Genomic DNA, 61309 nt, shown 5'->3' with positions numbered 1-61309 from the left:
GGTTAAATGGTGGCTCTTTCATTCCCATTCTACACCTGCTTTCATGGTGTGTTTGCTACGGCTACAGCTACAGCAACCGCTACCGCTACAGCTACCGCTACAGCTACCGCTACAGCTACCGCTACAGCAACAGCTACTGCTACAGCAACAGCAACAGCAACAGCAACAGCAACAGCAACAGCAACAGCTACCGCTACCGCTACCGCTACAGCTACAGCAACAGCAACAGCAACAGCTACAGCTACAGCAACAGCAACAGCAACAGCAACAGCAACAGCAATAGCAACCGCTACCGCTACCGCTACAGCAACAGCAACAGCAACAGCTACAGCTACCGTTACAGCAACAGCAACAGCAATTAAGTCAAAAAATGGCTGTGATGTTTCGTCAGAGACAAAGCAGACATAACAGAGTTGTTGTTGTTTTTAGAATTTCAGGTATGTCCTGCAGATTCTGTTTGTAGTTGTCTGGTGTTTTGGCTTGTTGTTGCTCCTCGTATTATTCAGAAGAGTTACCCAGACACATCTGTAGGTCACAAATGTCGACCGTTACCCCTTTGAAAAAGAAGAATGGGAGTCTGCATTGGAGATGTGTTTGAAAAATGTGGACGGCTGAAAGCAGAGACGGGAGATGAAGACAGATGGAGCTGCGGCTAATTTTCTCCCGGACAGATAATCTATTGAGCTTCTTCCAAGATCTCTGTCTGTCATTCATGTATTTTTAACATTGTCCCTTTGTTGTCGTCTCTCATCATGTGATAATTATTGTCCACTGCTGCTCAGAGCAGACACACTTTCGCCTGTTTCCGACATCAAATTGGGACACATGGAGGGTTAGATATTCATGAGCACAATATATATATAAACACTGGGTATAACTGCAGCTCCATGGTTGCTTACAGTTGCTTGTTTGGCCTGTTGTTGCAGCTCCCCTGCTAACTATCTAACACTCAAACACAGTTACACGTCACATAAACCGTACAATTAATAGCACACCTTCAACGGGTTTGTGACATGACATGATATTACAACTGCCTCTTGACAATTTTACAATACACCATATAATATTTGAATGTACCGAGGATTTATTGGTCTAACCCAGCTCGGCGCTGCAGCCCATGCAGCCTCAGCAGACGTGTCGTTTAACTGCGTGCCTGGAAAGTCTTTACAAGGCACAGGTGGGAAGTCACTTTCACCACATTTCATTTGGGTCCTAATTTCCCCCTCCCCCGTGGCGCCACAGCGCCTCGTCTTTGCTGGTTTACGTTAACGTCTTCCTTTCTTTACCCTCACGTGGAGACCTGCAGCTTTGCAATGACTGAAAATATGGTATGTTGTAAGTTGTGTAGAGACCATGCAAGGTTTGTGACTGCTCGACCAGCTTTAGCTTATCCAATCCAGTCCAACTTTATTTATAAAGCACTTAAAAAACAACGAAACAAACAAAGAAATACGACTTTATCTGCATCAATCTGCATGTTGCATGCTGGAAAAACCCGGAGAAAACGAATGCACACACGGGGAGAACTCCATGCAGAAAGGCCCTTGTTCTGATTGGATCACAAACCTGAGTCAAGAGATTTCATTTAGTTTAGTTTAAAGGTGCCATATGTAAGAACCCGTGGTTGCTCGGCAGCTGAGACTCTACTGACTGCAATGATTGGTAGGTGGCGCCACATGCCAAAACATGATTTCAAAACATAAACATGATTTGCAGTCTGCAAAATATATTTTTTTAATGCAAATATTTTGTCTGTACTGTTGTTGTTGGTGAGTTCAGTTTGTTATATGAACATTATTCCTGAGTCTCTGTGACATATTAGGAGGATTTTATGGCCAGTTGCTTTAGATTTATTACATAATGCACCTTTAAATCTTCTTCTTGCAGGATCACTCATGGAATGAAGATGACAGGACCGAGCTGTACCACACATCAATCTAGATCACCTCACACACTCCGAGTCCACGTCCACCTGTTTAAACAAAGACAGGACAGATAACATGAACACCTGCTGTTTTTAAGAGGCCCCCGAGAAGACAATGATGTCACGATCACACTCGGTTTTAATGAAGAATATCAAGGCTGTGCAATCATCAAAAGAGCTGAGGCAAGAATGACTTCACTCCTTCGCTCCAGGGGAAAATAACAAACACGGCACTTTTTTTTTTTTTTTTGCACATTTTAAACTTCAAAATTAAATTCAATATTCCAAAGTGTGTGAAATGGAGAACGTGCCCATTAGGTAGATTATCGTGAGGCTGGAGTGGACGTGGGCAATCGCTAGTGGCATAAGTCACCATTCAAACATGCATGAATGAGGAATTACAACAGCGTGCGGTGCAATTACTTCTCCAGAATAAGTGCGTGTCAGATGACATTATCTCGCGGGCTGTGAGCCATTAACTGCGCCGAGGCTTTGGAACCCCACAGGAGTGAGGAGAGGTCAACTACTGTGGGGGGAAACATGCCATTTGGTCTCTGCCTGCAACATTAGGACATCTCTGTGGAGCGAGAGAGGGGGGAGGGCGTCGACCGCTCAGCGAGGCATTGAGGCACTTAAGAACTCATTTTAGAGGTTATTTTATTTATTTATTTATTTTAATCATCGCATGATTTATTTAAAAAGTAGAGAATCCATTAGTGATCAGCCTCAACGCCAACATTCTGAAGTTGTCCAGTGTGTCACGACAGACATGTTACTGCAGGTGTGCTTCATGTAATATTTTTAGTGCCGGTGCACATTAACACGGCGGTTAACGGCGCTAACAGCGTCAACGCACAATAACGGGGACCGTATCTATGTTCCCCGGGTCCTATGTTCCCCGCTTTGTATGTGACCGGAGAACATAGGACCCTTTCTCTAACCCTAATCCTAACCCTACCCTTTTTCAAAAAAAGGGTCCTATGTTCCCCTGTCACATACAAAGTGGACCTTTTTTGGGAAAAACGGGGAACATAGGACCCGGGGAACATAGGTACGACCCCCAATAACGTATGCCGCGTTTCCATAACGACCAACTGACGTGTGTGACGTCATGTTTACGTGACTCCCGATTTTTTTAAATGAGTCTCTAAAGTAACGCTAAACTTTAAAAACAGAGGCACATAAAGGCAATACACAGGTACGCTGGTTATTTGTATCACTGCTCTTTTCGGTTCATAAACAGACCGATCCGGGTCGACTGTAGGCACGCTTACAGCGCTAAAGGAGCTGACAGAGCTAACGCAGCTATCGGAGCTAACTGGACTCCAGTGGCACGGGACATAAACATGACGTCACGCACGTAGGTGCGCTAACGGCGCTAAAGGAGCTAATGGAGCTAACTGGACTCCAGTGGCACGGGACATAAACATGACGTCATGCACGTAGGCGAGCTAATGAAGCTAACTGGACTCCAGTGGCATGGGACGTAAACACGACGTCACACACATCTTTTTCCGGTCAGTCGTCATGGAAACGCCGTTAACGTGCCCAGCACGAAATATTTGTCATTTATGCACCATCTGCTGAAGATGATTTTCCTATATCTCATCATTTCTGAGGTTCAGCAGCTGCTGGGTGTAGCTAAAAAGGGATAGTTTGTGTTTTAAAAAAAAAATATGTTTGTATCATGGATGTATAATATGAACTAGCACCGCCCCCTCTGCCTTGAAGACAATTTTTACATGGTGGCCACTGTGGGTACTGCAACAGAAAACCCCATAAAAGCCCAAAAGCCCAAAAAGCAATTTTCCCATTGACCACAATAGTAAAAGAGACGCCTGTAAAAGTGTCCACAGGACACCTTGAGACATGGACACGCGCTTTTAAAGATATTTATATGGTAGTGACACTACTGCGCATGCTCTATGGGCCCCATAACCCGGAAATAAACGCGGAAGTCCAAAAACTTTTTTGGCATATGCGCTGGTTGAGCAGCTTCATAGGAATGAACGGAAGCAAAGGGGCGGTGCTCTATCCAGTTCATATAATACATCCATGGTTTGTATGAGGTATTCTCGCACTGTCAACACTGAGCTGCCATGATTTCAGACAATTAACAAAAGGCTCGTCTACAGCGATGTTTGCCCGCTTTATCTCACTGTTAGTGAGCCTTTTTTCTGGCTGGAAACCAACGTTTGTAAACAGCTCAATTTCCTGAACCAAAGTCCATAGAGAAAATCAATGTTTTTGAGCTCGCAAGCCACACAGGAGGCTGCTCTTTTCTCGTTTGGTGAGTTTATATCACTGAGGAGAATCCCAATGAAGGATTTCAAACTCCCCCCAAAGTCAGGAGATAACACGTTTGGACTTAACGATGGAGGCAGCCGTGTTAGTAACATTTCCTGTGCAGGTTTTCCTCTGTGGCGAGTCAGGAGTAAACAAACTTCAGGGAGATATCATGGACTTAAGTTCAGTGGTTAGTGCCAGCAGCCATGTTTTCAGGGGCAGCGAGTGTCAATACAGCATATAAACCCACATCTATCCCTTTAAGAGCAGGGCTGCACAGAAAAGTGATAACAGGACCAGGTTATTACAACATTAAAAGTGGGCACATTTTGGCTCAGTATCAGCACATTAATTGTCCATTTCCCCCCCCCCCCCCCCAAGTCTATGATAAATATCACCAGAAAGATCAGAACGAACCACAGCTATACACAGAAGAGCCACGATATTCAACCCATCAAAACTCAAAACCCAGGTTTCAACAGAGGGTTTTTCGAGGACTTCAGCTGAATTTTTTGAACAATAGTCCAGATCAAACATTTTCATTCACTGGACACAGACGTTTGAGGATCTTCACGACGTGTGACTTGTGCAGATGTGCATGAAAGTGGTGACAATGGACAGAAAAAGAGACAATAATGAGACTGGTGACTCAGCTCTGTCATCCATTAGTCAAGGAAGTCCCCGAAAACAAAGTGGTCAGTGGCCGTGGTGCCCCCCCCCGTCTGTCTGATCTGTCTATTTATGCACTGAGGCTGCTTTTTGTCTTTGGTATTCATCACAGGCACCAGATAGTACATTGGAAATGTTAACTTTAGTCTATTTAGTGCACTTGTGTACAATTAAACCACCAATGGCTGAGGTTGGCATCCATTTTAAGGGCAAAGTTAAGAGAGACTGAGGGGCTGAGCTTGTTGCTGCTTTGACCGTGCATTTTACACATTTAAAATAAACTTAAAGGTGCATTATGTAATAAATCTAAAGCAACTGGACATAAAATCCTCCTTATGTGTCACAGAGACTCAGGAATAATGTTCATATAACAAACTGAACTCACCAACAACAACAGTACTGACAAAATATTTCCATTAAAAATAATATTTTGCAGACTGCAAATCATGTTTTGGCATGTGGCGCCACCTACCGCCGTCTACCAATCATTGCAGTCAGTCGAGTCTCAGCTGCCGAGCAACTGAGACTGCCAAAAAACGACACCTACATTTTTTTCAATTTGAATGTAGTAACCGTTTTTGGCCACATTCTTACATATGGCACCTTTAAACATTATCTGAACCCCTGCAATGAACCCCTCCACTTGTATTTTATTTCTGATATTGGACAAAATCCAGGAAAAAGGGACATTTCTATGTTTTTTCCTGCATCTAGACCACATTGGACCGGGTCCAAATCCACAATCTCTATATTTAAAACAGTCAATCCTGGACTGGCTGTAGATTGTTTGACCTTATTTTTTGAAAATGCAAAAGGACATTTTCTCTGCGTTTTATGCTTCTAGACCAGGTCTAGATCAATAACCTGTAACCTTGGCAAACCTGGACTGGATAGAGTCCCAGAGAGGCTGTAGATTATTTAAAACATGTTTTCTGATTTGTGAAAATGCAAAAAAAAAGGGGGGACTTTTCAGTGCTTTTTCTGCATCTAGACCACTTTAGACCAGGTCCAGATCAAGAACCTGTAGACTTGGCAAACCTGGACTGGATATATAGAGGTCCCAGTGAGGCTGTAGAATCTTGAAAACACTGTTTCTGGTTTGTGAAACTTAGTTACCTTTATGAAAATGGAAAAAAAGGGACTTTTCAAAGCTTTTTCCAGGTTCAGATAAAAAAACAACCCATAATAGAGTCGTATTTATTACTTTGGCGGGAGATCCGCCTGTAATAACGGTGAAAGTAGTAGATATCGTAAAAAAGGATTATTAAAAGACACGATCCTTGCGTCATTTCTCTCAGATAAGACACTCACAGCGCTTATTTTCCACTTACGTCGCTGCGTGTTAAGTCATTTCTCGTAGATTGGATGATTACAAAGCAGGGGGAAAAAGAAGAAGAAAGGGGGGGAGAACAGGAGTCCTTTCGAAAGAATTGGATGTCATGCAGTGGAAGTCTGGAAGTCTGTCCCGCCCTCCCTCTCCCCCCCTTTTAAAAAAAAAGAAAAAAAAGAAAAGGAGCGAGGGCGCTTCCACCTCTCCAGCCTCCAAAGTCGCAGTCAGGGCATAAACTTTACGCACGACTTTTCCTCAGGAGCTCACTGAAGGATCACAGACGCAAGGTAGGAAATGTAATTTAAATTTAAAAAGGAGAGAAAGACTCTGAATGGACATCATTGATATATTTGCCTGAGGTTATTTCGATGTCCAGTTGGCAGGTCCGACGGCACAGTATGTGTACATTTAGATTTGCGCGCTGCGTGATCTGGATTATGTTAGAGTTGGAATCATCATGTTTATTATGTGACATGCTGTTGGGTGTCGTCTCATGGTCGCATCATGACGACAACACAGTGACTGAAATAACGTGAACTTCATTTGCCACAGATGTCTTCATATGTGCGTAATACGTTGAAATGCGATAATTCACCGGTGTGATCATGACACATCATTGAAACGCTGAAGTGAACACATGTAACAGGCAACGAAACACGCAGGTTGAGGTATAGTTGGTGCCCGGGAAGAGTGTTTTTTTTGTTTTTTTTGCACGTGTGTGTGCGCGTGTCCCCCGTGCGTAAAAGGATAAAGGTCACACATTGATTTACAGTCATTTCATGGAGACTTTCTCTAACCGAAGCCTAACCTCATCTTCATGTCCTCACCTTAAATGCAGCCATTTACACGATAAGGACTTGCCTTTTGTCCCCACGAGGAACACAAGTCCCCACAATCTGACTGTGTAACAGGAGTAATTATAACCCTAATCTGAACCGCACCACAGTTCCAATCTGAGCCTTAAAGGTGCCATATGTAAGAATGTGGCCAAAAACGGTTACTACATTCAAATGAAAAATACAGAGGTCTTTTAGGTTTCGTTTTCTGACGTAACTGGCAACCCGTGGTTGCTCGGCAGCTGAGACTCTACTGACTGCAATGATTGGCAGACGGCGGTAGGTGGCGCCACATGCCAAAACATGATTTCAAAACGTAAACATGATTTGCAGTCTGCAAAATATTTTTTTTAATGCAAATATTTTGTCTGTACTGTTGTTGTTGGTGAGTTCAGTTTGTTATATGAACATTATTCCTGAGTCTCTGTGACATTAGGAGGATTTTACAGTCAGTTGCTTTAGATTTATTACAAAATGCACCTTTAACCAGTTTCCTCACAAAATAGGTTAAAAAGAGCTGGTCTTTGGTTTCAGTGAGGACTACACTGATCCTAGAAACACAGTTTGCTGTTTGAAATACACTTTCCCTGAACTAAAAGCTGAACAAACAAACCAACAACACACACACATACAGAAACTTGCATGTTTCTGGTTCTGTGTGAAATGCTGTGAATGTGATACCTAAAACATAAACAGTGAGTTTGGAGTTCCAGAAGCAGGCAGAAAGAAAAGAAAGAAAAAACCAAACCCTGGTCCAGGACCTGGTGAAATGACTTTGTGCCCACAGCACGCACAAAGACATCATTGACTCTCCTGCACCGAGCCGCGGTGCACTGTGTGTTTCTGTGGCTTCGCCTCCTGGATTAAAACAGAAGGCAGAAATGCAGATGTTTGCTTTCATGACCTGTGCCCCCATCGCGGTGACCTCTTGGTTTTTTTATTTTTACTCTAAATTAGAGGCGGCGTGTTTCGCTGAGCAAATTTAATTAGATTCCCCCTTTATTTTCTCACCGCACAATCTGGCAGGTTTTGACTGAAAGTCAGTGCTTTTTAAGTCACACCCGTGGATTTATAGGTTGCTGTAAGCTGAAGCAGGATCTCCGCATTTCCTAAGAACACAACTATGGGCTGTTTCGAGTGAAGACAAAAAAATTCTGTGTACAGCTGCGCCTCTTTGGTGGGAATCTTTTCCAAGGATACGGGGTTTAGAGAATTTAGAGGGTAAAAAATGAGATAAGGAAATATATTGTGTCAACATTGCCAATTGTTAGAAACTTCACTGGGAAAGTTTATCATGAGGATTTCATCCCTTAGCATGTGATCTAAATTGCACAAGTGCAACAAGTAAAGGGAAACATGACGGAAAGTCAAATAGAAAACATTTGTTTTACACGGTTCATTCTCAGATGCCATGTTTTGGTTTGTGTGTGACAGGCTAAAGGGTGTGTAGCTACATAACCTTCAGCAAAATGTGTTCATGCTTTCTAAACGATTATCACGATGACAATACATTTACGGGAAATCATGTTCTTTCTGTTTTATGCTCCATCACCTACTTTTTTTAAAAACTGTGTTGCACAATGGTTCTGTGGAAGCAGACCGTTTAATTGGAATTTTATGAGACTTAATCCAAATAAGCAGGTTTTATGCTCGACACAATCAGCACACTGTGTTTTATGTGGCAAAGTATGACATTGTTCTCGAAGGGAGGGTCTGTTATTCCATACAAATGACCATTTTTCTTGCGTTATTATTGTACAGATTTCCCTCAGTCAGCTTGACTTTTAGCCAAATTTCCATTCATGTGCAATCAATCAGAAATCACAGCTTTTCTTTCCCCCGGTGGTGCCAAACAAGTAGGCACGGAAAACGCGCTTTTTGGCAGTGGGACTTAAGCGGACAGGGTATTAAGTTAAAGTAACCTAGGTAACCTAGTTCCCTGGTGTCCTAATGAACATGTCTGTGACATGCTTTGGTCAAAATACCTTAAGGATGAAGCACCACAGCAGTTCAATCACTCTGCCAAAACAGCCCTGTTCAGAACGCTCTCTTTTGAGTGCCTGTCTCTTTAAATATGCAAATGAGACACAGGAAACTACGTCAGCGTCACTGAGGCTAGCGGCAGCTAACAGCAGTTAGCATTTGGGAAAGCCATCATTTGCCGACTCTAGCCGGCACATTGGCGTCATATATGAAATGTAAATCCTCTGAGGCTGGAAGTTTGTGTAGAACTCTGTGCTGCACTGTGCAGACAAGAATAGAACACTTCGCAAACTTCCACTCTTCCAGATAATATTGCCCTCGTCTGCACTGTCTTGTTAGAAGTCAACATTGTGTGCCCGAGTCATCTTTTTTCACACTTTGCCGACTCATAGGGCCAAATATAAGGATTAAAATGATTAAAAGGTTGATTTTGCATAATATGTCTCCTTTAAAACATGTTTTGATAACCACAGCGATATAAGTACCTGCTTTTGGAGCTGATTTATTAATCACTGTTTACTTTCACAGGCAACAAAGGCACAACATTTGCTCTCACCCCGCAGTTAAATTGAGCCTGAAGAGAAGTTTACTGAACTTGGAATACTTTTTTTTGGAAATACAAAATGAACATTCAAAAGGCAGCGTTGTTTGCGAGTTGGGCGATTCTGTGCATCGACCTCTCTCTGAGCCAGAGAGACTGCGCCGGCGTGGACTGTCCTGCTCTCCAGAACTGCATTGAGACCGTGTCAGAACAGGGCGCCTGCTGCACCACCTGTAAGCAGAGGGGCTGCACCTGCGAGGGTTACCAGTACTATGACTGCGTCCGAGCAGGCTTCCGGAAGGGGAAAGTCCCAGAGGGGCAGTCTTACTTTGTGGATTTCGGAAGCACTGAGTGCTCCTGTCCTCAGGGAGGAGGCAGAATAGGCTGCCAGTTTATTCCGTGCCCTGACGTTCCCGCCAACTGCATTGATATTTTACAACCTGCAGACGGCTGCATGCAGTGCGGGCGAATTGGCTGCGTGGACGGCACCAAGAAATATGAAGCGGGACACTCCTTTCAGGTAGAACAGTGCAAGGTTTGCCATTGCCCAAATGAAGGCGGAAAGTTAACATGTTTACGCATCCCAGGCTGTGACCCTCGGAAGGTTAATAAGCCAACTCGGGTGACAAAGACTGATAATAACAACCCTTCAAGGGACATTAACAGTCGCCACAGAGGCCAACAAACAAGTCCTGGAGAACCCTTTTCCAAGCTGGCAGCGGGGAACTCTCTGCCGCTGTATAAGCAGGACCCGCCCAGTATTGGCACAGAGGATTATGACTACACACTCGCAGAACCCACGTCTCCCACAATCCCAGATCTGGCCCGGCCACTGGAATCTACTACAGTACCACCACCAGCTCAGCCCGAGTCAAGTTCCACTACCTTCAGCTCTCATGACGATGACAAGAGACATGAAATGAGAGAAAAACAACAAACCCAGAATCCAGTTGTGAGGAGCGGTGAGGGTGAAGTCACTCAGAACGCTGGTCCAACCAAAAAAACCCCACTGCTTACGACTACGAGCAGCACACAGACGGCGACCACAGAGAACCACAGGCTGCCGCAGGAAATTAGCGAAAGGACCAGCAGACATAACAGTGATGGGCACAGCGCAGAGGTTCAGGACGCGGCGCACGGCGAGCTCGCTGGCAAAGCAGACGGGCACCTCAGCCATCACAAACGCAGCGACGACCGCCACGCCGCAGATCACGACAGCGGAGGACGCGTGCAGCAAAAGCAGACGCTCGGAAGGGAGGAGCAGGCCTCGTACCCCACCGTCCAGTTCAGCCCCACACACAAAGCCCCGGTCAGGATGAGAGAGGAGGGCGAGCAGCCGCTACGACAGCCGCAGACCCTCCACAACTACCAGTCCCAGGACGTGGACGGAGACGCAAAAGGTAAGAGTTTTAATTAAAGGTAAGAGTCCGTAATGTTTTTGTGGGCCAAAACAAAATCACATCCACTTTTGTTTGTACAAACTCACAAGTCGTAGTTTTGCCTCTGTGACTTCACAATCTGTCCTTAGACCCTTAGTTAGACCCCTAAGGTTCAACAGAGGAGGGAAACCTTCAAAGCAGGGTTATCAAACGTACAGAGGCGATTCTAGAGTCTGTAGGGGCCCTAAGCAAAAATTCCCAGGGGGCCCTTCCAACCAGTGTTCATTATCTTATGAACAATCTGACACCAACGAAAAATGTATGACTTCAAAATGTTTTTTTCCCCAAAATGAATGAAATAACATGGAAAAACCTTGTAATTAAAAAGTATGTGAAAATATAAAATGTAAAGAACAATAAAATACTGTAAATAGCTTCTAAAAAAACTATATAAACTTAGTAAATGTAATACATTACACTGTAAAAAAAAAAACACATTAGAAAATAATATAAATATATAGAACAATAAAATACTGTAAATAAAAAACAAAAAACACACAACTGAGTAAAAAAAGATATGCATTACACTGCAAATAATCCTCTTCATTTTCCAACTTGCAGAACGATAACTTCACACAGGTTAAAGTGAGGTGGGGCCCCTTTAGGGAGGTTTCCTACTGAGATGTCATTGCAAATCGCCCATTGTTGTTTAAGGGGGACGGGGAGGCGGCTGGTCACTGCACATTTCAGTAAAAACAGCCCTCAGGCTCCGAGTGTCGGGGGCCCCCTATCGGCTTGGGGCCCCAAGCAGTTGCCTGCCTTGCCTGTTCACAAACTGCGCCTCTGCAAACGTGTAGCTCGTGTGCCAGAATGGTCCAAATGCATTTAACCCATCCTTATCCCCCCATCCCAATGGTGAGCAGTGGGGGATTGGGTGCCTTGCTCAGCGGCACCCCAGCCCCTGGCTCATCCCAGGATTCTCACAGCTCGTAGTTTGCTTCTGTGACATCACAATCCGACCCACTTGCCTACAATGAGTTTTACAGCCCTGCCTTAAAGCTCACATAGAGTGGTCCTGTTGCACATATATGTTAGTTATGGAGGTCTAATTACATACATTAACTTGTTTTTATGGTCAAAAACCTCCTAGTTGCTGTTTAGAGCCGATAGAAATCCCTCTTTTCTAATGCTGTTCCTCAGCCGCGATATTTCAGACTGAAATCTCACACCCAGAAGACTGTGTTGTGATTGGCCAGCCAGTGTAGAGCCTTCCCAACTGTCTTGTGATTGGCCAGTACCTGGAAGTGACATATTCAGCACACCCGCTCTCAGAAGCGCAGCTCCCCCCTCTGGAGCGGTGGATGCACTGCTACTCATTATCAAAACATTGTTTTAACAGTGTTTAAAAATAGCTTCGTCACGACTCCCCGCTGCAGTCCCTTTTAAGACCTTTGACCCAGAGTCAGACCCAGAGTCAGAAGACGTGTCGCTCGTGAAACACCTCCACAACGGACGTTATTCTTCTTCTGTGGTTCAATATACGCGACCGAATGTGCCCGGACTAGTGCCCGGAGCAGGACGATCTGCTGTTCAGGAGAACCGTTGTTTACATAACCGGACCAGGTTTTTTCAGAGATCTCCTTGAGCCCGAGATTACAATAAAACACAGTGTTCTCAGCAGTGGCTGAACTGTTTGTTTTGAACCTTCAGGGCTTCGTAAACGAGGTAATGACGCAGATACACAATAAAAAACAGCGTTAATTGGAACTTCCGGTCTAGGTCCGCTTTAAAGTTTGGATAGATCAATGGAAAACCAACAAGACAGGACGGTAATGATGGTATGTGATACCATAGAGTTGAGCTGATATGATACTCAGTGTTGGCATTGGCTCAATACTGGACAAAAAGAAAGAATGATGCGTTAAAATCCTAAATATGATGCACAGGCCTGTAAATGTAGCCTGGAGGTGAATACATCGGCAGAAATGTCTTATTAACAGCTTTAAAAGTGGTGAAAGACTATAATGGACTGATATCAAGGTTGGGATAAAGGTATCAGTGTCAGTATCAGGTACACACAGTCACAGAATTCAAAATCAGACATATTTACAGTTTTCATTCAGCCGTGCCTGCGTCAGAATACATCATTTCGACGATTTATCGACGCGAAAGTGGTGATACGAGGCCCGACATCTTCCTCTCCCTCCTCTCACATCCTGTCCTTTCAGCAGAAATTCATAATCGCTCTCCATTCAAGCTGGCAGCGGTCCAGGAAAAACAATTGAACGCAAAAGACTGTTTTGTCTAGATAACATTTTATCTACCTTATTGAGAGGAGAGAACAACTATACTTAGCAGGTTTTTTTCCGTTTTCGTGCACGCCGGGCGTAAACAAGCCAGCGAGTGATACGAGGGAGAGACGCAGGACATCTTATTCTGAAATGTGAAGTTATATATTATATATAAAAAAATATCTCTCTATCTCAATGCAATGCCACGTTATAATGTCGGTGATTCTTCTTCTTCTTCTTTTTATTTCACTTGGAAGTCAACACAACATCTTACACCACAATTAGATCAATAATGACGTTCAAAAAAGATATCAATCATAGCACAAATCAGCAATAATTACAAAGAAAACTTGAGTTAATCATCATTTCTAGCCCTGTGTGATACAAGGAAACCTAACATGTTTTTCCCTAGAATTCAATTGAATTAAATCATTAATGAATGAACTGTATTAGCCTGGTCACTTCCTCCTCGTGACTGAAGTACTAAAGAAGAACTCTCTCAGTGGAGTGAACCTACTTTACAGCCTATGCTTTCTGTTCAGACCTGCCACGGCTTTTCTTTCCTTTCAGCACCGGGTCAACATAGGTATGTATGTATGTGTGTATGTATAGAATATAAAGCTGAATGCATCATGTAAAGGAGTTTCTGTGTCAGTGAACTTCAGACACAGCTGTCAACTTACTGTCAATGGGTTTAAAACAAACTGTTTTCTGCATTTAGTGACATGTGCATACATTAAAATATCTTGTTACATTCAAATTAGGATTATTATTATTATGATGAGTTCTCGTGATGCCGACTGAGTCGATCGGCTTCACAGATCTGTGTGTTTCTCATAGCTGTGATGCTCAGTGACATTACATTCCTTTCCAAGTAATGGAATTTCATGCTTCCTCAGACAGGTCTGATAGTTTTGCTTGACACAGTCTGGGGCAAACATCATACAAAGATGCACTACCTTTCAAAAGTTTGGGGTCACTTAGAAATGTCCTTATTTTTGAAGGAAAAGCACAATTGTTTCAATGAATACAACATTAAATGAATACACTCTATAGATTGTTAATGTGGTAAACGACTATTTTAGCTGCAGACGTCTGGTTTTTAATGGAATATGTACATAGGTGTATAGAGGCCCATTTCCAGTGTTCTAATGGTACATTGTGTTTGCTAATGGCGTTAGAAGGCTATTGGATGATTAGAAAACCCTTAAAAATCCTTATGCGACAGACAAAAACAGGCAAAATTATTATTTGGAATAAAAATCATTATTTCTAATCTTGTCAATGTCTTGACTATATTTTCTGTTGATCTTGCAACTCTTTTGATGAATTAAAAGTGTGACTTTTTAATGGAAAACACAAACAAATTGTATAGGCGACCCCAAACCTTTGATCTTTGAGGCTGTCGGAGAGCCTCTGCGTCGTCTCCGGCTGCACGGAATATTTTTTAAGTGTCCGTCACTCCATCAAGGGACAACGGAGACGGCAAGGGCTGCGATTGGTCCTCAGGACAGGCCGAGCTAACGCTGCTCTGTGCCAGCTCACAGTGCAGCACCGAGCGTCCACAGAGGCGGAGCTGATCACCACCGACAACGTCGCTGCCAAACCATAAATACGTCATATCTTAATACACACAGCACATCTTTAGACTCTAAATGGCCAATTTCTCACCTCAAATTATCTTAAAACTGCGTTCCGTGCCACAGAAAAGTGAGAAACGGCCACTGTTTCAATGTTATTCCGCTTCCACAGTCTTTCTCTCTCGGACACCATTGCTCACTGTAGCCAAACGCTCAACAACCTTGCGTAGCGACCCCTGCTGGTCGGGCGGGAAATTGCAGTGCGTATCCGTCACCACTACGGAGAAGTATGAAGGCTCGAGGGGTCTCCGTGGTTACGCAGTCGGAGAAGTATAATGTGGCTTTAAAGGTGAAGTAAGTAGTTTATAGTGCCATCTAGAGGAGAGGCTGAAATTTACAACAAAGAACTGCTCCTCTGCTCACCCCCTCCCTTCCCTGAGCGCTACGGTATCCTCAGCCGGTCAAATGTCGTCCTCGTCGTCTTTCTCCGTGTCAGTAGATGAGGTTCTAGTATTTATTCAGATGTATAAGTGTGTCTTTTGTATATCGTATTAGCATTGGTCTTAGACATGTAAGATACCGAAATGAATTGATATATATTTTTTCATGTTGTGTTAGGGTTCTAATGGCTAATAGCAAGCTAGCGCGCTAGGTGCATGTTCACACAAACTGTCACACATAGCCGTTTCGAGATGGGGTTAGCAGGGAACGTATTTACATTTGCAGAGCCAAGATACGTCTGTTGCCGCTGAGGGCGAACAGACAACGAGAGGGAGGGGGCGAGGACGAGGGACAGCTCTTCGTGGCCGCGGTAGAGCTGTCAGAAGCCGGCGAGGGAGAGGGTGAGTTACCGCGGCCGTAGCAGACGAAGCGGGGAGAGTGGAGGCGGGACTTCCGCTACAAGTAAAGCGACGCTTGATTTGTTCTCTCGCGTTTGTCTATACCATGGATGTATAATATGAACTGGATAGAGCACCGCCCCCTCTGCCTTGAAGACAATTTTTACATGGTGGCCACTGTGGGTACTGCAACAGAAAACCCCATAAAAGCCCAAAGGCCCAAAAAGCAATTTTCGGCCAGCAACCATGTTATTTTACATGACTTTTTGAAACACTACGAAAATGAAACAAAATCTATTATACAGCGACTAGACAATGCAGGAGCTCATAATAAACCCATAAACCCATAAATAAAAGTGTTATAAAGAAGAAAAGAGAAGGCATTTCTTTAAATATAGATGAGTCCCCTTTGCCAAATGATTTTTACCTCTCAGGCAGTAACTACCTCTCTTATTTTGCAGCCAGACACAGTGTGTGTGTGTGCACAGAAATGGGGGTGGGGGGGGATGGGATTGTTTAGGCTTTCTGATGCTGGGCTGGACGTGGTATAGGATTTCTTGGGGGTGGGGTTGTACCTGTGAGCAGCAGCATAATACCCATGTGATGAATGAGAGCACTGTTGTGGCTTGATTGCCAGATCGCTGTAGTCGCTGCTCCCTCACGAGCCGACGTGATTACCTGTCTCCCGTGAGGCCGCCGCTTTCCCCAATCTTCCTCGTAATCACCGCCTCGTCTTGAGGAACACCTCCGCGCCCACACGCTCCTCTTCCTCTCACTACTAACTTCCCCTTGCCCGGTCGACCAAACGCCACCAAACCCGCGGCGTCGAAAGCAAACTATTAGATGGGTATAAGTTGATTTAGCACATGTCTGAAGGATAATTACCATCTCCGGCGCTTGTTTTTTTATCAACAGCGGCGCTGTCACGACACGCTGCACATGGGAGTGGACTGAGCAGATGTATAATTTTCCTTTAGGATGAAAAGGAGGGTGAATTCCAGAGCGAGGGCCGTGTGAGAGTTCACTCCTTCAGCGGGTAGATCGCCGTGAAGAACACAGCTCACTCTGGTTAGTCTCAGGGAGGGAATTCTGTCGTTATCTCCCATCTGTAACACGTCTATCGCTTAAAAAAAACAACAACAACAACAACAAATCTGCGTTTTACCCGCTCTTATAAATAAATAGAAAAAAAAACAAAAAAAAAAACATCTGCTCCAGAAGCAGAAAGCCGCTCATAAAAGAAACCCATAAGTAGAGGGAGATTGGCGATAAATTGGAGCAAAAAAACAGACTTGCCTTCTTCCACTTCTGCAATTAGCGTTCTGGCAGATGTTTTCAGACTTACAACACAAGGAGTCACTGGTGTTTTCTCCTCCTCCAAACATAAAACACAGTATTCTCATGAATATTATATTTATGCTTCACTGATATAACCATTCCACCTAATGCAGAAAACAGTACAGAACTTTCTGAGAGTCAAACCACCACCAATTAGGTGATGATGTTATTCCTCCTTGTTTTCGTTCATCTGGTCCAGGATTCGTAAGTCAGTTGGACGGATCTAACTCTGGCAAGAACGAGAGCAAATTTCCTGTGTTCTGGTGTGTGTGAAGTGAACTGAACATGCTCTGGAATAACAGAAATGGAAGCATAAATCATTGGGAATCAGGTTCACGTTACAGCGCCGTGGAGCACAATTAGTCTGAGGCACGAGGTGGAATAAACGCGTTTATTATTTATCATGCAAGAAATCAAGTTAAATTGGCACAGCAGAAACTTTGTTCAGAAATGACTTGAACCTTAAAGCTCACATAGAGTGGTCCTGTTGCACATATATGTGAGTTATGGAGTTCTACTTACATACATTAACTTGTTTTTATGGTCAAAAACCTCCTAGTTGCTGTAAACGAGCCGATAGAAATCTCTCCTTACTGAAGCTCTCGTCAGCCGCGCTGTTTCAGACAGAAATCTCGCCCCGAGAAGACAGACTGTGTTGTGATTGGCCAGCCAGCGTAGAGCCTTCCCAACTGTCTTGTGATTGGCCAATACCCGGAAGTGACATAATCAGCACACCCGCTCTCAGAAGCGCAGCACCCCCCTCTGGAACGGTGGATGCACTGCTACTCATTGTTAAAACATTGTTTTAACCATGTTTAAAAATAGCTTCGTCACGACTCCCCGCTGCAGTCCCTTTTATGACTTTGACCCGGAGTCAGAAGACACTGTCGCTCGTGAAACACCTCCACAACGGACGTTATTCTTCTTCTTCTGTGGCGAGAAAGATCTGCTGTTCAGGAGAACCGATGTTTTACGTAACCGGACCGGGTTTTTTCAGAGATCTCGCTGAGCCCGAGATTACAATAAAACACAGCGTTCTCAGCAGTGGCTGAACTGTTTGTTTTGAACCTTCAGGGCTTTTTAAACAAGGTAATGACGCAGATACACACTAAAAAACAGCGTTATTGGAACTTCCGGTCTAGGTCCGCTTTAAGTTTATAGCACCTTTCATTCAAGGATTGCAGCTCAAAGTGCTTCACAATAAAAGGAAAATACAATCTAAGGATGGAATGGAAAGTCAAAAAGTAAAAACCATGTTTTTTTAGTTTGAAATAAAACAAAAGATGCAAATAAAAAAGTAAAATACAACATGGGGTGGAATAAAATAGGAAAATACTATAGAGCCAACCCTGCTTTAACTTTGAAATAAACTAAAACGGGGTGAAATAAAAGGATCTATAGTTGAAGGCTAAAGAGTAATAAGATAAGTTTTAAGCTCATCAGCTTCACAAAAACCCTCTGTGTGTTTCTCAGTATAGTGCTGATTAGATCTCACGTTGCCTCAGACTGATTTGTTTTTACGTCTAGACAGACAACATAAAACCAGACGGCTGCAAACAGGTCGGAGTACGACTGAAAACACCACGCAAAGGTTTCAGTGGTGAGAAAAAACAAACAAAAAAAACTTATCATTCAGCAGTTTGACAGGATAACTACTACTGACGCTGTACGCACCGAAAATGAGTCAAAAATAAGGCACTGCGGCTTTAAGAATCCAGACCTAAATCGCTCAATAACTCAAAGCACCCACTTGTAACAAGCCTGGACGGTGTGTGTGTGTGTGTGTGTGTGTGTGCGTGTTTCGTCCGTGTTATCTAACCACAAACAGGCGTAATTGAAACAGAGGTTGCTCTTTAAAAAAAAAAAAACCCATCAAAGACTAAACCTCCAGGGCTTACGACAGCTAATAGCCCCGTAAGGCGGTAAAAATGTAGATCACACGGCTGCCGGCTTTCAGCCTCGACAGTCGTCAATGATGGAGATCGGGGAGTTTGGGGCGTTGGGGCATGAAGTCATGGCGATAGCGGGGAGAGGCCTCCCTGTTATGTCACACGCAGCTGTTCTTCTGGGTAGTGATCGTGTGTTTCGAGCAGACAAGACATCTCTGAAAGAGCTTGTGTCCAAGGTGAGAGGAGGATGCTGTCTTTCTTAGGACGCTTTCGTTCATTTGGGCGATCAAAGAACCTTAACTTAAAGGTGCCATATGTAAGAATGTGGGCAAAAAACGGTTACTACATTCAAATTCAAAATTACCAAGGTCTTTCAGGTTTGACGTAACTGGCAACCCGTGGTTGCTCGGCAGCTGAGACTCTACTGACTGCAGTGATTGGTAGATGGCGGTAGGTGGCGCCACATGCCAAAAACATGATTTCCAAACGTAAACATGATTTGCAGTCTGCAAAATATATATTTTTAATGCGAATATTTTGTCTGTACTGTTGTTGTTGGTGAGTTCAGTTTGTTATATGAACATTATTCCTGAGTCTCTGTGACATATAAGGAGGATTTTTATGGTCATTATTGCTTTAGATTTATTACATAATGCACCTTTAACCACAATTTAAACTTAGCTAGTTCCTCAGAAATGCAGTTCTGCTTCATTAGGACCAGGTTTTGCGCTCTTGTGTTCACTACTGGTCCAAATACAAGAACACACACACACACAAGTTTGCACAGCGATGCTTGTTAGGCGTCTTCAGTGACTTCCATTCAGCCAAACCCAAAGCCTCATCCCTGCGGAGCATAACTTTCTTGTTGTTGTTGTTGTTGTTGTTGTTGTTAAGCTCATTCTAAACCAACCCCACTCCAATTCCACAATGAGGCTGTATTTTAAGATTGAAAAACTGGTTTTTTTACACTGACATATACAAGCTGACAGACCTTTACACTTTGTTTTTACGTACTTCTTCTTCCTCGTTCGTCCTTAGAGAACAGAAATGCTGTGTCCTTCACGTGAAAACAGGTAATAGTGCAGTGATGTTATCAGACTATCAGTCAGGCAAGAAGTGCTTATCCCATCAAATCACTACAGGATCAGGTTTTTCTGAAACTTTTTTCCTCTGTGTTGCCTCCATCTGTCTTCGCCTAAAACATATTACCTGTCAGTGGCCCGGGCCACTCGAGATATAAACACTGCTCCGCTGAGAAACACGAGGGGTTGTATTTTTTGTGTTGGGGCTTTAAAAGGCTAAGCGAGCAATCGTAAGAACTCATTTGACATCAACGGTGTGAATGTGAAAGCCTTATAACCTTGACTTTACCACCAAACTTTAACCTCGGAGATAAAGGCTCTGCTTCTGCAGGACCAGGCTTTGGTCCCTCGTGAGGACAAGGTCAGTGAACAGTCCAAGGAAAAAGAGTTTGCGTGCACACACACACACACACACACACACACACACACACACACACACACACACACACACATTCCTCTAAGCTTTCAGCATCAATCATCGTGTTGGACATGAGTTTGTGTTCTCGGGAACCCTTGGCTTGTGCCTGTTACTCACACAGTTGCCTGCTTTTCCTCCGGCCCACCTGTATTGTAAATCACTGCCAAGTGCACAAAGACACACACAAAAAAAAGACACACACAAGCTTTGATTAGTGGCAGCACGCCACGCCATGACACCTCCAGACATGTTCAGAGTTGCCCTTCACCTTGTTTTTTTCCAAGTAACTTTTTACCGCCGCAGTGTCACATCAGTAACATCAGCATCTGGTGTTAATTCGGGTCTAATGGTGCTGATGTTATGGCTGAGACAGAGCAGACAGGTGCTCATTTCCACTGTTCAAGCCTAAAAGGGATTGTTTTGTTTATGTAAGTGTGGTTGTATGAGGCACCGAGACATTAACAATACTCCTTTTGTGGACCTGTGTCTGGGAGGTGGACACTTGTTGGACAACATGGCTGCCAGACAGGACAAAAGCTTCTCAACATGAGGCTCACAAAATATATGCCTTACACAATATCTTAGACCCAGTGTATTCAAATGGTGGTAAATATGCGACTTAATTTTCTCCTAAATTTGTCACTTTTAATCTCAAAAATCTGCGACTTAATTTTCTCGTAGATTTGCCACTTTTAATCTCATAAATCTGCGACTTAATTTTCTTTTAGATTTGCCACTTTTAATCTCGTAAATCTGCAACTTTTTTCTCCTAGATTTGCCACTTTTAATCTCGTAAAATCTGCGACTTTATTTACGCATAGATTTGACACTTTTATTCTTGTAAATCTGCAACCTTATTTTCTCGTAGATTTGCCACTTTTAGTCTCGTAAATCTACAACTTAATTTTATCTTAGATTTGTCACTTTTAATCTCGTAAATCTGCGACCTAATTTTCGCGTAGATTTGCCACTTTTAATTTCGTAAATCTGCTATTTTTTTCTCCTAGATATGTCACTTTTATTCTCGTAAATCTGCGACTTTATTTTCTCGTAGATTTGCCATTTTTAGTCTTGTAAATCTGCAACCTTATTTTCTCGTAGATTTGCCGCTTTTAGTCTTGTAAATCTACAACTAAATTTTCTTGTAGATTTGCCACTTTTAATCTGGTAAATCTGCGACTTTATTTACATGTAGTTTTTCCACTTTTAATCTCGTAAATCTGCAACCTTATTTTCTCGTACAGTTGCCACTTTTAATCTCGTTAATCTGCTACTTAATTTTCTTGTAGATTTGCTGCTTTTAATCTCGTAAATCTGCGACTTTATTTTCTCGTAGATTTGCCATTTTTTGTCTTGTAAATCTGCGACTTTATTTTCTCGTACAGTTGCCACTTTTAATCTCGTAAATCTGCGACTTTATTTTCTCGTAGATTTACCACTTTTAATCTCGTAAATCTGCGACTTTATTTTCTCGTAGATTTGCCATTTTTAGTCTTGTAAATCTGTGACTTCATTTTCTCGTAGATTTGCCACTTTTAATCTCTTAAATCTGCAACTTTTTTTCCTCCTAGATTTGTCACTTTTAATCTCGTAAATCCGCAACTTTATTTTCTTGTAGATTTGCTGCTTTTAGTCTCGTAAATCTACAACTTAATTTTATCGTAGATTTTCCACTTTTAATCTTGTAAATCTGCGTCTTTATTTACACATAGATTTGCCACTTTTAGTCTCGTAAATCTACGACTTAATTTTATCGTAGATTTGCCACTTTTAATCTTGTAAATCTGCAACCGTTTTTTCTCGTACAGTTGCCACTTTTAATCTCGTAAATCTGCGACTTTATTTTCTCGTAGATTTGCCATTTTTTGTCTTGTAAATCTGCGACTTTATTTTCTCGTACAGTTGCCACTTTTAGTCTCGTAAATCTACGACTTAATTTTATCGTAGATTTGCCACTTTTAATCTTGTAAATCTGCAACCGTTTTTTCTCGTACAGTTGCCACTTTTAATCTCGTAAATCTGCGACTTTATTTTCTCGTAGATTTGCCATTTTTAGTCTTGTAAATCTGTGACTTCATTTTCTCGTAGATTTGCCACTTTTAATCTCTTAAATCTGCAACTTTTTTTCCTCCTAGATTTGTCACTTTTAATCTCGTAAATCCGCAACTTTATTTTCTTGTAGATTTGCTGCTTTTAGTCTCGTAAATCTACAACTTAATTTTATCGTAGATTTTCCACTTTTAATCTTGTAAATCTGCGTCTTTATTTACACATAGATTTGCCACTTTTAGTCTCGTAAATCTACGACTTAATTTTATCGTAGATTTGCCACTTTTAATCTTGTAAATCTGCAACCGTTTTTTCTCGTACAGTTGCCACTTTTAATCTCGTAAATCTGCGACTTTATTTTCTCGTAGATTTGCCATTTTTTGTCTTGTAAATCTGCGACTTTATTTTCTCGTACAGTTGCCACTTTTAATCTCGTAAATCTGCGACTTTATTTTCTCGTAGATTTACCACTTTTAATCTCGTAAATCTGCGACTTTATTTTCTCGTAGATTTGCCATTTTAGTCTTGTAAATCTGTGACTTCATTTTCTCGTAGATTTGCCACTTTTAATCTCTTAAATCTGCAACTTTTTTTCCTCCTAGATTTGTCACTTTTAATCTCGTAAATCCGCAACTTTATTTTCTTGTAGATTTGCTGCTTTTAGTCTCGTAAATCTACAACTTAATTTTATCGTAGATTTTCCACTTTTAATCTTGTAAATCTGCGTCTTTATTTACACATAGATTTGCCACTTTTAGTCTCGTAAATCTACGACTTAATTTTATCGCAGATTTGCCACTTTTTAATCTCGTAAATCTGCGACTTCATTTTCTCGTAGATTTGCCACTTTTAATCTTGTAAATCTGCAACCTTTTTTTCTCGTACAGTTGCCACTTTTAATCTCGTAAACCTGCGACTAAATATTCCCAAACCACACTTGAATAAAACCTGAACTATCTCTTTAAAAAGATAAACACAACAATCTGACGATATCTGCAGTATCACCACATCTGGGCGGTACGTTTCAGAGAAGGAGAGATTACCCAGGGACGTGGTATTATCTCACATCTTTGACACATGGAGAACATTATAGAGAACATTATAGAGAACATTATAGTGTCATCCTGACGACGGCGTGATTCCACGTGGAGAAAATGAGTAGGAAGCGAAAGGCGGAGGATGAATGATTGTGTTGTTATATACATTCACTCTGAGGTTCAAAGACGCAAAGTTACTGTTAGTTATGCATGAGAGAGCAAGAGAGTCGTGGAGTCAATGTTAAGGATTTAGATCACTCATTTTCTCATTTTCCCAGACCTTTAAATTAAGCACAGTTTCTCAGTCGTCGCATGCTTTGATCTCTCAGTCAAAGAAGGTGCACATGGAAATGAAAAGGTGAGAATGATAGTTTGTTTTGGTCATGACTGAACATCACCCTCGTATCTTTACATTTCTCATAAGCTTTAAATCTAAAGGTGACAGGGCTTTTTGCATCACGGCCCAGAGACTTTGGACGAGCCTTACGAGAGCGCAACGTCGTCCAAGTCTCTTATTAAGACGTGTTTGTGTTGGAACGCGTTCCCAGATTCGAGTTGACTTTTAATTTCCCAAATGGTTTGATGGATCAAGTTGTTTCCCTTTTTAAAAGTGATGCTTTCTCGTACTCCTACTATAATGTAGATGTAATCGTTTTTTGCGCTCTGTGAACACGGCTTGTTATTTTATTATAAACTGTGTAGGAAGGATTGGAAAAAACTCAATTAAGCCATATTCATTGTCCAAGGGCGGAATATTAGTTGAGAAAAAAGGTTTTCACAGACTTCGGGAATAAGGTCTTAATTTAAGAGAATAAAGGGTGAATTCCAATTCCTTGCTTAACCCTCAATCTCAAAAATGCTCCCTCTAGTGCAAGTGCTGTCCTAATTTAAATTAAGTTGAGGGACAAGTTTAAGGGCTGTATCGCCCTCAATATTGAGATTTTCCGAGACCACCCACCACTTGGGAGCAAGGGCTACCCAGAATGCATTGCGTGTTTTCACATCACAAAGATGGCGCCGAAAGCAGCGAAACGAGTACGCTCAAAACCCTCAACACTTGGTTTTGAGGGTTAGTTAAGATTAAGGGTTGAGCTTGAGGGTTAAGATAGAGAATTGGAATTGGCCCCAAATCTTAATTTATGAGAATGAACATAGAGTGTTGACAAATAGTGAAATGTCAAGGGTTGTGTCTTCACAAATCAAAACTGGAACGCACTGGACACATATTTCCCCTTTCAAATTCATAATGTGTTGTTTTTTTTTTTTCCTCCGTCAGCTCGTTGACCCACTTTGAAATGAAGTGCTAATGTGTTTCACTCAGCTCCGATCAGCTCTGATCGGCCAGGACGTAAAAAAAGAGCGTTTCCTTCGTCCTGCCAAAGAAAGTGAGAGCAGACGTCAAAGAGTCTGAAAGGAAAAAAAAAAACACACACACAGGTTGTACTTGCTATTCTCAGCACGCAGCCACCGAAAATCCAGCTCCAGGTCTATTTCTTGCGAGACAAGTGTTCCACGACGGACGGAGATTCGGGCTGCGCTTCAAATATCCCGTAACCAGATTTTTACGGCCTTTTTCGCTGATGGGATTTTCTGATGCTGTGGTCGTCTTGTTCCAGCTCGGTTCACTTTGTTGTCACCGTTACTTAATGATTCTCTCTGAAACACTTGCCTTTACTCAGAGGCGGTTCTAGAGTGTGTAGGGGCCCAAAGCAAAAATTCCCAGGGGGCCCTTCCTTCCAACCAGTGTGTTCATCACCATTATGTTATAAATAATCTGACACCAACGAAAAATGTATGAGTTCAAATGTTTTATTATTTTTTAGAAATGAATGAAATAACATGGAAAAACCTTGTAATTAAAAAGTATGTGAAAAAATAAATGTAAAACACAATAAAATACTGTAAATAGCTTTAAAAAACTATATAAACTTAGCAAAAAAATACATTACACTGTAAAGAACCCACATTATAAAACAATATAAATATATAGAACAATAAAATACGGTAAATAACTGAAAAAAACATATATAAACTGAATAAAAAAAGATATGCATTACACTGTAAAAAATCCTCTTCATTTTCCAACTTGCAGAACAATAACTTCACACAGGTTAAAGTGAGGTGGGGCCCCTTTAGGGAGGTTTCCTACTGAGATGTCATTGCAAATCGGTCATTGTTGTTTAAGGGGGACGGGGAGGTGGCTGGTCACTGCACATTTCAGTAAAAACAGCCCTCAGGCTCCTAGTGTCGGGGGGCCCCCTATCAGCTCGGGGCCCCCTATCAGCTCGGGGCCCCAAGCAGTTGCCTGCCTTGCCTGTTCACAAGCTGCGCCTCTGCCTTAACTGAGTGTGGAGAATGAAACCTGGATGCGTTTGTGTTTGTGTGCGTTTTCGTTTCCAGTGTCTGCCAAGGAGCTGGTGAAGACCTGCTGTGAGACGGGCGAGAAGTGGGCTTCGGCGAATGGACACTGCAACAACATGGAGCCGCCCACTAAAGACAGACACTCCATCTGCTGGTACGGTCACTATTAAACATGACGCCTCATTCTTAGACTTTTGTTTTAACCTTAAATCCAGGTCACTGGTCTGGTTAACTGGATTCAACAAGCTGAATTGTAGTTTTGCATATTAACACCTTATGTAGGAAAAATCTTAATTCATGTCGTAATAGAGGTAGAATAAGGTTATGAAGAATGAGGTGTTAATAGGTGCTTAATGATCACTAACAAAGGGCTAGTATGCGACTTATATATGTTAGTAAGCACCTAGTTAATGGTGAATAAGTGTTCCCTAATCTAAAGTGTTACCAGAAAAACAAGCAGTGCCAGTTAGTAGTGCCCAAAAGTGACCTATTGTGCTTTTAAAAATCAGTAATATCGAAGTACTACTATAATAAATGTTATACATCCTTAAAGGTGCCATATGTAAGAATGTGGCCGAAAACAGTTACTACATTCAAATTCAAAATACCGAGGTCTTTAAGGTTTCGTTTTCTGACGTAACTATCAACCCGTGGTTGCTCGGCAGCTGAGACTCTACTGACTGCAATGATCGGTAGACGTCGGTAGGTGGCGCCACATGCCAAAACATGATTTCAAAACATAAACATGATTTGCAGTCTGCAAAATGTTTTTTTTAATGCAAATATTTTGTCTGTACTGTTGTTGTTGGTGAGTTCAGTTTGTTATATGAACATTATTCCTGAGTCTCTGTGACATATTAAGAGGATTTTATGGCCAGTTGCTTTAGATTTATTACATAATGCACCTTTAATTAAAAGGGGACATGACCCCGAGTATAGTCAGTAATACTTTACAACATCTGCATCTATGGACACTTCATTGACAGATTACACATTTAAGATGAGATCCTTTCAGGTATGTGAAGGCCACCATCGTTCCCCCAGTTTTTTGCAATCTGCACACTGGTCCTTTAACTGAAGTCGTTTACTGGCTACAGTATTAAAGAAACCATATGTAAGAATGTGGCCAAAAACGGTTGCTACACTCAAATTCAAAATACCGATTTCTTTTAGATTTCGTTTTCTCCGCCATTGCAGCTCAGACGTAACTGGCAACCCGTGGTTGCTCGGCAGCTTAGACTCTACTGACTGCAATGATTGGTAGAGGGCGGTAGGTGGCGCCACATGCCAAAACATAAACATGATTTGCAGTCTACAAAAATATTTTTTTTAATGCAAATATTTTGGCTGTACTGTTGTTGTTGTTGGTGAGTTCAGTTTGTTATATGAACATTATTCCTGAGTCTCTGTGACATATTAGGCGGATTTTATGGCCAGTTGATTTAGATTTATTCCATAATGCACCTTTAAATTCAAACAAAGTACAGCAGCAGCAGCAGTGGCTCTCAATGGAACAACACTCGTCTGCCCACTCGTACTTCTTAAATCCTAAAGTCTTAACGTCTCCTCTTCTCTTGCCAGGACTTCCCAACAACAGTGCTGCCTCGGCTCCCTGAGAGAAAACCGGTGTTTGGCTGGGATTAGCGCAGCCAAAGCGGGTCGTATGTGCGAGGAGGAGGAGGACAACTGTGGGATTGACTCATTCAAAGCAAGTATCTGTGACACACGTTTACCGCGGTCAAGAGGGGGGCGACGAGAGTTCACTGGGTTCATGGTCAACGTTAATGACATGTGTTGTACATATGTGATTAAGCCTAATACGCTCAGAATGATGTGTCATGTGTGGGTCCGCATGCTGACTTTATTCCATACATGCCTCCTCAGAGGAACGCGGATATTCAATTACACTATTTAATTTAGACAAAATGATTTAAGCCCCCGTTACGGGATAAGATTCCCACGGTCGTGATGCGTTTTAAAGCAGAGGCCGAGTGAGCGTCTGTCACCGTTCAAAAAGCCACTAATGTTGTCATGTGACCTGCTCGCTGAAGGATACTCGCTCACCTACAGAGAGGCCCTTCATGCGTAAGCGCTGCTCCCTTAATGACACCGTGCCGCAGTGCAGCTGTCAAATATTGGCTTTCACCACCTTTCTGTGGGGAAAACCCCTTGTAGATTGCGCGTAACACTATGCCAACGACGGACACGCCACATCACAGCGGCGGCCATTACCTCGGTTTTACGTTTCACCGTGTTCTCTCTCGCTAAGAGAGCCGCAGGGAAACAGAGCGGGAAGGTGCGAAAAGAGCCATAACCAGGGCAATGTCGTCCTGTATCAGTCAATAGTGATAAATGTCTACATTAATGTCAGATCATTCATTTTTGAGGCGGTTAACGTGCATAAAATCTCTTGTTTTTTTTGGCACGGAGGTCAGGTTGGTGAAAAATACAAAAGTGGAATAGGGGCACGAACCTGTTTGTAGCCCCAGGGCTCTATAGCGCCCCCAGAAGTCAGGTCATGGTCAGAAAAAAAGTCTTGGAATTTTTTGATGCAAGAGAAAGTGGCCAAAAATGCTGTGCTAAATGCTAAATTTTTTATTTTTTCTATCACGTCTAAGTCGCACATAGTTGTTCCGATTTAAACCAAACTTGCTACACTTGTTGTTCTCATGATTCCAAACAAATTTCCAATGTACTTACATTAGCTCCGCCCACCCAGAAGTCAGCCATTTTGGAAAAAACGAAAATGACTAGTCTACGCACACACTCGTCCTAGCACGTTTGAGCTAGCCGTGGTCCATGTACTGTATGTTCTAGACAAGTTATTGATTTAAAGTTGTCAAACGGAACCTATTGTTCCTGTTGAGGTGATAATTTTTCTCAGATGTTGCGCTCATTTTTGAGTTGGTTAATGTAAACAAAAACTCTTGGAATTTGGCACAGAGGTCGGCAAAAAATGTGATACTGGCATAGGGCACAAACCCGTTCGTAGCCCCCCCCCTGGGCTCTATAGCGCCCCCAGAAGTTGGGTCGTGGTCAGACAAAAGTTGTCGGACCGGGCCGGAATTTGGTGAGTGTGTCAGGCTAACTTGCAAGATAAAGTGGCCAAAATTGCGTTAGATGCAACATTTTTGATTTTTCTTTTGTGTCTAAATCACACATAGTTGTTCCAATTTTAACCAAACTTGGTACATGTGTTGCCCTCATGATTCCAAACAAATTTCTAATGTACTTCCATTAGCTCTGACCACCCAGAAGTCAGCCATTTTGGAAAAAACGAAAATGACTAGTCTATGCATTTGCATTTGAAACTTGTCCTAGCTTGAGCTAGCCATGTCAAACTCGGTCCATATGTTCTAGACAAGTTAAGTTAAGGATTTTCTCTACGTCAAAAGGCTTGGCCTCAGTGCGCCAACAAATTTTGACGTTAAAATGGCAGTAAAAATATTTTAAATTTCCACATTTTGAACGCTTCAACGTAAACAGAACTACGTGACATTTCTGTCGTGTGAGGCGAGGGCCCTATCATGACTGTGAGTCCTAGGGGCGGTCCCGAGTAAAATTATTTAAAATTATTACAGCTTATTGTGGCTTTAAATCTCTTGAGGGAAAACGACAAACACTGTTAAACAGAAAAATATGAAGCACTGTGTAAAGATGGACTCGTGTGTGATGTGCAGGAGTGCTGCGGCTGCTGTTCACTGGGGCTGCAGCTCCGCAGAGAGGGCCATCACTGTGCTGCTCACCAGTACCTGGGCTTCCACTGCAGACATGTCTTTCTAAACTGCTGCAAGGCAGAGGAGGAGGAGGAGGAGGTGGCCGGGAATCGAAATGGCTGGCACACGGTCCGAGAGAAGCCCACCCAGGAGTCCAGTCCACCGCCGAAAAAAGGTACTGTCAACAAATGTTCACAGACATAAGTACGTAATCTGCAAATGCACGCTTTTGTGCCAAGGAAGGGGGGGCGTTGTTGGGGCGTGGGGGTTGTGTAACACACTCCACTGCACCACCAATGGAAATGTTCTGATCTAAACCAAGAACAATCAATTTTCTTTATACTAGATCTTAAAAGGAAGCAAAGTTCAAGCCCTCGACTGTTTTTTCAGAGGAGATCTAACGCTCGTCTGCCTGGAGTTGCATTCACTTCTCTCTCTGTTTACCACTTGGTTGTTTGAAGTAGTGATTCAAAGTCTGGCTGTTAGTGAGAAAGTGGAATCATTTTAACATTCTACATGTGACAACACCGTATATCGTGCATGTTGACAGGTGAGCAACGCTGGCATCCATACCATTGTTGTTTAATTGTTTTTTTGATATGGCACTGACACTTGGTAAATACTGACACTTCCTTTTTACCAGGAACCAACTTGAGACACTGAAAACATGGCCAGCACGGACAAAAATTTACAATTATTTTATCACTTAAAGGTGCATTATGTAATAAATCGAAAGCAACTGGCCATAAAATCCTCCTAATATGTCACAGAGACTCAGGAATAATGTTCATATAACAAACTGAACTCACCAACAACAACAGTACAGACAAAATATTTGCATTAAAAAATATATTTTGCAGACTGCAAATCATGTTTATGTTTTGAAATCGTGTTTTGGCATGTGGCGCCACCTACCGCCGTCTACCAATCATTGCAGTCAGTAGAGTCTCAGCTGCCGAGCAACCACGGGTTGCCAGTTTTGTCATAAAACGAAAAATCTATAAAAGACCTCGGTATTTTGAATTCGAATGTAGTAGCCGTTTTTGGCCACATTCTTACATATGGCGCACAAGTCTCACCAAGTCTACACACTAAGAAATCAAAATACGAGACTGTACCTTTTGCTGTCGCTCCAGTTGTACCCTATCAGCATACAAGCACTGTACCTTTCTCACATTTTTATCACTTGGGGTGCAGAAATTTTCCTTAAGAACAGGGGTTTTCAAGGTATCGATACCTGAGGGCCAATTTAGGAACCCAACGTTGGACTGAGGGCCACCAAAGGAAAAAAAACCAGAAAGAAATCCCATTTGTAATCATTTTAATGACCAGATTGCAGTTCTACAGTTTACACTTATTGGTCTGTATCCAGTAATGTCCAATAAACATTTAACAAGTTTAGTAGCTCCTGGATTAAAACTATCAACTGTAATTCATTGCGGGCCGCCAGAAATGTTTCTGTGGGCCGCCATTGGCCCACGGGCTGCACTTTGAGAACCAATTCTTTAGAAGTACAGACAAGCAGGTACACATTTTAAAGGTACAGTGCTTGTACCCTGATAGGGTACAACTTGAGCGACAAAGCATTTGTACCTTTTTTAGGTGCACTTTAGCAGATGTACATTTTATTTCGTGAGCCTTTTGTTATATACATACACTACCGTTCAAAAGTTTGGGTTCTCTTAGAAATGTCCTTATTTATGAAGGAAAAGCACTTTTTTTAATATATATTTTTTATAAATACACTCTATACATTGTTAATATGGTAAACGACTATTCTAGCTGCAAACGTCTGGTTTTTAATGGAATATGTACATAGGTGTATAGAGGCCCATTTCCAACAGTGTTCTAATGGTACACTGTGTTTTCTAATGGCGTTAGAAGGCTATGGATGATGAGAAAACCCTTGAAAACCCTGATGATCATGAGTGAGTCTCAGGTGTGTCAGCCACGCCCCCACGGTGTACCTGTCACTCACACACACTCATGTACACCACAGGGGAGGGGGAAAAACACAAGAAGATGTGAGAAGTTGACACAGCCAAGATTCTGCCAGTGTTTTTTTTTTAAAGAGTTTGTCGTTGGACGGCTGTTTGCTAAGCGTATGAATGATGTGGTGAAACGGCAGCATGTGATTATATGTACTTATCTTCTGTACAAATCACAATCAAGAAAACAAACACGGAAAAGAGATCGTCCTAATCACCGTCGCCATTGTAATCTTCTCTGTAATTACTACGTATAAAAATTTGTTTTTCCTTAAGGGGAATAAAGTGTCTGAAGGTGTGTGTTTTTTTTTTTTACCCCCAGTGTCAGACAGTCCGTACCCTAACGAGGCGTTCTCCATCGGAGAGGAGAGGGAAGGCGAGAACACCGCGGAGGGTCCCGTCCAGGTGGAGGACATGGACGAGTGCCGGATCTACGAGGGCAACATCTGCCACCACAGATGTGTCAACACGCCGGGCTCCTACCGCTGCGAGTGCTTCCCGGGATACGTGATGCAAGACGACGCTTTCACTTGTGCACAAGGTAGAGCTTTGACTAAGTGCTCACAGGTATTTCCACAGGAGGCAGGAAAATGCTCCGTGTGCCACTTTGGTCTTTGAAACGTGATTTATATCATCTGCCTTCCTGTCAGGAAGAAGACCCCCGTTTGTCGTAATTTGTCTCCACATTTACAGTGTATTATTTTCCTGGTCTCGTTGAGTTCCTTCCTGTCTGCGAGGCCTTGATACTGCCTAATAATAGTTATTCTAACAACGCACACTAACATCCTCTTCCTGGAGTGACAGCAATGCCCAGATATTCACGATATGAACAAACTGATTCTCTCTCAGTTTCAAATATATAAAAAAAACTACTCTTTTAGATAAGATTTGTTTACAGGTTTAGCTGCGTGACTGTTTTTTAATTATTACTATTTTAATTCAACAGCGTGTATTTGCCAACACGAGCTTGTCTCGACAGGATTGCTAATGTCAGAGTTCTCTGCAAATTACAGTGATGAGACACTGGTTCTCTAATAAAACAGCAAATGTTTTTCTGCAGGCAGTGTTTTTGTCTCACCTCCAGCTCCACTGTTACAACTTTCATCTACAACAGTGTTTCCCAACCCTGGTCCTCAGGGAACACTGCCCTGCCGTGTTTTAGATGTTGCCCTGCTCCAAAAACACCTCATTCAAATAAATCGCCAGGGGCCTCATGTACAAAGACTTGCGTGGATTTCCTACTAAATCTTGGCGTACGCCAAAACCCAGAAACTGTCGTACGCCCCCAAATAAATTCAGATGTATCAAAGTGTGCGTACGCATGGATCCTAGCACGTTCCCTTTGTGCATCCCAAATCAACGTGGAATTGAGCGCACATGCAGAGGTGCCAAACTCCCCCCTGTCCACGCCCCATTTACATATGCAAATCAATTTAAATAGACCATGAGATTCACCTCTTTGATCAAATAACGCACTGAACAAAGGAAAGTAAAGCCTCCAGCCTGTCCCAACCGCTGTTAGTCATAATGAATAAGTCATGTGTTGAACCAGACCACCTTGCCATTATGTTAGTTAGCTGTATTCGCGCATCACATATGATTTGAACATTGATGGAATGAAAATGTTTCCTATTAACGTAAACAAATTATGTGACGGCGCTTTTACAGCCATGTGTGTGCAGTCAATAGCTCCGAAACACTCTGATGACTACGTTTTCACATTATTATTAACAGTTTCCCAGCATCACCACTAAGTGTCGCCAAAGGAACAATAGCTGGAAAAACGGGCGTACGCCAGCCATGAAGTTGGCGCGAGCACCGCACATTTCCACGGTCATTTCACGTTTCATACATATGAACGTGAGCGTGGAAAAGGACGTACGCCACGTTTTTGTGCGTACGCAACTTTTGTACATGAGGCCCTTGCTCTGCAGAAAGCTAATAACAAACTTTTGTGTTTAAAAAAAAAGTTAAACTTTTGTTCAAATCTTTTATTTTTTTTAATTTAATGTTTCAACTTTTGTCAATTTTTTTTCACAAAATTAAATATTTAAATTTTAACATTTAAAATAATAATAATAATAATAATAATGTTTCAACTTTTGTCAGTTTTTTAAATTGATGTTTCAACTTTTGTCAATTTTATTTCAAAAATGTAATGTTTCATCTGAATCTGGTGTTTTTGGAGCAGGGTAACATCTAAAACATGGCATGGCAGTGTTCCCTGAGGACCAGGGTTGGGAAACACTGATCTACAAGACTTTTTATGAAGGTTTGGATGAAGAGTCAGGGTTTGTTCAAAAAATTGGATTTTGAATCCGAGTTGTGGCGTCACTACATCATTCAATATCCTCAAGGTCAACAACTGATGATTAAAAATAATTGCTGATTACGCCTCCCGGTGGAGAGTCGTGTGAACAGTCTGTGGCCTTGTCTAACTCACAGCGCTGTGTGGCTACTGTAGAGCCGGCAAATGTGTGATTCTCTTACTGTTATATTTAATGATATCTTTTACATTACTTATCCAAACAACGTGAAACTTGGCACACACAGACAGCTGTTCCTGGAATTTAGAGATAGATTTTTTTTTAAAGCACGTCAGAATCACTTTCCTTACTGTATTTGTATTTATCCAATGATGCCCCTCATCTTTTCTCATTTCTTTCATTATATTTTTAAACTTAATCCTAATCTTATTTAACGCTTTGAGTTGGGAACTCAGATTATTGAGATAATGACACCAATGAAAGTCTGGATTACACTTTAATTCTGTCGCTCCCCCTTCTGTGATTTGTGCAGAGTTCATGGACGAGGAGAACAGACTGAAGGAGGACGACGACAGAGCGGCGGTGGAGTCCACCTCACCTCCTCCACCTCCCTCCGAGGCCACCGTCCCAATCAACCCGTGTGAAGGTCAGAGACACAATAATGAGGGGGCTGAAAACTCCCACATCCAGCATGTTTTACTCATTGCATAACAGTGTTTGTCTTAAGAGGTTTGCAATTATTTTCAATGGATCCTTGTTCAGGGCGATGCCGACTATTATGATGGTAGATTTCAAGTCATTCCGAGATACTTTTTGTTTTTTTGAAGAAAGTCAGCTCACTGTCAAAGTGCATCCGGGCAAATGGATAATTTCCTTAATTTCAAAAATTCATTAAAATTATTCCCTAAGAGGTTTGCAAATATGTTTAATGGATCCTTGTTCAGGGCGATGCCGACTATTATGATGGTAAATTTCAAGTCATTCCGAGATACTTTTTGTTTTTTTGAAGAAAGTCAGCTCACTGTCAAAGTGCATCAGGGCAAATTGATCATTTCCTGAATTTCAAAAATTCCTTCAGATAGTTAGGGAGGCACCCACAGAAGCACAGTATTCAATTCCAGTATCTTATCCTTGGTCTGTGCATCTGGTTTATACGGGAAAAAGCCGTTCTATTCGTTTGAAGCTCTAAGCTTCCTCTTCAAAATGCAGACCACATGTCAGTCTGTGCTGCTGTTTGAAACATGTTGGTGCAAGATGGCGGCCTCTGCGACGCAAGGCCCCCGTCGTAAAGTGAATATAAAATCAAACAATTCTTTATTTTCAAGTGATCACACACTTATACAAAAGGGTCATATGTTCAATTTCTGCCAATAAACCTTTATAAATGTTACACAGGGGACTTTTAAGAATATGTTAGCACTTTTAATTTGCTGGTTTTTTTCTGGCAGGAAATTAAAGTTACCTCACCAGACTCCAGGACACAGGAGCTGCTGGTCTGCAGCTGTGAACCAACCGAAATCACTGTTTTTGTCAATGTTTTGTATTCTGGTGCAGGAGGTTATTAAGTGAGCTTTAAAGAGTAAAAGTACAAGTATCTTTACCAGAAAATGACTTTGGTTGAAGTTGAAGTGACTTCTTATAATATATAATAAGTCTTAAAGTATATGACATTAAAAGTCATTTTCTGATATAAAATGTACTTCAGTTTTAGAAGTTTGGATTGAGCTTTGTGGAAGGTTGTGGGTTCAAGTCCTGGCTCTTCCTAGTCTCTATTTGTGTACTTGAGCAAGACACGTAACCCCCATGGTGTGAATGGCTAGAAAAGCTCTATATAAATACAGACCATAATACCAACTCTTCTTCTTCTGATGGTTTTATTTGGTAGTTAACGAGTAACACGGATAGTTAGAGGAAACGTAGTGGAGTAAAAGTCAAAGTAGCCAGAAAAATAAATAACAAAGTAAAGTACAAATATGTGAATTACAGTAACAGTAATATTTGTGCTTTTACAACACTGCACTGTGTATAAAAACAACATTATACTCTAACTTTAATGTCAAATATCTGTGGAGGAAGTCTCAGGCACAGAGTGGCATTTCATTATTTCCATACAACATTGTTGAGCTGTAAATGTCAAACACAGCGAGATGGTTATCAGGGCTTTGTTTGTTTTCAACCGTCGGCTATTTTCAAATTTCACAGACTCTACGTCGGTCACGTATTTGTTTCTATGACACCGACAAAAGTAGGAAACACAATGTGATCCAGGTTAAGGATCAACCTGAACAAAGGGAAAGAGAGACTTCTGTCTCCCACGCTGAACCACAAGAGCTCAGAGCTAAAACCAATGCATTATTATCTACAGGAAACGGCCCGTGCGAGCAACAGTGCACCCCAGTGGGCGGAAGGCCACATTGCTCCTGCTCGACAGGATTCTCCCTCAGGGCGGACGGACGTTCCTGTGAAGGTAAGAAACACACCCAGAAAGAAAAGAAGAAAAAACCTTGTTCTAATCCAGGAAAATAAATAAATGTGGTGATATGACGTGATGTTGATGATTCTGAAGTGTTTGGTCCCAGTTGAGTGGACAAAAAAATTGGCAAAAAATTTGATTTTGAATCCGAGTTGTTGTGGCGTCACTTCCTCATTCAATAGTTTCTTGGCAACTGATCTCTCATCAGTGCTTGTAGATCTGAGTTCCTATACTGTGAACATTACCGCTAAAAAGTTTGGGGTCGCCTATACAATTTTTTTGTGTCCATTTCCATTAAAATTCACACTTTTATTCGTCAAAAGAGTTGCAAAATGAATAGAAAACATAGTCGAGACGTTGACAAGATTAGAAATAATGAATTTTATTCAAAATAATAATTTCGCCCTTTCGTCAAAGAACCAGCAAAACTGTTTTCAGCTGTGCTAACACAAGGGTTTTCTAATCATCCAATAGCCTTCTAACACGATTAGCAAACACAATGTACCATTAGAACACTGGAAATGGGCCTCTATACACCTATGTACATATTCCATTAAAAACCAGCTAGAATAGTCGTTTACCACATTAACAATGTTTAGAGTGTATTTATGATCCATTTAAAGGTGCCATATGTAAGAATGTGGCCAAAAACGGTTACTACATTCTAATTCAAAATACCCAAGTCTTTTCGGTTGCGTTTTCTGACTTAACTGGCAACCCGTGGTTGCTCGGCAGCTGAGACTCTACTGACTGTAATGGTTGGTAGACGGCGGTAGGTGGCGCCACATGCCAAAACATGATTTCAAAACATAAACATGATTTGCAGTCTGCAAAATATTTTTTTTAATGCAAATATTTTGTCTGTACTGTTGTTGTTGGTGAGTTCAGTTTGTTATATGAACATTATTCCTGAGTCTCTGTGACATATTAGGAGGATTTTATGGCCAGTTGCTTTCGATTTATTACATAATGCACCTTTAATGTTATATTCATTCAAGAAAAGTGATTTTCCTTCAAGAATAAGGACATTTCTAAGTGACCCCCAAACTTTTGAACGGTAGTGTATACGTACGCTCTCTTTTTAACCCACTCAAAAGCGATGTGTGTTTTTTTATCACGAGGCCGATCGAGCGTTCTCCTCTGTGTTTTTAAAGCCGTCGCCCCGGGGGGATAAACCTTTACGTTAAGCCGTAACCACTGGTCTGTCTCCTGCTCCTTGACAGCAGCAGCAAACTGAGGTGACACAGAGAGAGAGAAGCTTGCTGTGGTTCACAGATTCCTCACTGTGGGGGTTTCTCTGTCCTGTGTCTCTTCAGTTTGACTTTAACTGCGGACTGTTGGACACACACACATACACACATATATATAACTTCTCTTGGACATTTACAGACGTAAACGAGTGTTTGTCCGTTCACGCCTGCCAGTCGGACGAGCGCTGCGTGAACACGGAGGGGAGTTTTACCTGTCGGAGGCCGATCGCCTGTCCTGTGGGATACCACATCAACAACGACATCTGTGAAGGTAAGGCTCACCTTTATCAGCGGTAAGCAGCCTCAAAGTGATGGAGTGACACACACACGCACACACACACACACACACACACACACACACACACACACACACACACACACACACACACACACACACACACACACACACACACACACACACACACACTTTGACTTCACCCTCACTGATAACCAGAGCCGGACAGGAGTACATTTACTTCAGTACAGTAATTAAAGGTGCATTATGTAATAAATTATGTCTAAAGCAACTGGCCAATCACGGCCATTTTTGACTTAATTGCTGTTGCTGTAGCTGTAGCTGTGACGGTAGCTGTTGCTGTAGCAGTAGCAGTAGATGTTGTTGTTGCTGTTTCTGTTGCTGTTGCTGTAGCTGTAGCTGTAACGGTAGCTGTTGCTGTAGCTGTAGCGGTATCGGTAGCAGTATCGGTATTGGTATCGGTTGCTGTTGCTGTTGCTGTTGCTGTTGCTGTAGCGGTTGCTGTAGCTGTAGCTGTGACGGTAGCTGTTGCTGTAGCTGTAGCCGTATCGGTAGCAGTACCGGTATCGGTAGCTGTTGCTGTAGCAGTAGCTGTTGCTGTTGCTGTTGTTGTAGCGGTAGCTGTTGCTGTTGCTGTTGCTGTTGCTGTTGCTGTTGCTGTTGCTGTAGCTGTAGTGGTAGCTGTAGTGGTAGCTGTAGCGGTTGCTGTTGCTGTTGCTGTAGCGGTTGCTGTTGCTGTTGATGTTGCTGTTGATGTTGATGTTGCTGTAGCTGTAGCTGTAGCAAACACGCCATGAAAGCAGGTCTGGGTGTAGAACGGGAATGAAAGAGCCACCTTTCTCCCCTTTTACAAGTCAGTGACACATTAAAAGTGATTTAGAAGTTGTTCTTTTAAAGGTGCATTATGTAATAAATCTAAAGCAACTGGCCATAAAATCCTCCTAATATGTCACAGAGACTCAGGAATAATGTTCATATAACAAACTGAACTCACCAACAACAACAGCACAGACAAGATATTTGCATTAAAAAAAATATTTTGCAGACTGCAAATCATGTTTATGTTTTGGCATGTGGCGCCACCTACTGCCGTCTACCAATCATTGCAGTCAGTAGAGTCTCAGCTGCCTAGCAACCACGGGTTGCCAGTTACGTCAGAAAACGAAACCCAAAAGACCTCTGTGTTTTGAATTTGAACGTAGTAACCGTTTTTGGCCACATTCTTACATATGGCACCTTTAACATTTTTCATAACTCCATGTAGGACGTTTCTATATGTGAATGTAAGAACTGTGGCGGTAGTAATTTTTAATTAATATTTAGAAAATGTACTCTTGTACTCATGATACTCAAGTTCTTTTTAAAACAAGTACTTCAGTACTTTTACTTAAGTAGACATCTGAATGTAGTACTTTTACTTGTACTTGAGTCAAATTTAGCAAGGGGTATGTGTACTTTTACTCAAGTAATGAAGCTGTGTACTCCGTCCGCCTCTGCTGATAACACATAGAAAAGCACATTTTAACCACTTATAATAATTAGAATAATTTTCCTGCTCTTAGAAAACTGAATTTGTGACCAAAGTCCACAGAGAGAATCTGTGTTTTTCTAAACTCGTGGAGACACAGAAGCACAGATACGTCCAAAATAATTGTAACGTCGAGCTCTTATTGTTTTAAATGTGTCGTCACCTGCTGTTAACTTGCTGCAGATAATGTCTGTGGATAAGCAGTGTGAATGGATGGATGTGTATCACTGTGTTAAGAAGACAGTGGATATTGAGTTAAGACGCCACGTTTCTGCTCTGCTCATTCTATTTAAATGACTGAGGAAGAAAATCCAGTTTCATTCATGAGAGGATTCGTTCTCTCTCTTTCTCTGTCACCACTGAAGTGGCAGCTGTTTGGAGGCCAAACACATTTTCTTGTTAAACTCTCATTTTGTCCTGATTGAACAGTCTTTAACTTCACAAGGAGCTGCAAATGAGCTGCTCGTCGGAGCTCAGAGGTGCTCGATCTGCGGCGGCTCCCCGTCTTCTTCTTCTTCTTTCCCGAGCGCTGCCGCTGCTTTATGAGTAGATACTTATAAACAGGAGCAATTTATGGTGCATGGAAATAATGAGATGCATTGGGAGGTAGTTGGGTGCCACCTATGATGGCACGCCAGGCTGCTCCACACACACTCAGAGATGACGGCGAGTAAACATCGCGGAAGAAGCTCTCAGGAGTCGCATTGCTCCATATTTCTTTCCCCCCCGAGTGAGGCTGCTCACATGTGAAATTACATAATCACTGGATGTGAAGAAAAAAAAGGATCTCATTATTTAATACTTAGTGGTGGAAGCATTAAAGTGTGCTGCTTTCTTACATTGTGAACATGCAGTGAAAGAAAGATGTTCAGGGCTGTATGAAGTAGTGATGCAGAGACAGCGCTGATGCTAAAGGAGCTAATGGCGCTAAAGCTAATGGCGCTAAAGGAGCTAATGGCGCTAAAGAAGCTGATGGCGCTAAAGGAGGTAAAGAAGCTGACAGCGCTTAAGGAGGTAATGGTGCTAACGGCGCTAAAGAAGCTGAAGATGCTAATGACGCTAAAGGAGCTGACGGCGCTATAGAAGCTAATGGCGCTAAAGGAGCTAATGGCGCTAAAGGAGCTAATGGCGCTAAATAAACTAATGGTGCTAATGGAGCTAACAGCGCTAACGGCACTAAAGAAGCTAACGGCGCTAAAGGAGCTAATGGCCATAAAGGAGCTAACGGACCTACCTAAACAGTGCCTGGACTCAGGTGCCGCGGCACGTAAACATGACGCCATGCGTTGACGCCGTTAGCGGTGGTTAACGTAAACATGCCCAGCACTAATAGAAATGCTATTTTCAGTGAGTATTCGCAGTGCATCACGTGTTAAAAGTATAAAACAAAGCAGTTAATGACGTTGGATGTATATCAACCATTAGTTTGAATGACGTCAGCTCTCAGAGGATTTTTTGGGCAGAAGTTCAATAAAACAGTCGTAGGTTGGTTTTGGCTTCAAAATAAAGGTTGTTTCATTTTTCGTAGCCTGAGAATAAGCCTTTGACTTCATGAAGGCCGTGCTCTTGTGCAGCCACAGTTCTTCCGCAGCTGTCAATCTGCAGTCTCACCAGTAGATGTCACTCATTTGCACACACTGCACCTTTAACCCTTTAAGGTACTGCTCAACCGTTTGGTCGACCACATTAATACGACTTGTTCTGAATGTTGTACAAACTGAATTATGCACACCAGGTTTATTATGAACAGACATCTCAACCGTTTGGTAGAGGCCTGCATCTAAAATACTGTAGGGTCTAAGTAAAAAAAATATATATATTTATATATATATTGACTGTCGTTATTGTTATCATAAGTAAATAAAATAAAATAATAAAAAATACAAAGAAAAATATTTTCCTTTGCTTTTTTCTTGGTGCGTACCATAAAGGGTTAATGATGATGACTCCGGGAACCTTTTTTTTTAATGGAGGACAAGATTTAAGTGAAGGAAATGCATCACAGTCAAAAACGCCCTTCCTGTTTTACATCATCCAAACAGACAAAGACAAGAGGGACAGAACTCGATCAATCAATCAGACAATTTGGGTTTTTATGGTGATTACTGTGACTGTAGTGCAGAAACACACATGCCATGTACACAAAGAGGGGAAAACCCATAAAGCTTTGTGGAAATAAAAGGGCCATGAAATCTGGGTTAAAAAACAGCCGAGGGTGAACGGGTTTTAAATTCTCACAGTCCATTAACTCTTTGACCTCTGCTGGTTTCCCCTGAACTCATGCCTTCACTGGCAGTCAATCTCTCACACGTTTAAATCCCTCTTCTCCTCCTCCGTCCGTCAGGTGTTCATCAGGCTCAATCACTATCTGCAGTTTAGAGACCTTTCCTGTTACGCACAGGGCTCTGAACTGCAATAATTGTGGTCAAACGCTGCAAATGTTCATGAAAACGCACACAAAATCGTTGTTCTTTTTTTTTTTTTGCTTTTTCATGCGACAGACGCTGAAGCAATAAAAGGCAGAGGCGGTTCTAGAGTCTGTAGGGGCCCTAAGCAAAAATTCCCAGGGGGCCCTTCCTTCCAACCAGTGTTCATCACCATTATGTTACAAATAATCTGACACCAACGAAAAATGTATGAGTTAAAAAAATTTTTTCTCTCTCCGAAATTAATGAAATAACATGGAAAAACCTTGTAACTAAAACGTATGTGAAAATATAAATGTAAAGAACAATAAAATACTATAAATAGCATTTAAAAAAACTATATAAACTTAGTAAAAAAATACTTTACACTGTAAAGAACCCACATTATAAAACAATATAAATATATAGAACAATAAAATACTGTAAATAACTGAAAAAACAGAAACTTCACACTGGTTAAAGTGAGGTGGGGCCCCTTTAGGGAGGTTTCCTACTGAGATGTCATTGCAAATCGCCCATTGTTTTTTAAGAGGGACGGGGAGACTGCACATTTCAGTAAAAACAGCCCTCAGGCTCCGAGTGTCGGGGGCCCCCCTATCAGCTCGGGGCCCCAAGCAGTTGCCTGCCTTGTCTGTTCACAAGCTGCGCCTCTGGTTGCATGACTCCAGGGGGAATATGCTGAGATTGTTTGTTTACACGTCGCACTGAAAGGCTTTACATTTGTTAATTTTGTCAAAAAAAAAAAGAAAAAAAAAAGAGTCGCTCAGGCCATTCTGATTTAACCGGACTGATTAACATAGCACACTCTTAATGAAGCTCTGGAGGATTTACAGGCTCCAGGACAGAATGAGATGCAGAGCAAGTGACAGAGTGCAAACATCTGCCACTTGACCACAGTGCCATCCAGTGGCAAAGTGCAGCGTTTACATCCTGCAGCACACACACACGAGTGTGCCGTATTTGCAGTATACAGCATCACCTGTGCATGTGTTTGTTTGTCTCCTTCTCCCCGCAGACGTGAACGAGTGTGTGCACGCGAGCCATAACTGCGGCTTCGGCTTCGAGTGTGTGAACACTGAGGGATCGTTCAGGTGCGACCCCAAACACCGCTGTCCTGCAGGCTACATGCCGGAAACACAGGGCAACTGTATCGGTAAAGGAAAAATCTATGGTTCTGTGTGTCTCTCTGTCTTATTTCAAAGTTTTATTTATAGCTCAAGGTGAGCGTATGAAGGAAAAGTAGACATTTGGAGTCCTGTCCATCTCTGCATCCACACATACAGCTTTCCTCAAGCACAAACTACATACAATACAATCTAAACACTGTTTTTATGTATTTATACGCTTCAAAGTAGGTCACTTTCTACTCAAATTCCACAAATTCTTCCACTGGAAGAACTCCATCCATATTTCCAGGTACACGTGTTTTGTGCTTTTATTAACAGGTAAAAACAGCAGTTTTCTTTTGGATACTATTTGGATACTTGAGGTGGGATTAAAGAAGTAAATAGATGAATAAATATATATATATTTATATATATAAATAATTAAATAAATAAATAATGGTTGCAGGGACAACAATAATACAATTAATGTATTATATATATGCAAAACAAGCCCCTCTGTGCAACTGTGAAGCACTAATAAAATTAAATAAAATGAAAATAAAATAACAAAAATAAAATAACAAAAATAAAATAAAAAAATAAAAATATTTAAATTTAGAATAATCTCCAGATAAATATAAAATAACACAATACACAAGAATAACAAATAAAAGCAATAAGATGCAATAAAATACGGATCAAGTACTGTACTGATCACTATAATGTTTATATGTTTATATATATATCTCTATATATATATGGAGATACATATATAGATTTATATATGAATATGTATATACACTATACCACCGTTCAAAAGTTTGGGGTCACTTAGAAATGTCCATATTTTTTAAGGAAAAGCACTTTTTTCAATGAATATAACATTAAATGAATCATAAATATACTCTATACATTGTTAATGTGGTAAACAACTATTCTCGCTGCAAACGTCTGGTTTTTAATGGAATATGTACATAAGTGTATAGAGGCCCATTTCAAGTGTTCTAATGGTACATTGTGTTTGCTAATGGCGTTAGAAGGCTATTGGATGATTAGAAAACCAGTCAGTATTTTGTTTTTCGTGTGTGTGTGTGTGTCGTGGCAGTGTGCAGGTGAATGAGCAGGCGCTGCAGGGACACGGGGGTTAAATGCCACACAGACAGGAGATCAGAGAGGTTTGTGTTAAGGGGCTGCAGAGAGAGAGAGAGAGAGAGGGTGGGTGGATAAAAGCCAATTCTCTGTCCTCTTCCAGTACAAACTGATGCTATGGAATTAGCCCCCAGGGGCAGGAACTGGGACATGTCGAGGCACCACACACACACACACACACACACACACACACACACACACACACACACACACACACACACACACACACACACACACACACACACACACACACACACACACAACTGTAAGAGCAGTGTCGGAGAAAATGCTGTGAGAAATGGGGAAAATGGAGAAAATGTCACACAGTTATATCTGTGTGTGTGTGATGTGTGTTTGCTTTGATATGTGTGGCAGGAAATAGAGGAGAGAGAGAGAGCTGCCCTCTGGTCTCTCATGCTCTCTCCTCCTCTTCTTCTTTCTTTCTTCACCTCTTTCTTTCTTTCTTCTTCTGTGTGTGTTGTGTACCAGACATCGATGAGTGCGGCGCTCTGGTCCAGCCGTGCAGTGCGGGATTCACCTGCATCAACACAGCGGGCTCCTACATTTGCCAGAGGAAGATCATGTGCAGCCGCGGGTATCACGCCAGCCCTGATGGAGCCCGCTGCGTCGGTACGATGTTGTGCTTGCTCACGCTGGATGTAAACAAATAGCATCTCTATTTATCACTGTCGTTTTTATTGATTCCTCTCCTCCTCCTCCTCCTCCTCCTCCTCCTCCTCCTCTGTATCGTCTTGTAGACGTGGACGAGTGTCAGAGTAATCTGCACCGATGTGGAGAGGGACAGCTGTGCCACAATCTGCCCGGCTCGTATCGCTGTGAATGTCAAACAGGCTATCAGTACGACTCGTTCAGGAGGACGTGTGCAGGTATGTTAGCGAGGAAGACGTCGTCAGAGGACACTTTGAAACCTTTAAAGCTCACATAGAGTGGTCCTGTTGCACATATATGTTAGTTATGGAGGTCTACTTACATACATTAACTTGTTTTTATGGTCAAAAACCTCCTAGTTGCTGTAAACGAGCCGATAGAAATCTCTCCTTACTGACGCTGTCCTCAGCCGCGATATTTCAGACATAAATCTCACCCCCAGAAGACAGAGTGTGTTGTGATTGGCCAGCCAGCGAAGAGCCTTCCCAACTGTCTTGTGATCGGCCAGTACCCGGAAGTGACATATTCAGCACACCCGCTCTCAGAAGCACAGCTCCCCCCTCTGGAACGGTGGATGCACTGCAACTCATAATCAAAACATTGTTTTAACAGTGTTTAAAAACAGCTTCGTCACGACTCCCCGCCGCAGTCCCTTTCACGACCTTTGACCCGGAGTCAGACCCAGAGTCAGAAGACACTGTCGCTCGTGAAACACCTCCACAACGGACGTTATTCTTCTTCTGCGGTTCAATGTACGCAACCGGATGTGTCCGGACTAGTGCCGGAGCAGGAGGATCTGCTGTTCAGGAGAACCGGTGTTTGCGTAACCGGACCGGGTTTTTTCAGAGATCTCGCTGAGCCTGAGATTACAATAAAACACAGCGTTCTCAGCAGTGGCTGAACTGTTTGTTTAGAACCTTCAGGGCTTCGTAAACAAGGTAATGACTCAGATACACACTAAAAGACAGCGTTAATAGAAACTTCCGGTCTAGGTCCGCTTTAAAACAGTTATACACTGCTATAATTCAACGTCTGACAATAAACCCTCCTCAATGTGTTCCACACTGGTCCTTTAAAAGCAGCCGTCATCAACCTCTACGTGTAACATCGCCAAATAATGCACATTCATTTAGTTTGTCATTATAATTTTGAATATTATTGAAATTCTAAAGGAAAGACACGAGTGCTTTAGTGTTTTTGTTTTTGTTTTTTTTTCCTTTATCTTCGGTGCGAGGTTGACTTTCCTCACTCTGTCCTGTTTGTTATTCTGTGGCGTGAGGAGCTGCTGCTGTTCCTCAGCCTCCTGGAGGAGTTACAGGGGCCACGGAGCTCCACTCTGCGGCTGCAGAGAACCCTGTTCTGCTGGTTCTGCTGCTGCAGAGAACCCTGTTTTGCTGCTGCTACTGCTGCAGAGAACCCTGTTCTGCTGCTGCTGCTGCTGCAGAGAACCCTGTTCTGCTGCAGAGAACCCTGTTCTGCTGCTGCAGAGAACCCTGTTCTGCTGTTGCTGCATGTGTTTGTGATTCACCGTGTTGTGACTCTCATAATAATGGACTCCACTCAAGTGTTTAGACTATCAGCAGGCAGCTGCTGCTCCGCTCACGTTGCTCTCTCTCTCTCGTAGACATGCACACACAAACATGCACAGGCACGCACACACACACACTCACACACACCTAAATCACATAAATTTGATCTATTACTACGTCACACATTTTACAAATGACAGTTAAGACACAGAGATGTAACGACGCTGTTTCTTCCTCTCAGATATAAACGAGTGCTGGCGTTACCCGAGTCGACTGTGTGCTCAGACCTGCGAGAACACACCGGGCTCCTACCAGTGCTCATGCACGCCGGGCTTCCGCTTATCCAGCGATGGCAAGAGCTGTGAAGGTGTGTGTGTGTGTGTGGGTGTGTGTCTCCCATGTGAGCGTGTTGATGCATGCCGTTGTATTTCTTCTGAATTTGCACATGAAAAATATGCCTATGGGTGTGAGAGAGTGTGTGTGTGTGTTTTTTTTACATGACCCAGGCTTGCGTGTGTGTAAGTTCCTAGACTTCTTGCCCAGGATGCATGACTGCATCAAACCGTGCATGATGCCAATGCCTCGGAGCTTAAACCAGTAAAAAATTAAAGAAGCATAATTGTCTTAATAACAACACGTTGTTTACGTGTCGGTGTAAAACCAGCGAAAAGCTGAGCCTCTGACCTTTTTGATCCGCAGACGTGAACGAGTGTTTGTCCAACCCGTGCGGTCAGGAGTGCGCCAACGTCTACGGCTCGTACCAGTGCTACTGCAGACAGGGCTACTTCCTCAGGGAGGACGGGCACACCTGCGACGGTACGGCGAGACGCTCTCCGGACGTGTTCCTGAATCAGTTTTACGACAATTTGTTGTTAAGTGTTGTAAAATGTTGTTTTTCCCCCTCCCCAGACATCGACGAGTGCTCCCAGAGCATCGGCCACCTCTGCACGTACAAGTGCGTGAACGTTCCCGGCAGTTACCAGTGTGCATGTCCAGAGCATGGCTACACCATGTCGCCCAATGGACGCTCTTGCCGAGGTGAGGAAGCAGACGTAGACGCAGACACGTCGTCCTCTGGTTCAGAAACAAACAATCACAGATTTAACGTCACATAGTGAGAATAGTTATCGTGCTCAGTTAAATATAACTGGTTCTTTTACAGAGGCGCAGTAATTACACAGACTATAAAACTTTATTGGCCCAAAAAATCTTCCAATCTTCCAAATCCACAAGGCTATTTGACAACAGACACTTCGGGCCAATTCCAATTCCTATCTTAACCCTCAAGCTCAACCCTTAATCTTAACTGGCGCTCAAAACCAAGGATTGAGGGTTATTTTGTCACTTAGAAATAGGACACCCCTAAAATGCAGATACGTCTTCAGACTGTAGGGGGCAGAATAACGTGAAAGCTGCGTCCAGTCTGTCAACTCCAAAAAAGAAGAAGAAGAAGAACACATTTACGTCACGATTATCTATCACGATCCGTTTGTCAGTCAAGTTATTAGGTTGTCAGTTAGTTATAAGATGATACTCATACAAATACCACAACCACGGACATATTCAGCTGACAGTTACCACACACCACGGCTTATTGAAAAGTAAACCATAGCAAACGATCGCTTGTCCGCACCGGCCGGCTATTGACAAAAGATCGTAAAAGAAAAATAAATGTTACGCAACAATGACGTCAGTAATCCATAATATGGGCCTAAACTAAGATAATACAATGGTTTTCATATTTTTTATATCTCTATTAACAAAGAAAATACTTAATTTGTAGCGTACTCGTTTCGCTGCTTTCGGCGCCATCTTTGTTATGTCAAAACACGCAATGCATTCTGGGTAGCCCTTGCTCCCAAGGGTGGTCTCGGAAAATCTCAATATTGAGGGCGATACAGCCGTTAAACTTGCCCCTCAGCTTAATTTTTCTGAGAATCGGGACAGCACTTGCACTAGGGATTGAGGGTTGAGATTGAGGATTAAGCAAGGAATTGGAATTCACCCTTCATTTCCGTCTCTCCAGGTAGTAAAGTGACACTTGTGCGTTGACCGTGTGTTTCAGATATCGACGAGTGCACCACTGGGGCCCATAACTGCAGCCTGGCCGAGACCTGCTACAACATCCAAGGAAGCTACCGCTGCCTGTCGCTCATCTGTCCGCCCAACTACCGCAAAGTGTCTGACACGTGAGTCGAGATGTTCAATTAAAAAACGCCGATGTACATTTCTGTAATCCACAGAGTCTCTTTTCATGAATAAAAGTGTGATTTTTAATGGAAAACACCAAAAAATTTGTATAGGTGACCCCAAACGTTTGAACGGTAGTGCAACCCTATGACTTATTCTTGCAAATGCAGGCGCTGTGAGCGGATCACCTGTCCCAACTACATGGAGTGTCAAAACTCGCCGCTGAGAATCACCTACTACTACCTCAGCTTCCAGTCCAACATCGTCATCCCCGCGCAGATCTTCCGCATCGGCCCGTCGCCCGCCTACTCCGGCGACAACGTCATCGTCAGCGTCACGCACGGCAACGAGGAGAACTACTTCAGCACGCGGAAGCTCAACGCCTACACGGGCGCCGTGTACCTGCACCGGCAGGTGGAGCGTCCGAGGGACTTCCTCCTGAACGTGGAGATGAAGCTGTGGAGGCAGGGCACGTTCACCACGTTCCAGGCCAAGATCTATGTTTTCATCACGGCTAACCCGCTTTAACGGCCGGCGCGGGAACAGTGGCCACTATGGACCCGAGTACGGGACGTTTTCGTATCACTCGCTAACAATGTCACCAGATATGCCACTGTCTGTCGTTCAGTTAATCTTTCCTACTGTATGTGCGGCTGAAATGAATATAAACACTTTGCTGTAGAGTATAATATGAATGTATTGCTATGTATCAGTGTCTGTTTTCACTGCGACTGCATGGAAATCTTTTGAAATATACATATATATATATATATATATATATATATATATGTATATATACATATACATGTACATATACGTGTATACATACATATATATATATATAAATATACATATATGTATATATATACACATATATATATACGTATATAATCATATATACGTATATATATACACATATATATATACATATACATATAAATACGTATATATATATATATATATACATAAGTGCTGGGCAGGTTAACACGTAAACAGCAGTTATCAGCGTCAACAGTAACGCATGTTAACGCACATTAACGTATGGCATGTTTCCATGAAAAAGACGTGCCTGACGTCATGTTTACGTGACTCCCGATTGTTAAAATTAGTCTCTAAAGTAACGCTAAACTTTAAAAACAGAGGCACACATACGCAGTACACAGGAAAGCCGGTTATTTGTTAGCGCTGCTCTTTCCGTTTAATAAACAGACCGCTCTATTTCGACTGTAGGCGCGCTAACGGCGCTAAAGGAGCTAGCGTAGCTAACTGGTAAACAGTGCCTGGACTCCAGTGCCATAAACATGGCGTCACGCGTGCCTTTTTCTGGTCAGTATTCATGGAAACGCGCTGCGCGTTGACACCATTAACGCGCTAACGTGCCCAGCACTAATTCATATATGTCATTTCTGTCTTTCTATTTCCCACTTTCGTACTTGAAATGCAGATAATTGTAATTGTTAATATCCTTGGCTGAGAAAACACATTCCTTACGTTTCGAAAACATCGTAAAACAAGTGTAGAAAAACAAAGATATTTATTATCTTAACCAGGCAATAACTGGCAACCTTTCTCTTTTTTTTTTTTTGATGTATGTATCTCCTGTCATCGTTCTGTTATTAGATGATTAATAATTTAAACAAATTGAAATAGGTTACGTTTGCACAGCAGCCATGTTGACGTGTTTTGGCAGGAAACGCACACACCGGTGTCAAAAATCACATTAATGATGGCTCCGTTCACTTTGTGTACATCAGGAATGAAAGTGTGAGGGAGCCAAATGGAACTCAGCCATCATTACCTTGATTTCCTTCTTCTTCTTTTTTTTTTTTTTACACCTGTGCTTTTCTTTCCATCACCTGACAAAATGTCTGCCTCGCAAAGGAGCCGTTGTTTTTTAAAGAGATTCCATTACAGAGCCTATGGTGTATTTTTATATCCCTGTAATCACACACACATTATAGATGGATGTATGATATTTTTTTATGCTGAATTCTTAAGTATTTTAGTAAAATATTATGTATAAATACGTGAGTATTATTGTGGACGAGTACGCATGTGTGTGTGTGTGTGTGTGGTCCAGGTAAATCTGTTTACACACTCACGTGACGGGGACTCGTCTTCCTTATGGGACAAAAAGAAAGTCCTGAAAATGTAAAGGACATTTTAAGGTGAAGACGTGTTTTAAGGTTAGGCTGAGGTCAGGTTAGGGTTAGGGTTAGGATTAGGGTAGTAGTTATTATAACAAAGCTCAGAGTAAGTCTCCAAGAAATGAATGTAAGTCAATGCAATGTCCTCTGAAGTCACTGAAACCAGACTCTGTGTTTGTGTATCATAGCGAGTGAGGACATTTTAGCAAAGGGGGACATTTTGGCTGGTCTTCACTTCTTTAAAGGGCTTTTTGGGGGGACTTAAGAACTGGTTTTAGGGTTAGGGTTAGAATTGGGTTTAGGTTTAGGTTCAAGTTAAGGTTAGACTAAGGGACTAAGGAATGCATTATGTCTATTAGGGTTAGGGTTATGAATGATCCTCACGTGAGTAGTCCTCATGACCTAATCCAGGTCGTAATGAAGCAGAACTTGATTCCAGAGGAACTGGTTTTGGGTCAAGATTTGAATTGTGGTTCAGTTAAGGCAGGGTTTCTCCGTCCTGGTCCTGAGGATCCACTGACCTGCAAGTTTTAGATGTTTCCCTGCTCCAACACAGCATTAATAACAACCCATTTATTTGAATCAGGTGTGTTGGAGCAGGGAGTTTGAGAAACCCTAGGTTAAGGGTTCGGCTAAGGCATTAGCTGGTCATAGTTAAGGTTAGGGTAAACACTTTATTAGAGGCGCCATATGTAAGAATGTGGCCAAAAATTATTACTACATTCAAATTCAAAATACCGAGGTCTTTTAGGTTTCGTTTTCTGGCGTAACTGGCAACCCGTGGTTGCTCGGCAGCTGACTGCAATGTTTGGTAGACGGCGGTAGGTGGCGCCACATGCCAAAACATGATTTGCAGTTTGCAAAATATTTTTTTAATGCAAATATTTTGCCTGTACTGTTGTTGTTGGTGAGTTCAGTTTGTTATTTGAACATTATTCCTGAGTCTCTGTGACATATTAGGAGGAATTTATGGCCAGTTGCTTTAGATTTATTACATAATGCACCTGACACGGATAAAGACGACGAGGGCGACATTTGACCGTAGCGCTCAGGGAAGGGAGGGGGTGAGCAGAGGAGCAGTTTGTTGTAAATTTCAGCCTCTCCTCTAGATGGCACTATAAACTATTTACTTCACCTTTAAGGCATTAACTGGTCATGGTTAAGGACAGGGATAACACTTTATGGTTGTCCAACTGAATAAAGGTCAATTTGGTGTCCTGAGAAGAACAGCTGCAAAGACTTGTACCAGTGTGCGTGTGTGTGTGTGTGTGTGTGTGTGTGTTGTTTTGTAATCATTTCTCAGCATTTGCCACTCGACAAACTCGTTCCCCCGATTCCCCAAAGTCAACCTGTAAAAGTATATAATCCAATAATCCACTCTTGTCGGGACACGTCACGCCGTAAACATACAAGCGTTTACATACCTCCTCACACCTTTGGGCTCATGAAATGAGCATGATGGTCGTCCGTCAGCACCTCTTCGCTCTGACGCATGCACACACTTAACAGCGCCTAATGGAAGCGTTTAGCGCACCGAGATCTGCGTTTAAATTATGATATCATATTTATGTGTAAACTACACAGCTTTTTTTTTGACTGCACTCTCTCTGTGTGTGTGCGAGAGGAAGTGTCACACCCCCACCTAGAGGATGAACGCAGCCCTGCGCCCCCTTAAATATTTGGCTGTCCTCCAGGATCGACAGGAGAGCATCTTGTACAACACAATAACCTTTTTTAAAAACACAAAACAAGAAGGGAAGGTGCAGCGAATTCTGATAAAAACATGACAGACAATAAGAGTGAAGAGGAGTCATAAAGTGGGCGGACGACCCTCCGTGACCTCCTGTAATCATCGGAAAGGGCGTGAGTGTCTCCCTGACAGTTGTATTAATGCAGGTTGCACATCCAAACAGAGCTGCGTGCCAGTTTTCTGTTTTTCTCGCATGAGTTATACCGTCAAAGGTTAAAAAAAAAAAAAAAAAAAAGAGATTACGAATTCTGCTCTAATTTTAGCTCGTCCCTCATTTGAAGAGTTGGAAGTTACTGCTAACTAGCCGGTTGTTATCTCCCTGAAATGCCAGCGAAAATAAGCTCAGTTCACTTCTCCGAGACGCTGACATAACTCATAATAATAACTCTGTGTGTGTGTGTGTGATTGACTTGATCTCTCAAACACACCCAGTGACTGCAGAGATGCCACTCTTGGTATGTACAATGTAGAACAAGCCCTGCAGCTGTGATGGATGTCTCTCTCTTTCCCCTAATTAGCTTTATCTGCTCTTCAAGATTAGGCGGTGCTGTGTTTCAGGGACAGTGAATCACACGCATCCAATCTGAGACACACACACACACACACACACACACACACACACACACACACACACACACACACACACACACACACACACACACACACACACACACACACACACACACACACACACACACACACACATCTGTTATGGTAAGGGACACCACCAGGTAGTGCCGAAATGTCCTAAATGAAGGAGAAGGGACAAGGAGAATTAAAAGACTGCATTCACACGTATTTGACACTATATTCATGTTTTTGTTTATGAAGTAGTTGTTAACAGAGGTGGAAACATTTACTCAAGTTACTGTATTGAATACTTTTTTGTGTGTATTTTGCATTTTTTTAAAGGTGCATTATGTAATAAATCTAAAGCAACTGGCCATAAAATCTGTCACAGAGACTCAGGAATAATGTTCATATATCAATCTGAACTCACCAACAACAACAGTACAGACAAAATATTTGCATTAAAAAAAAATATTTTGCAGACTGCAAATCATGTTTATGTTTTGAAATCATGTATTTGGCATGTGGCGCCACCTACCGCCGTCCACCAATCATTGCAGTCAGTAGAGTCTCAGCTGCCAGGCAACCATGGGTTGCCAGTTACGTCAGAAAACGAAAACCTAAAAGACCTCGGTATTTTGAATTTGAATGTAGTAACCGTTTTTGGCCACATTCTTACATATGGCACCTTTAAGTACAATTTAAAACCAGGATTTTGTATATTACTTGAGTACGTATTAACTCAAGCATTCAATCAATCAATCAATCTTTATTTGTATAGCCCACAGTTTACAAAACATAGTTTGTCTCACGGGACTTCACAGGGTTGGTAACATCCTCTGTCCTTAGACCCTCGACCAGGGTAAGGAAAACACTACCAGGGAAAAAAACCCTTATAACAGGGATAAAAGGTAGAAACCTTAGGGAGAACCACAGATGTGCAGTACATTTCAAATGAACTACATTTTACTTCTACTTGAGTAATATTTCATGAAAGTATTGGTGCTTTTTCCAACTCTGGTTGTCAAGGAGACTTTGTAATCTACCCGATCGTCTCTACTATTATTGCTTCTGTCAAACTAATTGGCCGTTTGATGTGAGGCATCAAAGATACTAAAATGAATAGGTGACGCTTTGCCTTTATCCGCGCGGTAAACGATGATGATGAAGTCATTCAGACCACAGCAACACGGGCTTCAGGTGGAGATGTTTGTACCTGACAACACAAGACCGTGCACAGCGAGGATCGCCAGGATCGCAAAGAAGGCCAATTAAAGTCAATGAAAACACAAAAGGATGAACTTCACCCAGAAATAATGAAAGAATTCACGCGGTGTCAAACTTGCACGTCTGCATCTCTGACAACTTGACAACCTTCGGAGTCGATCGTGTCCTCAGAAGTGTAGAAACAGACAGTGAAGATATGTCGCGTCTCATCCAAGAGTTTACCACAGGTATTTAAGCCCTTTTTTAAACATCGTACGCACATTGTTTAACAACGGGTATTTGTGAAGCACGTAGTAAAAACTTGACTCTGTCAAAACAGAGAGCAGTAATAAGGCAAAGTTTATGTCAAAACAACAATTTAACTTTACTTAAAGGTGCATTTTGTAATAAATCTAAAGCAACTGGCCATAAAATCCTCCTAATATGTCACAGAGACTCAGGAATAATGTTCATATAATAAACTGAACTCACTAACAACAACAGTACAGCATTAAAAAAAATATTTTGCAGACTGCAAATCATGTTTACGTTTTGAACTCATGTTTTGGCATGTGCGCCACCTACCGCCGTCTACCAATCATTGCAGGCAGTAGAGTCTCAGCTGCCGAGCAACCACGGGTTGCGGGTTAAGTCAGTAAATGAAACCTAAAAGACCTTTGTATTTTGAATTTGAATGTAGTAACCTTTCTTGGCCACATTCTTACATATGGCACCTTTAAGTTTACCTCTGTATCTGTTAAAAATGACAAAATCGTCCTTGGCATTTATAAAAGCACAAGACCAATTGTTTGTTCTTCCTCAGATCACAAAAAGAAAAAGTCTATATCAGATAAAGTCTATAAATAAATAAAAATAACAACTAAAATTGTGCTGTTGCCAAATATCAGACTCACAAAACCAAGTTATTATAGTATTTTCTGATCCTTTTGAGTTTAATTTATACGTAAAAACACAGCATACACTGTAATTTGCACTGTGAATCAGAAAGTTGCACCTGTACGGTACAATATTGACTAACTTTTGTGTTACTGTAAATCTATAATGACGATAATGATGTTTATGAAGCGGATTTGCTCTTAAAATGCCTATTGTTGATGTTTTCAATAACCATGTTGACTGTGTGTGTGTGTTTGTGTGTGTGTGTGGGGGGGGGGGGGGGGTTGGAGCAAAGGTGGAGCAGAGAAGAGGATGGAGTGTGATGTGAGGAGGAGGAAGGTGGTGTTACAGACGTGCTAGTCTTTGATAGCTCAGGTGGTCATCACCTGAGGGGGAAAGGAGCGTTAATGGGCATTCTCAGCAGCAGACAAGCACAGGCTAGAGCTCCTTCTCTTCTCTGGCTCCCATAAACGGGGTGTGTGGGGGGGGGGGGGGTATGCATCATTAGATGAGGCTCAACTACTTTGTACAGTAGCTCGCAGGCTGCAGGCTGCACACAACTCAAACACCAACCTCCAAACCTCCTGATGCTCAGTCACACGATGCACTGCAGTGTTACTGGTCTGTTTGTGGGGGCAATTTCCTGCATCACAGGAAGTGCTAATTATGTTATGTCAACATGTCTGTGATTGACAATAGGAGTCGGAATCTCTAAGGGCCACATGGTTGGTGTAGTTTTTTCTCGAGTACCCAGTGCCATGAAAATTCCCAATTGCCAAAACACTGCACTCCCACCGCTCCAATATCCAACTGCAAAGAACCATTAATCCGGTCAAACTGCTGTTCCGCGACAGTCCAGGCACTGTTTACCAGTTAGCTGAGTTAGCTCCTTTAGCACCGTTAGCACACCTACAGTCGAACTGGAGCGGTCTGTTTATTAAAAGTGCATTATGTAATAAATCTAAAGCAACTGGCCATAAAATCCTCCTAATATGTCACAGAGACTCAGGAATAATGTTCATATAACAAACTGAACTCACCAACAACAACAGTACAGACAAAATATTTGCATTAAAAAAAATATTTTGCAGACTGCAAATCATGTTTTGGCATGTGGCGCCACCTACCGCCATCTACCAATCATTGCAGTCAGTAGAGTCTCAAATGCCGAGCAACCACGGGTTGCCAGTTACGTCAAAAAAACTTGAATGTAGTAACTGTTTTTGGCCACATTCTTACATATGGCGCCTTTAAACGTAAAGAGAAGCGCTACAAATAACCAGCGTACCTGTGTACTGCGTATGTGTGCCTCTGTTTTTAAAGTTTAGCGTTACTTTAGAGACTCATTTTAACAATCCGGAGTCACGTAAACATGCCGTCATGTGTGTCTTTTTCCGGTCAGTCGTCACGGAAAACGCGGCACGCGTTAACGCCGATGCCGTTAACCGCCGCTCAGCACTATTTTTCAGTCATTCTCCAAACCTGCTGCAGCCGTGTTGCTTTACTAGCGCCATGTTGCTCTTGTACGTCCACCTTTCCCAAGTGAATTGTGATGTAAATTGCTGGTTTGAATCTAATGGACATGGTATTATATTCAAAAAATTACAGCAGTACAGCTTTGATTTGTACAAGCGAAACACCCAAGATGCAGATGTACAATATGTACAGGGTGAGATAATTGTGTTTCTCTTCACATAGTTGTAAGAGTGTGTGTGTGGTGTGGTGTGTGAGAGTAGTTGGGAAACATAGACAGAAAGAGAAAAAGAGTGAGAGAGGAATTTGCCTGAGAGGAGAATGAGGGAAGGTATGTAAGGTTGCCTTGTCAATTTGAGGCGCATGATAGCTCAACCTGGGTGTCATCTCATCACACTCGAGCAGATATTGCTCCATAATCCCTAATGTTCCACCTCTGTGATTGCGCTGTAGGTTCAAATCAAACTGAACCCTGTTCGGAAAAACACGATTCGACTTTGGTGACCTGGGAGAAGGCCAGAGCGATAGAGATAAGGTTCGAGGATGAGATTCAGGCACCTTCAGGATCAGATCGAGAGAGGGAAAAAACGTGGCTCTTATCCCTGCAGCAGAGGATTGACCCGAGGTGTAACACGGCGTCTCAGGAGGCCGCCTGGGTGGGAAGATTTACTGGAGTCTTAATCACAGGTCGACACCTTGGCAACAGGTTCCCAGGCCAGTGGAAGAGGAGCCAGGGTGATGATGCGTTGCCTTGTTAACTGCCATTTCTGACAGAATGTAATGCCAGACATCTTTGGCATGTTTGACTTTTGACACCACAAACATGTTTTCTACTTTTGGGATGTACTGTATAAAAAAAGTAAAGATACACTGATTTAGTTTTAATCTCTACTTAAAACGGACCTAGACCGGAAGTTCCAATTAACGATGTTGTTTAGTGTGTATCTGCGTCATTACTTTGTTTACGAAGCCCTGAAGGTTCAAAACAAACAGTTCAGCCATTGCTGAGAACGCTGTGTTTTATTGTAATCTCGGGCTCAGCAACATCTCTGAAAAAACCCGGTCCGGTTACGTAAACAGCGGTTCTCCTGAACAACAGATCCTCCTGCTCCGGGCACTAGTCCGGGCACATCCGGTTGCGTACATTTAACAGCAGAAGAAGAATAACGTCCGTTGTGCGGGGGGAGTCGTGAAGAAGCTATTTTTAAACACTGTTAAAACAATGTTTTGATAATGTAGCAGTGCGTCCACCGGTCCAGAGGGGGGAGCTGCGCTTCTGAGAGCGGGTGTGCTGATTATGTCCCTTCCGGGTATTGGCCAATCACAAGACAGTTGGGAAGGCTCTACGCTGGCTGGCCAATCACAACACACTCTGTCTTCTGGGGGTGAGATTTCAGCCTGAAATATCGCGGCTGAGGAGAGCGTCAATAAGGAGAGATTTATATCGGCTTGTTTATGTAAGTAGACCTCCATAACTCACATATATGTGCAACAGGACCACTCTGTGTGAGCTTTAAAATGGATCTCCTTTCATTAGCCTTTGACACTGTTTAAGCCGTTGACATTATATTTTATTGTTGCTTTATTTACTTTATTTGATCTGTTTTTATAGTGGTTTACTGTTTGACTGTTGGTTTTCACCATGTTTTTATGCCTTTTCATTTATTTTAATTGTATCTTGTCGTCTCGGGCAGTGTTTTTCAAACTTTTTTGAGCCAAGGCACATTTTTTCATTGAAAAAATCACAAGGCACTCCACCAAACAAAAATGTTAAAAAAAATTATACTCTGTAGCTTATATTAACAATTTAGTCATTCTTATCAAAGTGTCTTGATATATTATATTATTTGCAGATAATTCATCATTTGTTTTCAAAAAATGTTTTTAGACTAATTAGGTGAAATTGGATAATTTCACCTAACCTTCCTTCTATGCCTTTTATTTATTGTTCTGTACAGCACTTTGGTCCATTGTGGTTGTTTTAAAGTGCTTTACAAATATAAAATATGTCAGTTACACGAACACAATTTCTCACTTTATACACAGAGCCATGCAGAGATATCGGTTTTATGCAAGACGTTTTTTGACATCTTTTTTAAACGTCTACCTCCACAAAAATGAGTAGAAAGTGATGATAATTCAGTTTATGGTTAATGTTTTTCTGCACAATCAGCAAACACGGACCATTCAAACAGCAGATACATGCTGTTTGATGCACAAGTACATCATATTTTGTGCTGCAGATGTGATTCTCCAGGTAAATGGTGGAAACAAAGCATTCCGCTTGTGTCTAAAAGTAAAAGTCGTAATCTCTTCCTCCTCACGATGAAACGACGTAAATCGGCAGCTTAGAGGAGCCTGGAGGTGTGTGGTTACACAAAGATTAGCTGAGACCTTTTTTCGACAGAGCATTGAAAATTAAAATTCGAGTTTGTCAAGTGACAGCAATCAAAAGTGGCGAGTGACGAAGAGTAATGGTGGTTGGGTTACCACCGTGGGTTAAGTATCTCATCTATAATTTATCCTGCTTATGCTTTGATGGTTCTGTGGGGAACTGGACTTATTTGTACGAGAAGCGAGTTGGATTCAAGCAGAGCCGTTTCTTGCTATATGCGGACTATGCAGCTGCATAGGGCCCCGCAGCCACCAGGGGGCCCCCAAGCTGCAAGTTCAGACTCATATTTTAGAGAATTAAAAGTACCCGTCTTTATTTGCATGTATTGCATGCATTCATTATGCATATATTTGCAAAGCATGTAAGTTTTCGTTGGGTAATCAGGTAAAAATCCCATTATATTTATTTAGAAGTAAGTTTAGTTATTTATTTTTTACTGTTCTTGAATCGTGGGTTAAAACTGTTTTATGTTATGCCACCTTGTTATGCTACCTTGTTATGCTACCTTGTTACCTGCTGCATCATCACAGAATATATGAAAAAGTTAGGAATCTCTACCTCGAGTTTGAAAAAATAGGGGCCCCCAAATAGTATCTTGCATAGGGCCCCCAAACAGCTAGAAACGGCCCTGGATTCAAGACACCACTCTATCTTAAGGCCAAGACATGGTAGAAACATACATTCTCATAATATCATAAAATGGGCAATTTTGAGTTTAAAATTAACCTAAGCCCAAATCCAAACCAACACAAAGGAAACAACATGATTGAGACTGAGAAACCCTCTTGCTGTGAGTGTAACAGGTGCGTGAAAAACACAGGATCCAAACATAGATTTAAAAACAAAAATAAAACAGTAAAGAGCGAAACATAAAGCTACATTTTTTTAGAGCGAAACACATGAAACCAGAGCATGAGAAAACATCAGCTAAGAAATAAACCAACAACACCAACAACCCAGAATGAAGCAGCACAGACGCTGGAGAGCACAGAGACTATAAACACTCAGGAGGCGGGGCCAATCTAACTAACACAGGTGTGACAAACGAGACACAGGTGGAACACATTAGGGCGGGGCCGGCAATCAAAGAAGCAGAACTGCACTGGGAATACAGGGGAAACACTTCAAAATAAAACAGGAAGCAAAGATAACAGGAAAACCAGAAACAACAAATATGTCAGAACTGGATAAATGTTCAACAGAAAGTGCTCTGTTGGCTTCGGTTGGTTTGACAAATCATGGATTAGGGTTGAAAAAGCAAGTAGTTTTCATGGATTACCACGTAATCCAGTTCATGTCCCACTGAGGCTGAATTATAATCATTTTAAACTTCTGGTCAGCTCGTCGGATCAGTATTTTCACTGGTTGGATAATAAGCGATCAATGTCCAGATGTGAGACCAGGCTTAATGTTATTTATTTATGTATTATGTATATTATTGTATGGGTGCCATCTTACTTGTGTTTTTATGATTTTTAAATTAATTTAATCTATTTTATGTTATTTCATTGTATTTCATTTTGTAGGTTTTTACTCATTATGTGTTTTATGTACAATGTACAGCACTTTGGTCCACTGGGGTTCGTTTAAAGTGCTTAACAAATAAAGTTGGATTGGATTTTATATGTGTACGTTTATAGGTCCACTGTCTAAATAATAGTGGCGATGCAGCTATATGCACATCGCCACTATTATTTAACAATTAAAAAACTCATTTGTTAATTTCCCCCTCCCAAATATGTTACTTTGCAACTACGGAGGCCTTCACATACCATAAATGATGTATGAATCTGTAGAATCATGCCAAGATGGCAGCTTTCGTAAGGAAAGACACTTGCCTACAGTATAAAATGCTTATTCTTATATATATTTAAAATGCACTTATGGGTATCTATATCTATATATAATCTAACAGAATGTGTATTGATAGAAAAAGAAAGTGTGCACACTGTTGTACCACGTGTCACCAGCGTTGCCATTTGAACAGTTCAGACCTTATAATTACACCCACATTTTGCTCCTTTGATTGATAATGACACATAATGGCGATGACGGTGCAGCAGCAGACGAGTCTGTCTCAGTAGATCATGTGTAATCCAAATCATTAGTGTTTATCTAACCTTAGCACCAATCCCTTGATTTGTGATTTAACAAAAAAGAAGAAGAAGAAGAAGAAGAAGTAGAAGAAGAAAAAGAGGGCCTCCCCAATTTAAGCAGTGAAATTTCACAATATTCAGCAAATGAATTTTGCAAGATGCAACAGGCAGTGCACTGCTTTCATGACTGTCTGCATACCAATGTGACCGCAGTCTAACTATTACTCTCTTTATCTCTGCCCCCTCCGGCACCTGGGTAAGAAAAAAAAAAAAACCTCTGTTCTCGCTCCAAAAAAACCCCCTTCTTTAAAACTTCTGTGGGATATGTACATTTGTTTGTGTTTACCCCTGCAGCAAAATCTTTTTATGACAGGTCTTTCATTTATCAAAAAAAAA

The 61309-nt window shown here is 42.0% G+C and overlaps 1 protein-coding gene across 1 annotated transcript; it reads left to right on the top strand.

Annotated features, from left to right (window-relative positions):
• Positions 1 to 9651: 9651 nt before the first annotated feature.
• On the top strand, positions 9652 to 48907 carry LOC310932090 (fibulin-2-like; the record flags this gene model as incomplete). The annotated part of the gene is made up of 16 exons (XM_083895372.1): positions 9652 to 10969; positions 25872 to 25986; positions 27414 to 27540; positions 29513 to 29723; positions 31859 to 32077; positions 34336 to 34449; positions 36169 to 36270; positions 37666 to 37797; positions 42752 to 42889; positions 44481 to 44621; positions 44750 to 44878; positions 46431 to 46556; positions 46889 to 47005; positions 47099 to 47227; positions 48255 to 48378; positions 48550 to 48907. 16 exons carry the CDS (start codon positions 9652 to 9654, stop codon positions 48905 to 48907), a joined length of 3600 nt encoding a protein of 1199 aa, XP_083751498.1.
• Positions 48908 to 61309: the final 12402 nt, after the last annotated feature.

Source organism: Microchirus variegatus (assembly GCF_963457635.1).
Source record: "Microchirus variegatus genome assembly, chromosome: 9".
NCBI classification, from domain to species: Eukaryota; Metazoa; Chordata; class Actinopteri; order Pleuronectiformes; family Soleidae; genus Microchirus; species Microchirus variegatus.
This window is presented reverse-complemented; position numbering and strand designations above follow the sequence as displayed.